The sequence below is a fragment of the Triticum aestivum genome, chromosome 6A (assembly GCF_018294505.1).
Source record: "Triticum aestivum cultivar Chinese Spring chromosome 6A, IWGSC CS RefSeq v2.1, whole genome shotgun sequence".
Taxonomy (NCBI): Eukaryota; Viridiplantae; Streptophyta; class Magnoliopsida; order Poales; family Poaceae; genus Triticum; species Triticum aestivum.
The window spans coordinates 536,817,027-536,889,115 of record NC_057809.1 but is presented as its reverse complement, the minus strand read 5'-3'; positions in this window follow the sequence as shown (position 1 = coordinate 536,889,115).

Genomic DNA, 72,089 nt, shown 5'->3' with positions numbered 1-72,089 from the left:
ATGTTGTAGAACTCATCGTACCTCAAGGGCTCAAAGAGAACAAGAGCTAGCTGGATTTCTTCTCTGAGACCACCCCTGAACTGGTATATCATGCTCTTCTCGTCAGGGACGTCCTTCTTAGCAAAGCAGGTGAGCTTCTGAAACAACTTGTTGTAGTCATAGACAGACAAAGAGCCTTGCTTCAGGTTGCGGAATTTCTCATGCTTGCTTTCAACCACGCTCTGAGGAATATGATGAGCTTTGAAGTCTTGATGGAATTCATCCCAGGTAATCACACGGCCTCCTCTGGAATCCTTGTACTACTGGAACCATTTTGCAGCTTGGTCTTTGAGTTGGAAGGAAGCGAACTTGACAAAGTCCTTAGGCCTGACATTACTGCACTCGAAATGCTTGCATAAGTCCACGAGCCAATTGTCAGCATCAGTTGCCTCAACACAATTGCTAAAAGTCTTTGGCCCGTTAGCAAGGAACTGGTTGAGTGTCGCAAAGTGATTCTGATTGTTGCCTTGGTTGCCTTGGTTTCCTTGATTGCGCTCTTGAAGAATTTGCATGATCAACTGTGTGTTTGCCTTGGTTGCGGCCATCACAGCTTGCCATGCCTCCAGAGGAAGGGGAGGTGGTGGCGGATCAGGATTCGGAGTCGTGCGCATTGGAGGAGCCATCCTGAAGAGGTTGACATCCATTAGCACATTGATAGATAAAATTGAAGCTGAATCAAGCGGGTTGAAATTGCAACATATCATCTTCACATCCGAACATAAGAACGAATGCATTCCACTTGAAATGGTCACATATCCATAAATTGAGAAGCCACTTAGAATTTAGGTAGAGGAAATAAATCAACAAGGGACGGATCAAGAACGAATACTCGGTAAGAAATCCCCATCTGAAACCAAATATCCGTGGAATAAGAACTAGAGCTACAAGAATTCCCACCTATAAAACTCCCGAACCTTTCCAGTTATGCAATTAGGTGTTCGGGATACAGGGGAAGCATAATATCTCACCCAAATCTAGCAAATCCTACATCCAGCTGTATCCATCCTTCAACACATAACCGAGAAAACTTCGGAAACCATCTACCTCAACCTTCGAAAAGCATCCGTTATACAAGTTATGGCAATACTCCCAAAATCCCGCCCCAGTACTGGGTGGCGTCGAGTTTATCTCACCAACAACTGCATAAAAGAGATTTTTGATGTCGGCGTTCTAAACTCAGGTATTCCAGAACTGCAACGATAAAATTGTGATGACAACATCTCGGAGCTCAACTCCCCGGGACACTGCCACAACCCCTAAATGACAGGAGGCACCAAGAACAATGTTCTCGTCACAAAACCATCGGAACGATTCCAAGATACCCGCGTGATCCTAAAATTTTTTTAGTGAAATTTGAGAAGAGAAGAGTCAAAACTCTACGTCAGGATGCCTTACCAGAGCGATGAAGGGACGGGGAAGTAAAAAAGAATTCCTAAACTCTCCGATATATAATTCCTAAATGACTCAAAACATTTTTCTAGACACAACTCGGCCGCTAAAAAAACGATCAAGCAATGGGGCTCCTAAGGTCGGGGAAGGCTCTGATACCAACTTGTAACGCCCTCGATGCGGCTATATCTCCTACATGTCGAAGCACGACTTAGAGGCATAACCGCATTGAAAGCAATGTCGCAAGTAATGTAATCTTCACGACATCCCATGTAATACATAATAAGGGGAAAGTAACATAGTTGGCTTACACTCGCCACGTCAATCAAAGTACATAAATAGCATTACATCAACCAATCACTCATGGCCCAACTACGGGGCCAAAATAAAGATCAACCCAACGTGCGACACGGTGCCGATCGCCCCAACTGGGCACCACTACTGATCATCAGGGAAAGGCACATAGTAACAACGTGAGTCCTCGTCGAACTCCCACTTGAGCTCAAGCGCGTCATCTGGAACGGAATCATCAGGCCCTGCATCTGGTTTGGAAGTAATCTGTGAGCCACAGGGACTCAGCAATCTCGCACCCTCGCGATCAAGACTATTTAAGCTTATAGGAAAGGCAAGGTAAATATGTGGAGCTACAGCAAGCGACTAGCATGTATGGTGGCTAACTTGTTCGCAAAAGAGAGCGAGAAGATAAGGCAAAGCGCGAACGAATAACTAGAGAACAAACTGTGGCAAGCATTACTCCAACACCGAGTTCACTTCCCGGACTCCGCCGAGAAGAGACCATCACGGTAACTCACACAGTTGATTCATTTTAATTAAGTTAAGGTTCAAGTTATCTACAACCGGACATTAACAAATTCCCATCTGCCCATAACCGCGGGCACGGCTTTCGAAAGTTCAATCCCTGCAGGGGAGTCCCAACTTAGCCCATGACAAGTTCTCACGGTCAACGGAGGATATACCTTCTCCCGAGACATTCCGATCAGACTCGGTATCCCGGTTCTACAAGACACTTCGACAAGTTAAAACAAACCCAGCAACACCGCCCGAATGTGCCAACAAATCCCAATAGGAGCTGCACATATCTCGTTCTCAGGGCACACTCAGATGAGACTAGCTACGAGTAAAACCAAACCTCAAGTTGCCCCGAGGTGGCCCCGCAGGCAGCTCAGTCGGACCAACACTTAGAGGAGCACTAGCCCAGGGGGGTTTAAATAAGATGACCCTTGGGCTCCGGAAACCCAAGGGAAAAAGAGGCTAGGTGGCAAATTGTAAAACCAAGGTTGGGCATTGCTGGAAGAGTTTTATTCAAGGCGAACTATCAAGGGTTCCCATTATTACCCAACCACGTAAGGAATGCAAAATGCAGGAACATAACACCGATATGACGGAAACTAGGGCGGCAAGAGTGGAACAAAACACTAAGCAAAAGGCCGAGCCTTCCACCCTTTACCAAGTATATAGATGCATTAAGATAACAAGATAATATAATGATATCCCAACAATAAAATAATGTTCCAACAAGGAACGATCTCCAATCTTCACCTGCAACTAGCAACGCTATAAGAGGGGCTGAGCAAAAGCGGTAACATAGCCAATCAACGGTTTGCTAGGACATGGTGGGTTAGAGGTTTGACATGGCAATTTAGGTGGCATGATAAGCAAGTGGTAGGCATCATAGCATAGGCATAGCAAAAGAGCGAGCATCTAGCAAAGCAAAGATAGAAGTGATTTCGAGGGTATGATCATCTTGCCTGCAAAGTTGTCAGAGTTGACTAGATCCTCGAAAGCAAACTCAAAGGGCTCCTCGTTAGCGAAATCGTCTCCCGGCTCTACCCAAACAAGACAAACAAGCAAACGGAACACAATCAACCACGTGCAAACTCAAACAACATGATGCAAACATGGTATGCTATATATGCGGGATGCGATATGTGATGCATATGCAAGATTTGACAAGATATGAATGAACCTGGCCTCAACATGGGAATCCAAGTGTGGCACTAGAAGGAAGAGATGATTTCGCTTGAAAACGATATAAAGAACGCCGGAATCGGAAACACGGTTTGGAAATGGCGAGCAAAACAAATATGGCACCGGTCTGCGATATACAGCAAGTGACCATCTAAATGCAACAAGATGAACAAAAACATAGCATGCACGGATCAACTACAACATCCTCGGCAAAATCGCTAACAAGTAGACAATCTGCCTAGATTCACGAAATAGCAAAAGTAGAGCTCGATTGACTCAAGCTAGGGTGCTCCATAATTGCGAACAAAGACATGGATGGATAGAGCACTACAAGATTAACAAATCATCCTTACTGATCATCCTCAAAAGAGGCACGGATCACTAGGAAACAACATGAACATATGGCATATTGATAAAAACAGATCAAGGACTTAGTGGAATTGCTAAGTCCCTGAAATCAGCATTAACGAATGCACCACTTGGCAAGCTTGTGCTAGTCACCACACACATCACAAAAATACATGGATGGCACCTCTAGAAAAATGACAAAGCATATAACAAAAGATATGTAAATCTCAGGGGCATATCATGCACACAATAATCATGGCAAAAATGACTAATAGCTAATTGGAGCAGCAGATCTGACAAATAACTCAAATAGCACTCTTCCAACAGCATTTCGGGCATCAAGATGAACTCAAATGAAAATGATGTAGTGAGATGAAATGATGTTCTCTCTGAGACGAACATTTTGATTTGCTATATACCCAAAATGGATCTACGGATGCAAAGTTACGGCACGATGAACAAGGGCATTTGAATCTGGAAATCGGGGACTTAGAGAAATTATCACCTCGCGGATCTAGGGTTTACTGTTCACCCGGCGAGATCCACTGTTCATCCGGCGAGATACGAGGTCGCGGCAAGGGTCTTCTACTCTGGCGAGGAAAAGGATGCCACTCCGGCGCGGGGGAGCCCGATCCGGCGAGAGGAAGGACGGGGGCGGCGACGGCGGTCGTCGGGCGCGGGCCCGACGCGGCTTGGCGGCGGCGGACGGCGGAGGAGAGGCCCGCCGGAGCGAGGCGGCGGCAGCCGGCGAATGGACGATAGTGTCGGTGGCTCCCAGTGGCCGGAATCGGTGAAGGAGGCGGCGGGGCGCTCGGGCGCGGCGGCCTGGATCGGCGCGGGAGAGGGCCCGCCTTGGGCCCGGGCGAGCCGGCGGCACTGGGCGGTGAAGTGGGGCTCAGGGGGCCATGTGGCGCTCCCTGATTGGCCCAGGCGAGCGGTGGACGTGTCCGGCAGCCGGCCGATGTGTCCGGCCGCGCGGAGAGGGGTGGACCTAGGGTTTCGGGGAGAGGAGAACGAGAATTTCGGAGGGGGTCTTTAAATAGGCATAGGAGGAGCTAGGAGAGTCCAAATGAGGTGTGGTTTTCGGCCACACGATCGTGATGGAACGCTCTAGATGATTGAGAGGGTTTTGGTGGGTTTTGGGACAAAATGGAGGGGTGTTGGGCTGCAACACACACGAGGCCTTCTCGGTCCCTCGGTAAACCGTTGGAGCATCAAACGAAGTCCAAATGGTACAAAACTTGGCAGGCGGTCTACCGGTAGTAAACCAGGGCCGCTTGGCAAGTCTCGGTCCAATCTGGAAATGTTCAATCCCCACACACGAGAGAAAGGTATAAAAGACCACCGGAGGAGAATGGAGCGCCGGAATGCAAAACGGATAACGGGGAAAATGCTCGGTTGCATGAGACGAACACGTATGCAAATGAAATGCACATGATGACATGATATGAGATGCATGATAGTGACAACAACACACGGAGACAAAAACCCAAACCCGAGAAAATAAAATAACTTAACGCCGGAAACGGCAAGATTTGGAGCACATATTGGTAAATCATATCCGGGGTGTTACAACGATGCACCCATACCTCGCGCGCCAAATGTCGGATGTGGGGTTCCGGCAAACCCTCAAGGTTCAAACACTAGGGTGCACGCGAAGTCTTTCCTTCCCACCGATCTACGCCCTTGCTCGCTAAGATCTCGCGGACGAACTCGAGGAACTCGCAACATAGAAAGACATGAGGTTTATACTGGTTTGGGCCACCGTTGTGGTGTAATACCCTACTCCAGTGTGGTGGTGGTGGATTGCCAGGGCAGATGATGAACAGTACAAGGGAAGAACCGCCTCCCGAGGTTGATGTGTTCTTGTGAGTAGGCTCTCGATCGGATTGGATCAAGCTAAGATGAGATGAGATGAGATCAGATCAGATCAGATGCCCCTATGATGGTGGCTAGCTCTACTTAAATAGGCCCTGGTCCTCTTCCCAAATATAGAGCGGGAAGGGAGCCAACAACGGCGAGCCAATTTGAAGGGGGACAGCTAGTACAAGGTATCCTGACAAAAGTGGTCTTCGCCTGCGAATAGCTATGGCGGTGACGCCGTCTTGGGCTCCACGATGACCTTCGTCTTGCCGTCCTCCCGGTCTTGGTCTCATTGCACCAATATAGCAACCTTTGCCTGATGCCTCGATACTCTTCACCTGCGCTGGCCTCCTTAGCACCAAAGAGGAAACAAGGACGCTGCGCGCGCTGGCGCCCGCCTGGTGTCGTGCGTCATGCCTCATGTCACGAGGGCCTCATGAGGTTTGCCCTGCCTTGATATCTCCGGTCCTCGTGAGCCTGCCTAGCTAGGCTACTCCAGAGGAGGCCTTGCGTCGTCCGCCTCATGAGGCTTGGACCCTCGCGAGGGTCTTGGATGCCTTGTTGATGAAGATGGGCCGTACGGCCTGCTGGCTTGGTCACGTCGTGGGCCGCAGGCAGGCAAGTCTGGGGACACCCGTTCCCAGAACTCCGACAGCGGCCATTGAGGCAAGCACCTCAAACTCTTTGGCACTCATCTTTGCCTAGATGGGAAACCAGAGATAATTAATTTACACATGGTAAATTAAAAACCATCATGGTTCTATAATAAGAATACAAAAAATGATGCTCAAGTGAAGAACTTGAAAAATTCTCAACCTTAATTGTGTGAACATAACACATTGAAGATCACTTAGATCTCACAGTCATAGGCTACATTGCCATTACCTTGTGTATTCTACAATTCAAATGTAAGGAATACACGTTGGAGGTAATCACTTGTCTAGAATGACAAAGCATAGACCTTACAATAAGAGGGGATAATCTGCAAGTGAGCAGTAGATCCCAACTCATTACCTCGTGATTCCAAAAATAATCAAGGAGAAATATTCAAAAACATTTAAGTTTGGTGTGCGAGAGAAGATGATCTCGATCGCAAAAACATGTTCAAGTGAACTTGATATGTGGTAGACACATGGAACATGTCATTCTTCCCAGATGAAATCTGGTACTTTATTTATATTATCAATCCATTACATAATATAAACACACAAATAATTACACAATTCCTATAGATTTAATCTAGATCTGGACAAGAATGTAAGTATTAGTCAAACTAGGTACTAAACAGTACTAAACATAGTCTAAACCTGCACTAATACAATAATTAGTACTAATGATTAATGAAACAGAGAGAGAAAAATAAACAGCCACAGCGGTATCCCGAGGCCACCCTAGTCGCCTGGGCTTGGGCCTGCATGGACTTTGGTCGGCCCAACCACTGCCGCACCGTATATGTCACAGGGGAGAGAGTAGTTCCAGATACGGTTCGGATACTCCGACACCTGCACCGCTGCTCAATCCCCACATCTGACACGGTGCCACCGGTGGGGAGGAGTGGCCGCTGCCGCATCCCATTGGGCTCCGGTGGTCACTGATACGTCTCCAACGTATCTATAATTTTTGATTGTTCCATGCTATTATATTATCTGTTTTGGATGTTTTATATGCATTATTATGCTATTTTATATTATTTTTGGGACTAACCTATTAACCTAGAGCCCAGTGCCAATGTCGGTTCCTGTGTTTTCCTTGTTTTAGAGTTTTGCAAAAAAGGAATACCAAACGGAGTCCAAACGGAATGAAACGTTCGTGATGATTTTTCTTGGACTAGAAGACAACCAGGAGACTTGGAGACGAAGTTGGAGGAGCCATGAGGCGGCCACAAGGACGGAGGGCTCGCCCAGGGTAGGGCTTGCCCCCCACCCTTGTCGGCTCCTCGTGCACCTCCTGACCTAATTCTTTCGCCTATATATTCTCATATATCCCCAAACCAACAAAGGCATCCACGAAAACACTTTTTCGCCGCCGCAACCTTCTGTACCCATGAGATCCCATCTTGGGACCTTTTCCGGCATCCTGCCGGAGGGGGATTCGATCATGGAGGGCTTCTATGTCAACTCTATTGCCCTTCCGATGAAGCGTGAGTAGTTTACCACAAACCTACGGGTCCATAGCTAGTAGCTAGATGGCTTATTCTCCCTCTTTGATTCTCAATACCAAGTTCTCCTAGATGTTCTTGGAGATATATTCGTTGTAATACTTTTTTGTGGTGTGTTTGCTGAGATTCAATGAATTGTGGATTTATGATCAGCTTATCTATGAATATTATTTGAATCTTCTCTGAATTCTTTTATGCATGATTTGATATATTTGTAATTCTCTTTGAACTATCAGTTTGGTTTGGCCAACTAGATTGGTTTTTCTTGCAATGAGAGAAGTGCTTAGCTTTGGGTTCAATCTTGCGGTGTCCTTTCCCAATGACAGCAGGGGCAGCAAGACACATATTGTATTGTTGCCATCGAGAATAAAAAGATGGGGTTTTCATCATATTGCTTGAGTTAATTCCTCTTCATCATGTCATCTTATTTAATGCATTACTCTGTTCTTTATGAACTTAATACTCTAGATGCATGCTGGATAGAGGTCGATGTGTGGAGTAATAGTAGTATATGCAGGCAGGAGTCGGTCTACTTGAAACGGACGTGATGCCTATATTCATGATCATTGCCTTAGATATCATCATAACTTTGCGCTTTTCTATCAATTGTTCGGGAGTAATTTGTTCACCCACCGTATTATTTTCTATCTTGAGAGAAGCCTCTAGTGAAACCTATGGCCCGGATCTATTTTTGATCATATAAGTTTCTGGCCTACTATTTTGCAATCTTTTACCTTCCAATATATAAACCAAAAATAACAAAAATATTTATTTTATTGTTTATCTATCTCTATCAGATCTCACTTTTGCAAGTAACCGTGAAGGGATTGACAACCCCTTTATCGTGTTGGGTGCAAGTTGTTTGATTGTTTGTGCAGTTATTTGGTGACTTGTGCGTTGTCTCCTACTGGATTGATACCTTGGTTCTCAAACTGAGGTAACTACTTATCTCTACTTTGCTGCATCACCCTTTCCTCTTCAAGTGAAAAACCAACGGAAGCTCAAGAAGTAGCAGGAAGAATTTCTGGCGCCGTTGCCGGGGAGATCTACACCAAGTCAAGACATACCAAGTACCCATCATAAACTCTCATCTCTTGCATTACATTATTCGCCATTCGCCTCTCGTTTTCCTTTCCCCTACTTTTAAAACGATTTTCAAAAAGATTTCCTTTTCTTTGCCTTCTTACCTTATGTCTTTTTGTTCGTGTTTCCATATGCCTTCTATTTGCTTGTTAAAAATCTATTGATATGGATCCACTTAAAGTGTTCTACTTGGATCATCTTCGATCTATTTGTGCTCGTGCTGAAACCCCAACTAGTTTAGTTGAGGGAAAATCTTTAGATGAGCATGCTCATTTTGTGCGTCACCATTTGTCTGAAAAAGGGAGACTCTTATGGAATCAAATAAACTCTTTGTTTTGTTATGCTTGGAATCTTTGTGAAATTTATGATTTTACTTGTTGCTCTAAGAACCGTAAAAACACCTTCCGTACCTATGTGAGTTTAATGATAATGAAATCTTATCTTCTTATGAAACGGGTGTTTATAGTTACTATGATATCGAACAAATTGAAGAATTTGTTGCTTTTAAGGGTGCTCTTGAAGTTGCTTCTTTTATTGAAAACTATGATATTACTCTCTACAAATCTGAAAATTTCGACATACTTAAATATTTCTATCAAAACTATGCTCATAATGACCATGTTAAGGAATTTATTGAGAGAATGACCATTGCTTTGGAAGAAAATAATGATATGCATGAATCTATAGATAATTATGATTCCAATGATTTGATTGAAATATCCCTTGATGAACCTGATGCTTGCTATTCATATGGCCATGATGCCAATATTTATGGAGATGAATTTGCTATAGTTCCTTATGTTAAACATGAGATTGTTGCTATTGCACCCATACTTGATAGTTCCTTAAATCAAAAGCATGATTGCAATGATGTTATTATAAATTCTATTAATGTCAATTATGTTAATGATATGCAAAACCCTAAGCTTGGGGATGCTAGTTTTGCTATGTCTACTACTTGTTGCAATGATCATGATTGGGGTGATTCTTCTTATGATCTTGAAAATTTATTTAAGCCCCATGACGAATATGAGATTGATAATAATGTTTGCAATAATATTGAAAGTGAGTTGGAAGAGTGTCGACTTTAGATCCCACATATTTGGAGAATATTCAATCTTATGAATTTTTTGATAAAGGTGGGTTTGGAGAGGTCAAGACTTTAGTTAATGTTAATCGCACTATATTGGAAGAGTGTCAACTTTGCATGCATGTGGATCGTGTTGAGAATATGTTATGTGATAGATATATTGTTGAATTTGAATATGATTCTACATGTAACTATTATGATAGAGGAAAATATGGTTTTGGAAATTTCCATGTTAGTAATTTACCTCTCTTCATGTTGAGATTGCTATTGCTTCTTTCTTCTTCCTTGCATATGCTAGTTTCTGCTTGCCTTGATAATTTGTTTGCCTATAAAATGCTAATGCATAGGAAGTATGTTAGATTTAGATGTGTTTTTTGAAGTAAATATGCCCTAGATGCAATAATAAAGTTATTATTTATTTCCTTATTTCATGATAAATGTTTATTATTCATGCTAGAATTGTATTAACCGTAAACATAATACATGTGTAAATACATAGACACACAGAGTGTCACTAGTATGCCTCTATTTGACTAGCTCATTAATCAAAGATGGTTATGTTTCCTAACCATAGACATGAGTTGTCATTTGATAAACGGGATCACATCATTAGGAGAATGATGTGATTAACTTGACCCATTCCGTTAGCTTAGCACTTGATCGTTTTAGTTTACTGCTATTGCTTTCTTCATGGCTTATACATGTTCCTATAACTATGAGATTATGCAACTCCCGATTACCGGAGGAACACTTTGTGTGCTACCAAACGTCACAACGTAACTGAGTGATTATAAAGGTGCTATACAGGTGTCTCCGATGGTACTTGTTGAGTTCGCATAGATCGAGATTAGGGTTTGTCACTCCGACTGTCGGAGAGGTATCTCCAGGCCCTCTCGGTAATGCACATCACTATAAGCCTTGCAAGAAATGAGTAAAGAGACTTGTCGGTAAAGAGATTGAACTAGGTATTCAGATACCGACGATCGAATCTCGGGCAAGTAACATACCGATGACAAAGGGAACAACGTATGTTGCTATGTGGTTTGACCAAGAAAATTTTCGTAGAATATGTAGGAGCCAATATGAAGATCCAGGTTCAGCTATTGGTTATTGACCGGAGACGTGTCTCGATCATGTCTACATAGTTCTCGAACCCGTAGGGTCCGCACGCTTAACGTTCAGTGATGATCGGTATAACGAGTTAGGTGATTTGATGTACCGAAGGTAGTTCGGAGTCCCAGATGAGATCATGGACATGACGAGGAGTCTCGAAATGGTCGATACGTAAAGATCGATATATTGGATGACTATATTCGGACATCGGAAAGCTTCCAAGTGATTCGGGTATTTTTCGGAGTACCAGGGAGTTACGGGAATACGAAGAAGAAGTAATGGGCCTCATGGGCCAAGTGGTGGAAGAGAGGAGGCAGGGCAGGTGGCCCCCCTAGCCCAAACCGAATTGGACTAGGGGGCCGGCCCCCTTTCCCCCTTTCCTCCCTCTCCATCCTTCTCCTTTTCCCCCTTCCTTTCCTCCTCCTAGTGGGAGTAGGAAAGGGGAGTCCTACTCCTACTAGGAGGAGGACTCCTCCTAGCGCGCCCTATAGGGTCCGGCTAACCTCCCCCCTTGCTCCTTTATATATGGGGCAAGGGGCACCCTTTAACACACAAGTTGATCATTGATCCCTTAGCCATGTGCGGTGCCCCCCTCCACCACAATCCACCTCGATCATATCGTAGCGGTGCTTAGACGAAGCCCTGCGTCGGTAGCAACATCATCACCGTAATAACGCTGTCATGCTGACGGAACTGTCCCGTGAAGCTCTGCTGGATTGGAGTTCATGGGACGTCATCGAGCTGAACGTGTGCTGAACTCAGAGGTGCCGTGCGTTCGGTACCTGGATCAGTCAGATCATGAAGATGTTCGACTACATCAACCCCGTTCTCATAATGCTTCCGCTTACAGTCTAAAAGGGTACGTGGACGATACTCTCCCCTCTCGTTGCTATGCATCACCATGGTCTTGCATGTGCTTAGGAAAATTTTGAAATTACTATGTTCCCCAATAGTGGCGTCCGAGCTAGGTTTATGCGTAGATGTTATATGCATGAGTAGAACACAAAGGAGTTGTGGGCGTGGGTATATACATATTGCTTGCCTTCACTAGTTGATTCTTGATTCAGCGGCATTGTTGGTTGAAGCGGCCCAGACCGACATTATGCGTATGCTTACACGAGACTGGTTCTACCGACGTGCTTCGCACATAGGTGGCTAGTGGGTGTCTGTTTCTCCAGCTTTAGTTGAATCGGATTCAATGTACAGGGTTCTTTCTGAAGATCAAAAAGCAGTCACTATACCTCGTTGTGGTTTTTGATGCGTAGGTAAGATTAGTTCTTGCTCAGCCCGTAGCAGCCACATAAAACTTGCAACAACAAAGTAGAGGACGTCTAACTTGTTTTTGCAGGGCATGTTGTGATGTGATATGGTCAAGACATGATGCTAAATTTTATTGTATGTGATGATCATGTTTTGTAACACAGTTATCGGCAATTGGCAAGAGCCATATGGTTGTCGCTTTATTGTATGAAAGTCAATCGCCATGTAATTGCTTTACTTTATCACTAAGCGGTAGCGATAGTCGTGGAGGCAATAGTTGGCATGAGGACAATGATGCTTTGATGGAGATCAAGGTGTCAAGCCGGTGACGATGGTGATCATGTAGGTGCTTTGGAGATGGAGATCACAGGCACAAGATGATGATGGCCATATTATATCACTTATATTGATTGCAGGTGATGTTTATCCTTTATGCATCTTATTTGCTTGATTGACGGTAGCATTATAAGATGATCTCTCACTAAATTTCAAGGTACAAGTGTTCTCCCTGAGTATGCACCATTGCCAAAGTTCATCGTGCCGAGACACCACGTGATGATCGGGTGTGCTAAGCTCTACGTTCACATACAACGGGTGCAAGCCAGTTTTGCACACGCAGAAATACTCGGGTTAAACTTGACAAGCCTAGCATATGGAGATATGGCCTCGGAACACTGAGACCGAATGGTCTAGCGTGAATCATATAGTAGATATGATCAACGTAGTAATGTTCACCATTGAAAACTACTCCATTTCACGTGATGATCGGTCATGGTTTAGTTGATTTGGATCACGTGATCACTTAGATGATTAGAGCGATGTCTATCTAAGTGGGAGTTCTTAAATATGATTAATTGAACTTTAATTTATCATGAACTTAGTACCTGATAGTATTTTTCTTGTCTATGTTATTGTAGATAGATGGCCCACGCTGTTGTTCCGTTGAATTTTAATGCGTTCCTTGAGAATGCAAAGTTGAAAGATGATGGTAGCAATTACACGGACTGGGTCCGTAACTTGAGGATTATCGTCATTGCTGCACAGAAAAATTACGTCCTAGAAGCACCGCTAGGTGCCAAACCCACTGCAGGAGCAACGCCAGATGTTATGAACGTCTAGCAGAGCAAAGCTGATGACTACTTGATAGTTTAGTGTGCCATGCTTTACGGGTTAGAACCGGGAATTCAACAACGTTTTGAACGTCATGGAGCATATGAGATGTTCCAGGAGTTGAAGTTAATATTTCAAGAAAATGCCCGATTGAGAGATATGAAGTCTCCAATAAGTTCTACAGCTGTAAGATGGAGGAGAATTGTTCTGTCAGTGAACATATACTCAGAATGTCTAGGTACCGTAACCACTTGACTCAACTTGGAGTTAATCTTCCTGTTGATAGTGTCATTGACTGAGTTCTTCAATCACTGCTACCAAGCTACAAAAGCTTCGTGATGAACTATAATATGCAAGGGATGGATAAGACGGTTGCCAAGCTCTTCGCAATGCTAAAGGCTGCGAAGGTAGAAATCAAGAAGGAGCATCAAGTGTTGATGGTCAACAAGACCACCAGTTTCAAGAAAAAGGGTAAAGGGAAGAAGAAAGGGAACTTCAAGAAGAACGATAAACAAGTTGCTGCTCAAGAGAAGAAATCCAAGTCTGGACCTAAGCCTGAGACTGAGTGCTTTTACTGCAAAGGGACTGGTCACTGGAAGCGGACTTGCCCCAAGTATTCGGGGGTATGAACCATGCAAAAGTTGGAATAAAGTATATATTACACCAATATAAATAAAGAATGATTTCACAACAGTACCAAAACTGGTGATTTATTTTCTTATACTAACGGAGCTTATCAGATTTTCTGTTGAGTTTTGTGTTGTGAAGTTCTCAAGTTTTGGGTAAGGATTTGATGGACTATGGAATAATGAGTGGCAAGAGACTCAGCTTGGGGATGCCCAAGGCACCCCAAGGTAATATCCAAGGACAACCAAGAGCCTAAGCTTGGGGATGCCCCAGAATGCATCCCCTCTTTCCTCTTCATTTATCGGTAACTTTACTTGAGGCTATATATTTATTCACCACATGATATGTGTTTTGCTTGGAGCGTCTTGTATGATATGAGTCTTTGCTTTTTTGTTTGCCACAATCATTTTTGCTGTACACACCTTTTGAGAGGGCATGAATCGTGATTTATTAGAAATACTCCATGTGCTTCACTTATATCTTTTGAGGTAAGGCAATTTTGCTCTAGTGCTTCACTTATATCGTTTTAGAGCACGGCGGTGGTTTTATTTTAGAAATTGATGAACTCTCATGCTTCAGTTATATTATTTTGAGAGTCTTTAAACAACATGGTAATTTTCTTTGGTTATAAATTTAGTCCTAATATGATAGGCATCCAATAGGGATATAATAAAAACTTTCATATAAAGTGCATTGAATACTATGAGAAGTTTGATTCCTTATGATTGTTTTGAGATATAAAGATGGTAATATTAGAGTCATGCTAGTGAGTAGTTGTGAATTTGGGAAATACTTGTGTTGAAGTTTGTGAGTCCCGTAGCATGCACGTATGGTGAACCGCCATCACTACAAGAAAGTTGTTAATACATGAAGGTCCTAGTCCGTCACAAATCAGCCAAAAACTGTCATGCATGCCCACCCATGACGGATTAGAAATCCATCATGTATATCGCTTCATAATTTCACATCTAACCTTCCATGACGATTATTGGCCGTCAAGGATCTGCCCCAGGCTCGCCCAGCCCAAACTAGTATATGACGGAACAGACCGTCACTGATTTACATGACCTGGAATCAGCGTGGACCTAACATGGCGCCTACATGGATCTGACGTGGAGGCGAGCATGGGCCCAGTTATGGTTTTGGCCTAATAATTTCGTTCCAGTCAGACTAATAATTTCATTCCAGCCCACCCCCATTAGCCCCTTTTTTAGTCCAACCTGTTTTATGAATGCATCACAATTTACAAAGACAACAAATTATATTCATTCAAAAAATAGCATTTGTTCACAAGACAATACAAATTTCCAACAATTTGATCTGATTTCCAAAAACAAAATTAATATCAAAACATCACAAGCATATCTAGAAGGCACTATAAGCATTTAAAAAAATTGAGTAACATGACTCCGTTGAAAAAGAACTACTGGGTGATTTTAATCTCCAACAGTACACAACCACTTCCAGGCAGCTAATTGGACCCATGTAATCCTGCTGAAAAACCTTAATCTCCAATAACACGGACTAACTGCAAAATCTGCAAAGAATCCAAAACACATCAGAATTATAATAACTTATAACAGCCAGCTCCCAAATGAATACAAAGAGCAATAATTAGTTGATTTCCCAAGCAATCATCTGATGCACACACCACTACTATATTAAGGTATCATAAAAATTTGGGCAACACACGCTAAGAAAAAGAAGAAAAGTAATACTGGAGGCATACTTTCTTCATCAATTAAAAGTAATTAGGTCAATAAACTAGCTTTTTGCACGTAATGTGAAATAAAAACCATTCAAAGGCAAGCGCATTTTAGCCAATTAAATGATCCACTTAGTACGATAACCTTCACATCTAGATTAACAACACCTGGGAATTGTGAAGAACAGTAACATATGATGGAATAAAAAAACATGCATTCTCCTATTTACTGATTAGCCTTCATGGCATACAAGGTACATAATTATCTCTGCCCTCACTTCAGTATGAGATGGGATGAAGAATTGAGACAGAGCATGTGTTGAAATTGTATATATGCCACTTCCTGATTATTATCTTTAATAGTAGGATTACTAGCATATTCTCTATTCCTGATTATTATCTCAATCGCATTCTATAAAGAGCCCCCATTGAAAATGTATTAAGTATATAATTCAAGGGAATATACCCTGATCTCATTTTTTTGTATAGTTCTGGTTGTATACCGAATATTTTAGTTTAAAGATTACTAGCACACCATTAATTAATTATTCTTTACAGTAGGCTTTCACCAATGACGTGGTGCGAATAATATCGAGAAATAGAGAATATGCTAGAAATAACACTGAAATTTTGAGACTGAACAAATGCACGATGTAGCAGATCGAACACTCTTAAATCTAAAGCGAAAATAATATACCATCCATTAGGTATCTTAAAGAAAAAGCATGCAATCTCCACTTCCATCGCTCCTTCAGATTGCAATTTTGTGAATACGCATTTCCAGGAATACAATAGTACGAAATCCATCACTTCTGCTGTAATAAGCACAAAAAAACTCAGCATCATTTAAACTGCTTGCAAACCCCAAAAAGAAGGGAAACCAAAAGCATTATTCGTCAATATATTAAGAAGTCAGGCAATAATTGAATAAGACATCAAGGCAGTAATGAACAAGTCAGGTAATCAATTCTTCTTTCTTTCATTGTTACTTACAATACTTTTTTTTGGAACAGAAGTATGGACACACAAAGTATACTCGAGAGACAAAAGAAGTTAAAAAAACTACAAAAGTTAATTATTGTTTCCAAGTAACGGCGTCAGTGCCTTTTTCGCCATTTTGACTTTTGACCCATACTGTATGTAGAGCAGAAAACCTTCATGGACATTAAAGAGGTACAATTAGGTAGAAGTGGAAGTGAACTGTTGCTAAAGAAAGCCAAGCATGGTTTTCTTGCATTTTTAATTGTAGTTCCGAACATATCCTACTCTACTTTCAAACTGCCCATGACCTCTACCTATTAATTGGAGCACGCTAGTTGTAACTCAAATATCTAGACATCTCTTCTACCTGCGACCTTTTTTGTATCTAATTTTGTATCTAAACATCTCTTCTACCTGCACAAAGTCCAACCTTTTAGTACCACCTCTCCTAGATTCACACATGAAAAAATGCATCATATTTACAAACTGTAAAATGGATTGCCTAGCTCTTGTATATATGATATGTATGTGAATCGGTTCTTAACAGACTATGTCATCGATATATTGAGACTTCTGTTATGTGTTCCCTCCGTCTAGATGTGAAGGACAGGAGAGACACAATCAATTGTACAACTCAAATATTCTCCCCTTCAAAACATACAGACCACTTCCCCTTATTAGATAAAAGAAATAAACAAACAGCTACATCAACAAAAAGATATTCATATACTTTGCAACAACATATGCTGTTACCTACTTTAGAGAAAAATCAATTTATCAATCCATATGGCGTGGCAGCAAGACGCTAGTATGTTGTATGCTTGCAGAACAGGAACTTGTTCAAAACAGTGACCTGCAGTATAGATTGCATTTAACAGTGGTGTTGAACCTGCAGTATAGATCACGGGTTCAGGGAACTTCTTGTAAACAAATGTAAAGGTTCATTTACTAGCTATCCAGACATTGAGAATCAAACTTCTCTGATTTTGAATCAGAATATGTGTTTAAAGGGGAGTTTGTTTGCATGCAGACATACATTATGCTACACATAGGCTGCAATTATCTCTCACCAAATTTCACTCTATTCTACTCTATTCAGCCTGTACTACTGACTCACAAAACAATAGTTGGGACTATCAATGCCATGGCTACAGAATTCCTCTAAACAACACTTTTGTACTTGTTAAATTACTCGAATGTAACTATCCCCTGTTTTCTGGAACCAACAATTTTTAAATCTATGATCCATAACTAAAAATGCATTAGTAAACTGCAGGGCCATGCTAGGAAATCGGGAAGGTCTTCCTTGGTATGAATGCACCAAGTGCCTTTTCCAAACTCTGGGTGTTCCTGACATCTTTATGTATTGGGTGAACCTATAACAATTCGGTGAAAATTAGATGTTCAAATACTTACAGGAACCTATAAATATTTAGGTTGAATCATTGCCTGTTTACTTATACAGATGAGCACGTTCAGTCAGGTAAAGCCCATCCTAACAAAAAAAGATGCCGGGGGGAGAGAAAGATGGGGTTTGAGGTGCTCACCTGGGCAAGGGAGGGCCTCCAGTGGTCCAAATGCTGCAAAGGAGGTCACCATAGGATGCACAGCCGCGCCAGAGATGTGGCAGAGGAGGTTGGGGTCGCTGCCGTGCAGCCCAACACGGGCGAACACACTGAGCTAGGAGAATCCAGCCAAAAGGTGTAGAGGGCACGAGTCCGCGCGGTGTGCAATGGAGCGAAGCCGCCGGAGACGTGCCGAAGATGGAGCGACCTGCAGCCAAAACCCTAGCCACAGGCTAGGCGTCGCAGGCGAGGGCAGGGGAACTGGAGCGGCGGATCCAACTGACTTGGAGGACGAGGGATCGGAGACCAGCTCATCTATGTGTTGCGTGATGGTGGAGTCAACGGAACCGGTGGGCATTGGCTGCGATGTCAGGGATGCGGCGGCTCTCGTAGCTACTGGTGCTGCAAGGTGAGACAAGAGAAGGGGGAGGGCCAGCGGCGAGCAATGACAAGAGGGAGGCGAGGAGATGGTTGGTGGCGGCAATGTGGGAGGGACGATGGGGAATCAGGAGGGGCTGCGGAGGAGGGAGGGGATGAGGGTTAGGGTTAGATTTTTATATGGGTGAAGTCTAAGCGGGCTTTGGAGGGCTTGCAGGGCTTCGGTTGAAGTCTAGGCGGGCTTTGGAGGGCTTGCAGGGCTCTGCCTGGCCGTCCATGACAGTTTATGAAAACGTCATCAGAAATCCGTCATGGATTAACAGGTTTCTTGTAGTGCATGTAACGAAGTTCGAGCATGAGATATTTTTTGATTTTCTTCCTTATGAGTGGCGGCCGGGGACGAGCGATAATCTTTTCCTACCAATCTATCCCCCTAGGAGCATGCGCGTAGTCCTTTGTTTCGATGACTAATAGATTTTTGCAATAAGTATGTGAGTTCTTTATGACTAATGTTGAGTCAATGGATTATACGCCCTCTCACCCTTCCACCATTGCTAGCCTCTCTAGTACCGCGCAACTTTCACCGGTACCATACACCCACCATATTGCTTCCTCAAAACAGTCACCATACCTACCTATTATGGCATTTCCAAAGCCATTCTGAGATATATTGCCATGCAACTTTCCACCGTTCCGTTTATTATGACACGTATCATCATTGTCATATTGGTCTGCATGATCATGTAGTTGACATCATATTTGTGGAAAAACCACCATTCGTAATTCTTTCATACATGTCGCTCTTGATTCATCGCACATCCCGGTACACCGCCGGAGGCATTCATATAGAGTCATATTTTGTTCTAAGTATTGAGTTGTAATTCTTGAGTTGTAAAGTAAATAGAAGTGTGATGATCTTCGTTATTAGAGCACTGTCCCATGTGAGGAAAAAAGAGAGGAAAGGCCAAAAAAATAGAAGGCCCCAAAAAAATGAGAGAAAAGAGAGAAGGGGCGTCAGGACCCCGATTCCAAGTCACACCGATCTTGCCTATAACACCTGATATCACTTTGCGGCCTCACGCACGGTATTCCCACGGGTGTCGCCTTACCATGGCCCGGGACCGGTTGCGCCTTTTGGCTCATGTATATGATAGTGTCGCTAGCATCCATATGACAGAGAACCCGGGCCAACATGGCTAGTCGTGAACCCAAAGCGGCACAAACTTACGGGGACATGGCTAGTCGTGAACCCAAAGCGGCACAACTTACGGGACAGGCACAAACTTACGGGGACAGCGTGTGAATCCGGGCTGTAGCACTGGGCTAAGAGGACTCCGGGAACCCGGGCTGTAGCAGGCTAGGCAGGACCTCGGATGTCACCGCGTGACATTTCCCTGAAGGGACAGACATAGGAACGGAGTGAAACACATGCCGGCCAGTCAAGTGTCCTGAGCAGTAGTGCTGGGCTAGCAGGACTCCGATGAACCGGGCTGTAGCGGACTACTATGGCTCGAGGAACACTAGACTACATTTCCCCACAAGAAAGGCTGCCAAGGATAAAAAACTAGATTGTCGGATCCCGCTCATACCAAGCATTTCAATCATACATACAATATGCCCGATATGAGTACATACAACATGGCATCACAACAAAACTCTACAACTCAAGTGCTTTATTTAAAGGCTCCGGAGAGCCATACATAACATGTTCATACAGGTAGGGGTCACATGACCCGACACTCAAGTCATACAAGCATACAAGCATATGCGGCAGCAAACTTGTCTGAGTACAGACACTAGAAAGAAAGAAGGCTTGACGAAGCCTGTCTATCTACATAGGGCCCTCCATGGCTCAGAATCACCACCTGGGTGGCAGGTCACTCATTGACGTCGAGGTCTACATAAAACCCGTCAGAGGGGGCGGTGTTGTCGTCTGAAAACAGTAATTAAAGCAACATGAGTACAAAGGTACTCAGCAAGACTTACAACAGATCCTACTATACATGCTCATTCTCAAGAAGGTGGTGGATTTATTGCAGCAAGCCAGCTTTGACTCTTGGCTAAGCTATCCTACGAGACACCACTTGTAAAAATAGTTTTTGCACACAAGTCCACTAATCACCAACATAGTACTCCACCGTGGATCCTCCCTCATCATCCTACGAGAGGGCCATCCTCGGTACTCACACTTATCTTGAGTCTTTTAGTAGTAACCATTAACTTCTCTATGAACTGTATAAGCGACCAAGTAGTCCTTTACCGCGGACACGGCTATTCGAATAGTTTTATACCCGGCAGGGGTGTACTTCGTGACACATGTTTCCACCACTTAGCGTTTGTACACGACATGTGCTCGGCAGACTTCAAGCGAAAGCCGACGTGGGTGTAGACCACGACCTGACTAACCACACAAGTCTCTAGTCTAGGTTTATCTCCTATTCGGGTTCCATCCACAAGGAAATCTAGCCGGGGTGTCCTCAACGGCCCCAAACAATGTGTGCAGGGTTCCGGGGACACCAAGGTCAGCGGATCACAGCCTACCGCATCACAGCCCACCCCTAAGGTCAGCGCTGCGCACGGCCTCTAGCAACTACAAACACCAGAATCTACTTGCAACTCCTGGGCAGAGGACGAGAGGGGTCAGTAAGTCAAGCGGGGTCATATTTCATGGCGCAACGTGTGGTAGTAGATGAATCTTAAATCACGCATACAGATCTCAGTTCTTAAGGACGACCTCAATGAAACAATGCACCATGTACTCCTACATGGCCTCTCATTGATACCAGACTTGACACGACTCTAAGCATAGCAAGGTAGGAAACACATACATGGCTCAATCAACTCCTACACATGCTAGTGGGTTTCATCTAGTTATTGTGGCAATGACAGGTCATGCAGAGGATAAGGGTTCAACTAGCACAACACACAGCAGTTTGAAACGTTGTTGTCTTAATGCAGTAAAAGAGATCAGGAGCAAGAACATGGGATTGTATCGATATGATCAATGGGGTTGCTTGCCTGATGGAGTAGTAGTAGGGTACTGCCCTTCAGTCGGATAATCGAAGGTATCCTCGGAAGCAGAACCTACCACGAAAGACACCACAGAACACAATCATCACATGGCAATATGCAACAATATGATGCATGCTATGACATGGAAATATGATGTGTCCTGGCAAATGCATTGTAAAACATGTTGGTTTGAGTCTATTTGAATCAAAGGTTCAAATGGAAGCTCATGTTATTAAGTCATATGAGTGCATAAGCTTGTTTCACCTAAACAGCAAGGTTAAAGTGTTCTGTCATGCTTGAAACCATTATAGATGGAAAGATTGAATTTTTCTGATCAAATTTCATATATAAATCTTTGCATTTGGAGTTACAGATTAAAAGTCATGAATTTTTGAAGTTTGTAGTATTTTCTGGAATTTCCTATATAAAAGTAAATCTAGAAAATAGTTATTGCGTTAGTAGTGCGTCATGGTGACGTCAGTGGTCAACGGAGCCGGTCCAGGTCAAACCTGACCAGTGGGACCCCCGTGTCAGTGTAACTAACCTAACTAATTTTTAGTTAGCACTAAACCTAACTTAATTAGCAGACAGGCCCCACCTGTAATGGACTTAGGGGAGTCAACCTGGGCCCACACGGAGTCACCCAGGGTCAAACAGGGTCAAACTCATTGGTGTTTAGCCGCCGGCGAGGCCAGACGCGGCGGGGCAGTGCGGGTTTTGCACTCCGATGACCAAATGGATGGCGGAGACCTCCTACGCGTAGCTGGCAGTAAGCCGCGTCAAGTGGTGGCAGTGGTGGAGCTCGGGGTGGCGGAAAACAACACCGGCGACGACCTTGGCGGTCACCGGAGTTTGGGCGAGGTCGAACCCGAGGCTACGGGGCACGGCGAGGCGCGTGGGGTGGTGCGTTGGGCTCCTGCAAGTGCGGTGAAGACGGTGATGTGCCCGGAATCAAGCCCAAGTGGATGTGGCCACGACGGCTACATGCGGTGGCGGCGGCGGGTGCGGCCGACCTCGGTGCGGTTGCTACGAAGCGCGAGAGCAAGGATGGGAGGGATGGAGAGGTGCAGCAGCTCACGGCGAACACGAGGGTGGAGAAGACGCGGTTGGGGACGAGCTGGTGCAGCGGAGACGGCGAGGGGGATCTGTGGCGGCGTTCGGTGAAGACAAGCTCGATGGAGACGAGGGGGGGCGTGCGAGTGCTCGGTGCTCGGCTTGCTTGAAGGAGAGGAGGGCGGCGGAGCTTCTGGACACGGTGGCGCGGCGTGAGGACGACGGAGAACGCGGCTACGACGACGGTGCGGCGGCAGGGGCGTCGGCCATGGCGGGAGAGGGCGATGGAGAGAGGTAGGGGGAGAGCGGTTGTTTCTGCGAGGTCGAGGCAGAGACAACGTGGGGCTCGCCCAGGTGTCCAGGGGCGTGGGCGGAAAGCAGCTGGCGCCGTGGCGAGCTCGCGCTCACCGGCGTCACCTCCTGCCTGCCTGCCTGGCGGGAGGAAGCAGCTGGCTGGCACGGGCCAGCACAGTGCTGGGCCGCCAGGTGGGCCGGGAGGTGGGCTGCGGCCAGGTAAGCGTTTCTTTTATTTCTGTTTTTGTTTTTCTATTTTCTATAACTGTGTGGCTTTATTTAAAATAGTTAGGCACTTCCAAAAATCCTGAAAATAATCAGGGGCTCTGTTTGAATTATTTCCAACAACCCACACTTATTTCCAGAATTATTTGGGCATTTAAATGCCCAAATGCAAATAGATAAAGATTTAATCCAATGAACTTATGTGTCCTAGAAAAATGTGAACCCATTTTGTCAGAGGTTCTAACCCAAGACAAAAAGGGTGGACTTTTTAGAAGGGCATTTCAGATTCATTGAAAAAGATTTTAGTAAACCCTAGTTGTTTCCAGGGGGTGCTGGGGGTTCTGTCATCCCCGTTTCAATTTTCTGGAAAAGTAGACATGATGCAACACTCTAATGCATGAACTAGCTAGGGTGTGACAAGGGGCAACGTTTTTTTTTTGACCATGAAGATTGCAGGGCTTGCACCCCACAGCATTTTATTAATAAAGCAAAGGCATACAATGTTTCCTCAAGATGAGGAAAGAAATAAAAGAAAAAAGAAAAGGGGGAATGCTCTAAAGAAGGCTATACAGAGAAGGGGTGCACTATACCTATTAATTACAAAGAAACAAAGTAGCAACTCTCCTCAAGGAGGAAGAAAATCAATCCACTTAAGAAGGGCGTCTCTATATTTTTGTTTGATGCGATGAGAGAGCAGAGTAAGATCATGAATGAAGCCATTCCTCCATGCCCTGAAAGATGGTTGAATATTCCTGAAAGCTCTATCATTCCTGATCTTCCAAATATTCCACCAGGCCGTGAAAACCACCTCCCCAAAGAAAGGCTTGTTGAAATCGTTCCTAGCATGATGAGCAATTTCCACCATATCATCACAATCTTTCCATTCAATTTGCAGATAGTTCCACACACGAACATTAAAATTGCACTGGAAAAAGAGGTGATTTTACTATCCTTTTACCACACTTGTGCTTCATAGTAGCACCATCATCTTCATGATAGAGAGTCTCCTATGTTGTCACTTTTATATACTAGTGAGAATTTTTCATTATAGAACTTGCCTTGTATACTCCAATGACGGGCTTCCTCAAATTGCCCTAGGCATTCATGAGCAAACAAGTTGGATGCACACCCACTTAGTTTCCTTTTTGAGCTTGCATAAACTTATAGCTCGAGTGCATCCGTTGCATGGCAATCCCTACTCACCCACATTGATATATATATTGATGGTCATCTCCATAGCCCGTTGATACACCTAGTTGATGTGAGACTATCTCCCTATTTTTTCTTCTCCACAACCACCATTCTATTCCACCTATAGTGCTATGTCCATGGCTCACGCTCATGTATTGCGTGAAAGTTGAAAAAGTTTGAGAACATCAAAATTATGAAACAGTTGCTTGGCTTGTCATCGGGGTTGTACATGATTCGAATATTTTGTGTGATGAAGATGGAACATAGTCAGACTATATGATTTTGTAGGGATAAGCTTTCTTTGGCCATGTTATTTTGAGAAGACATAATTGCCTTGTTAGTATGCTTGAAGTATTATTATTTTTATGTCAATGTTAAACTATTGTTATTAATCTTTCGGATCTGAACATTCATGCCACAATAAAGATATTACTTGGATAAATATGTTAGGTCTCATTCCACATCAAAAATTCTATTTTTATCATTTACCTACTCGAGGACGAGCAGGAATTAAGCTTGGGGATGCTTGGTACGTCTCCAACATATCTATATATTTTTATTGTTCCATGCTATTATATTATCTGCTTTGGATGTTTTATATGCATTATTATGCTATTTTATATTATTTTTTGGGACTAACCTATTAACCTAGAGCCGAGTGCCAATTCCTGTTTTTTTTCCTTGTATTAGAGTTTCACGGAAAAGGAATACCAAGCGGAATCCAAACGGAATGAAACCTTCGTGATGATTTTTCTTGGACCACAAGACAACCAGGAGACTTGGAGATGAAGTCGGAGGATCCACGAGGAGGCCACAAGGACGGAGGGCGCACCCCCACCCTTGTGGGCCCCTCGTTCACTTCCTGACCTAATTCTTTCGCCTATATATTCCCATATATCCCCAAACCAATAGAGGCTTCCACGGAAACACTTTTCCGCCGCCGTAACCTTCTGTACCCATGATATCCCATCTTGGGACCTTTTCCGGCATCCTGCCGGAGGGGGATTCGATCATAGAGGGCTTCTACATCAGCTCTATTGCCCTTCCGATGATGCGTGAGTAGTTTACCACAGACCTACAGGTCCGTAGCTATTATCTAGATGGCTTCTTCTCCCTCTTTGATTCTCAATACCATGTTCTCCTCGATGTTCTTGGAGATCTATTTTATGTAATACTTTTTTGTGGTGTGTTTGCCGAGATCCGATGAATTGTGGACTTATGATCAGCTTATCTATGAATATTATTTGAATCTTCTGTGAATTCTTTTATGCATGATTTGATATCTTTGTAATTCTCTTTGAACTATCGGTTTGGTTTGGCCAACTAGATTGGGTTTTCTTGCAATGGGATATGTGCTTAGCTTTGGGTTCAATCTTGGGGTGTCCTTTCCCAGTGACAGTAGGGGCAGCAAGGCACATATTGTATTGTTGCCATCGAGGATAAAAATAGGGGGTTTTCATCATATTGCCAGAGTCAATTCCTCTACATCATGTCATCTTAGTGCATTACTCCGTTCGTTATGAACTTAATACTGTAGATGCATGCTGGATAGCGGTAGATTTGTGGAGTAATAGTAGTAGATGCAGGCAGGAGTCGGTCTACTTGAAACAGCCCTGATGCCTATATTCATGATCATTGCCTTAGATACCGTCATAACTTTGCGCTTTTCTATCAATTGCTTGGCAGTAATTTTTACCCATCGTATTATTTTCTATCTCAAGAGAAGCCTCTAGTGAAACCTATGGCCCCCAGGTCTATTTTCCATCATATAAGTTTCCGATCTACTATTTTGCAATATTTCACCTTCCAATCTATAAACCAAAAATACCAAAATACTTTATCATTTATCAATCTCTATCAAATCTCACTTTTGCATGTAACCGTGAAGGGATTGACAACCCCTTTATCGCGTTGGGTGCAAGTTGTTTGATTGTTTGTGTAGGTATTCAGTGACTTGTGCGTTGTCTCCTACTGGATTGATACCTTGGTTCTCAAACTGAGGGAAATACTTATCTCTACTTTGCTGAATCATTGTTTCCTCTTTAAGGGAAAAACCAACACAAGCTCAAGAAGTAGTAGTCAATGACGCAGCCCCACTGAGCTCTCCTCGTCTAAAGAAGAGGCGACAACGACAGTGTCATGGTGAGTGCCTTGCGGCGTGGAGCCGGAGAAGTTAAGGCTCGCCGGAGCCCATGAACCGGTGTCGTGGGAACGAATCTAACAGTAGAGGTAGGGGGTATGTAAGAGAGGGAAGAGCCTAGCTACAGTGAGATTGTACACTCAGATTTACAAGTTCAGGCCCCTCTCGGAGGAGGTAATAGCCCTACGTCCCGGTGCCGCAGAGGCTTTGTTTCGATTGGAGTGTTGACTTACAGGGGGTGCGAACCCTTGTGCAAGAGGGGAGGGGTGGCTTATATAGAGTCCACTGACCCCTCGCAATCCCCAGTTACGCAAGGGTTCAATGAGAGAATAAAGGCATGAGCGTTACTTGAAACACATGTGTTCAATGGTCTTTATAGCGACGGAGTGAATGTCCGACCGTTTCCATCCTGGGGTTGATCTAGGTCTTTTGTCCATTGAGTGAAATCTTGTACTCTGAGTGAATAACGAAGGTTGAGTGGAAGTGGGATAAGGAGTGGATCTTCTGTCGAGTGAGTTGCGCTCTGTTATCATTTCAGTCAGTATCTACTTTCTAACTTTGTAGGGCTTGACCTCTTGTGTAGTGTACTTGGGTAGGGCATGTACGTCAGGCCTAGGACCCTACCCTAGGTACATGTCATCGTCATTAACCACTAAATTTATCGAGGTCCGAGTTAAGAAGGATTGAAGCTGATTTCGACCCGACTCAATGTCTCGAAGACACTTTCTAGTAGTCTGAAAGTACACAAGCAGTTAAATCCTCCGTCAGTCGCCTTGATCGATTCTGGCTTCTTGAGTATCCGAGTGAAAAAAATAGCAGAACATCGAATTGACTGGATTTGGATATCTCTGACGCAATCGATTGATTTGTTGGACCCGGATTTTGCGGGACTCAAAATTTGGAGAAGCGCACTGGTCGGTGCAGTAAGCGGGGCAAGTGGGGAGGGACTCCTCGATCTTCTTGATGTTAACTACACAACCTTCTTCTTGTAGACGTTGTTGGGACTCCAAGTGTAGAGGTTTGTAGGATAGTAGCAAATTTCCCTCAAGTGGATGACCTAAGGTTTATCAATCCGTAGGAGGCATATGAGGAAGATGGTCTCTCTCAAACAACCCTGCAACCAAATAACAAAGATTCTCTTGTGTCCCCAAGACACCCAATACAATGGTAAATTGTATAGGTGCACTAGTTCGGCGAAGAGATGGTGATACAATTGCAATATGGGTAGTAGATAATGGTTTTTGTAATCTGAAAATATAAAAACAGCTAGGTAATGAATGATAAAAGTGAGCATAAACGGTATTGCAATGCGTTGAAACAAGGCCTAGGGTTCATACTTTCACTAGTGCAAGTTCTCTCAACAATAATAACATAATTGGATCATATAACTATCCCTCAACATGCAACAAAGAATCACTCCAAATTCATTAATAGAGGAGAACAAACGAAGAGATTATGGTAGGGTACGAAACCACCTCAAAGTTATTCTTTCTGATCGATCTATTCAAGAGTCCGTAGTAAAATAACATGAAGCTATTCTTTCCGTTCAATCTATCCTAGAGTTTGTACCGGAACAACACCTTAAGACACAAATCAATCAAAACCCTAATGTCACCTAGATACTCCAATGTCACCTCAAGTATCCGCGGGTATGATTATACGATATGCATCACACAATCTTAGATTCATCTATTCAAACCAACACAAAGTACTTCAAAGAGAGCCCCAAAGTTTCTACCGGAGAGTCAAGATGAAAACGTGTGCCAACCCTTATGCATAGGTTCATGGGCGGAACCCGCAAGTTGATCACCAAAACACACATCAAGTGAATCAATAGAATAACCCATTGTCACCATGGTTATCCCATGCAAGACATACATCAAGTGTTCTCAAATCCTTGAAGACTCAATCCGATAAGATAACTTCAAAGGGAAAACTCAATCCATTACAAGAGAGTAGAGGGGGAGAAACATCATAAGATCCTACTATAATAGCAAAGCTCGCGATACATCAAGATCGTACCACCTCAAGAACACGAGAGAGAGAGAGATCAAACACATAGCTACTGGTACATAGCCTCATCCCCGAGGGAGAACTACTCCCTCCTCGTCATGGAGAGCACCGGGATGATGAAGATGTCCACCGGAGAGGGATTCCCCCCTCCGGCAGGGTGCCGGAACGGGTCTAGATTGGTTTTCGGTGGCTACGGAGGCTTCTGGCGGAGGAACTCCTTATCTATTGTGCTCCCAGAAGTTTTTAGGGTATATGGGTATATATGGGAGGAAGAAGTACGTCGGTGGACCTCCGGGCTGTCCACGAGGCAGGGGGTGGGCGCTCCCCCACCCTCGTGGGCATCCCGGGACTCTCCTGGTCCATCTCTGATACTCCGTGGGCTTCTTCTGGTCCAAAAATAAGTTCCGTGAAGTTTTAGGTCAATTGGACTCCATTTGATTTTCCTTTTCTGCGATACTCTAAAACAAGGAAAAAACAGAAACTGGCACTGGGCTCTGGGTTAATAGGTTAGTCCCAAAAATAATATAAAAGTGTATAATAAAGCCCGTAAACATCCAAACAGATAATATAATAGCATGGAACAATCAAAAATTATAGATACGTTGGAGACGTATCAGCATCCCCAAGCTTAATTCCTGCTCATCCTCGCGTAGGTAAATGATAAAACAGAATTATTGATGTGGTATTCTACCTAACATATTTCTCTATGTAATTCTCTTTATTGTGGCAAGAATATTCAGATCCATAAGATTCAAGACAAAAGTTTAATATTGACATAAAAATAATAGTACTTCAAGCATACTAACCAAGCAATTATGTCTTCTCAAAATAACATGGCCAAAGAAAGCTATCCCTACAAAATCATATAGTCTGCTATGCTCCATCTTCATCACACAAAATATTTAAATCATGCAGAACCCCGATGACAAGCCAAGCAATTGTTTCATACTTTTGGTGTTCTCAAACTTTTTCAATCTTCACGCAATACATGAGCGTGAGCCATGTATATAGCACTATATGTGGAATAGAAGGGTGGTTGTGGAGAAGACAAAAAGGAGAAGATAGTCTCACATCAACTAGGCGTATCAACAGGCTATGGAGATTCCCATCAATAGATATCAATGTGAGTGAGTAGGGATTGCCATGCAACAGATGCACTAGAGCTATAAGTATATGAAAGCTCAAAAAGAAACTAAGTTCGTGTACATCCAACTTGCTTGCTCACGAAGACCTAGGGCATCTTGAGGAAGCCCATCATTGGAATATACAAGCCAAGTTCTATAATGAAAGATTCCCACTAGTATATGAAAGTGACAACATAGGAGACTCTCTATCATGAAGATCATGGTGCTACTTTGAAGCACAAGTGTGGTAAAAGGATACTAGCATTGCCCCTTCTCTCTTTTTCTCTCATTTTTTTTGTTTTTTTGGGCCTTCTCTCTTTTTTGGCCTTTTTTTGTCCGGAGTCTCATCCCAACTTGTGGGGGAATAATAGTCTCCATCATCCTTTCCTCACTGGGACAATGCTCTAATAATGATGATCATCACACTTTTATTTACTTACAACTCATGAATTACAACTCGATTCTTAGAACAAAATATGACTCTATATGAATGCCTCCGGCGGTGTACCGGGATGTGCAATGATGCATGAGTGACATGTATGAAAGAATTATGAACGGTGGCTTTGCCACAAATACAATGTCAACTACATGATCATGCATAGCAACATGACAATGATGGAGTGTATCATAGTAAACAGAATGGTGGAAAGTTGCATGACAGTATATCTTAGAATGGCTCTGGAAATGCCATGATAGGTAGGTATGGTGGCTGTTTTTAGGAAGGTAAATGGTGGGTTTATGGTACCGGCAAAAGTTGTGCGGTACTAGAGAGGCTAGCAATGGTGGAAGGGTGAGAGTGCGTATAATCCATGGACTCAACATTAGTCATAAAGAACTCACATACTTATTGCAGAAATCTATTAGTTATCAAAACAAAGTACTACGTGCATGCTCCTAGGGGGATAGATTGGTAGGAAAAGACCATCGCTCGTCCCCGACCGCCACTCATAAGGAAGGCAATCAATAAATAAATCGTGCTCCGACTTCATCACATAACGGTTCACCATACCTGCATGCTATGGGAATCACAAACTTCAACACAAGTATTTCTCAAATTCACAACTACTCAACTAGCATGACTCTAATATCACCATCTCCATATCTCAAAGCAATTATCAAGTATCAAACTTCTCATAGTATTCAATGCACTCTATACGAAAGTTTTTATTATAACTAAATTCATATCCAAAGCAAATTACCATGCTATTTAGGACTCTCAAAATAATATAAGTGACGCATGAGAGTTCATCTATTTCTATAAAATAAAACCACCACCGTGCTCTAACAAGATATAAGTGAAGCACTAGAGCAAAGGACAAACTACTCCAAAAGATATAAGTGAAGATCAATGAGTAGTTGAATAATTATGCAACTATGTGAAGACTCTCCCACTTAATAATTTCAGATATTGATATTTTATTCAATCATCATGCAAAACTAAAATCAAATATAATGACGCACCAAGCAAAACACACATCATGTGGTAAATAAAAATATAGCTCCAGGTAAAGTTACCGATGAACGAAGACGAAAGAGGGGATGCCTTCCGGGGCATCCCCAAGCTTAGGCACTTGGTTGTCCTTGAATATTACCTTGGGGTGCCTTGGGGATCCCCAAGCTTTTGCTCTTTGCCACTCCTTATTCCATAGTCCATCGAATCTTTACCCAAACCTTGAAAACTTCACAACACAAAACTTAATATAAAACTCGTAAGCTCCGTTAGCGAGAGAAAACAAAACACCACTTCAAGGTACTGTAATGAACTCATTCTTTATTTATATTGGTGTTAAACCTACTGTATTCCATCTTCTCTATGGTTCATACCCTCCGATACTACTCATGGATTCATCAAAATAAGCAAACAACACATAGAAAACATAATCTGTCAAAAACAGAACAGTCTGTAGTAATCTATAACTAACGCAAACTTATGGAACCCCAAAAATTCTAAAATAAATTTCTGGACGTGAGGAATTTATCTATTAATCATCTTCAAAAGGATTTAACTAAATATCACTATCCAAATAAAAATGGCAGCAACTCTCGTGAGCGCTAAAGTTTCTGTTTTTTACAGCAAGATCAACAAGACTTTCCCCAAGTCTTCCCAACAGTTATACTTGGCACAAACACTAATTAAAACATAAAAACTCAATCATAACAGAGGCTAGATGATTAATTTATTACTAAACAGGAACAAAAAGCAAGGAAAAAAATAAAGTTGGGTTGCCTCCCAACAAGCGCTATCGTTTGACGCCCCTAGCTAGGCATGATGATTTCAATGATGCTCACATAAAAGATAAGAATTGAAACATAAATAGAGCATCGATCAAGAAGAATATTACTAGCACATTTAAGTCTAACCCACTTCCTATGCATAGGGATTTTGTGAGCAAACAACTTGTGGGAACAATAATCAACTAGCATAGGAAGGCAAAACAAGCATAACTTCAGAACTTTAAGCACATAGAGAGGAAACTTGATATTATTGCAATTCCTACAAGCATATATTCCTCCATCATAATAATTTTCAGTAGCATCGTGAATAAATTTAACAATATAACCATCACATAAAGCATTCATTTCATGATCTACAAGCATAGAGATTTTATTACTCTCCACATAAGCAAATTTATTGTCATGGATAATAGTGGGAGCAAACTCAACAAAATAACTATCATGTGAGGCATAATCCAATTGAAAATTAAAATCATGATGACAAGTTTCATGGATATCATTATTCTTAATAGCATACAAGTCATCACAATAATAATCATAGATAGCAACTTTGTTCTCATAATCAATTGGAACCTCTTCTGAAATAGTGGATTCATCACTAAATAAAGTCAAGACCTCTCCAAATCCACTTTCATAATTATCACAATAAGATTCAACACCCTAAAAAATAGTGGGATCATTACTTCCTAAAGTTGACACTCTTCCCAACCCACTTCATCAATATAATCATCATAAATAGGAGGCATGCTATCATCATAATAAATTTGCTCATCAAAACTTGGGGGACAAAAATTATCATCTTCATCAAACATAGCATCCCCAAGCTTGTGGCATTGCATATCATTAGCATCATATATATTCAAGGCTTTCATACTAACAACATTGCAATAATGCTCATCATATAAAGATTTAGTGCCAAACAGTCTACTGCATTCTTCCTCTAGCACTTGAGCACAATTATCGGAATCCTTATTTTCACGAAAGACATTAAAAAGATGAAGCATATGAGGTACCCTCAATTCCATTTTTTGTAGTTTTATTTTATAAAATAAACTAGTGCTAAAACAAGAAACAAAAAGATTCGATTGCAAGATCTAAAGATATACATTCAAGCACTAACCTCCCCGGCAAAGGCGCCAGAAAAGAGCTTGATGTCTACTACACAACCTTCTTCTTGTAGATGTTGTTGGGCCTCCAAGTGCAGAGGTTTGTAGGACAGTAGCAAATTTCCCTCATGTGGATGACCTAAGGTTTATCAATCCGTAGGTGGCGTAGGATGAAGATGGTCTCTCTCAAACAACCCTACTGCCAAATAACAAAGAGTCTCTTGTGTCCCCAACACACCCAATACAATGTTAAATTGTATAGGTGCACTAGTTCGGCGAAGAGATGGTGGTACAAGTGCAATATGGATAGTATATAATGGTTTTTGTACTCTGAAAATATAAAAACAGCAAGGTAACGAATGATAAAAGTGAGCGTAAATGGTATCGCAATGCGTTGAAACAAGGCCTAGGGTTCATACCTTCACTATTGCAAGTTCTCTCTACAATAATAACATAATTGGCTCATATAACTATCCCTAAACATGCAACAAAGAGTCACTCCAAAGTCACTAATAGCGGAGAACAAACAAAGAGATTATGGTAGGGTACGAAACCACCTCAAAGTTATTCTTTCTAATCGATCTATTCAAGAGTCCATACTACAATAATGTCAGGACCCCGATTCTAGGTCACATCGATCTAGCTGGTAACACCACATATCACTTTGCGGCCTCACGCACGGTATCCCCACGGGTGTCGCCTTACCATGGCCCGGGACCGTTTGCGCCTTTTGGCTCACGTATATGATAGTGTCGCTAGCATCCATATGACAGAGAACCCGGGCCGACATGGCTAGTCGTGAACCCAAAGTGGCACAGACCTATGGAGACAGGCATACATGAATCAGATCGAGCATGTCGGTCATTAGCGAGTGAATCCGGGCTGTAGCACTGGGCTAACAGGACTCCGGGGAACCCCGGCTGTAGCAGGCTAGGCAGGACTCCGGATGTCACCGCGTGACATTTCCCTGAAGGGACAGACATAGGAACGAAGTGAAACACATGCCGGCCAGTCAAGTGTCCTGAGCAGTAGTGCTGGGCTAGCAGGACTCCGGTGAACCGGGCTGTAGCGGACTACTATGGCTCGAGGAACACTAGACTACATTTCCCCATAAGAAAGGCTGCCAAGGATAAACAACTATATTGTCGGATCCCACTCATACCAAGCATTTCAATCATACATACAATATGCCCGAGATGAGTACATACAACATGGCATCACAACAAAACTCTACAACTCAAGTACTTTATTTAAAGGCTACAGAGAGCCATACATAACATGTTCATACAGGTAGGGGTCACATGACCCGACACTCAAGTCATACAAGCATACAAGCACATGCGGAAGCAAATAGTCTGAGTACAGACACTAGAAAGCAAGAAGGCTTCTCGAAGCCTGTCTATCTACATAGGCCCTCCATGGCCAGGATCACCACTTGGGTGGCTAGTCACTCGTCGACATCAAGGTCTACATAAAACCCATCGGAGGGGGCGATGTTGTCGTCTGAAAACAGTAATTAAGCAAACATGAGTACAAAGGTACTCAGCAAGTCTTACATCGGATCCTACTATACATGCTCATTCTCAAGAAGGTGGCGGGGTTATTGCAGCAAGCCAGCTTTGACTCCTGGCTAAGCTATCCTATGAAACTCCACTAGTAAAATAGTTTTCGCACACGAGACCACTACTCACCAACACAATGCTCCACCAGGGATCCTCCCTCATCATCCTAGGAGAGGGCCATCCTCGGTACTCACACCTATCTTGAGTATTTTAGTAGTATCCATTAACTTGTCTATGAACTTATAGGAAACCAAGTAGTCCTTTACCGCGGACGCGGCTATTCGAATAGTTTTATACCCTGCAGGGGTTTACTTCTTCATACACGCTTTCACCACTTACCGCCTGTTACACGACATGTACTCGGCAACCTTCAAGCGGAAGCCCAACGAGGGTGTCGGCCACGGCCTACCTAAACACTCAAGCCTCTAGCCCAGGTTTATCGCCTATCCAGGTTCCATCCGCAGGGAGTCCGGCCGAGGTTTCCACAAACGGCCCCGAACGATGTGAACAGGGTTCCCGAGACACCAAACGGGTGACTCGGTACACCGTGCCACGGTGTATCTACCGCAACATAGCCCACCCCTAGGGTCAGCGCTACGCACGGCCGCCAACACATAACCTATAAACACCAGAAACTAATTGCAACTCCTGGACAGAGTACTAGGGTGATTAAGAAGCCGAGAGGGTCAATTAAGGATCCCAATGCATGGTAGTAGCTGATTCTTAAAATCACACATACAGATCTCAGTTCTCAGGGACGGCCTCAATGAAACAACCCACCATGTAATCCTACATGGCCTCTCATCGATACCTTTACCAAAACATGTTCAACACATCCCTCACAATACCGACATAATGATTTCACTCTAGCCCATCACCCAGATGAACCAGACCTGACACAAGTCTAAGCATAGCAGGCATAGCAAGGTAGGAAAACACATACATGGCTCAATCAACTCCTACACATGCTAGTGGGTTTCATCTAGTTACTGTGGCAATGACAGGTCATGCAGAGGAAAAGGGTTCAACAACCGTACCACAAAGCAGTTTGAATCGTGTTGTCTTAATGCAGTAAACAAGAGCGGAAGCACAAAGCAGTGGACTGGGCCGAGCCGGTGGGCTGGTGGGCTACGCCAGGTAAGTCCCTGTTCTCTCTCCCCTTTTCTGTTTTTTTATTTATTCTATTATTTCTATAACTTCAGGGCTTTATTAAAAATGCCAGGGCATTTCCATAAATCATAAAATTAATCATGGCTACTGCTTAGAATATATCCAACAACAAATATTTTAGTTTATGATTATTTGAGCATTTAAAATATTTATAGCATTTAAATGCCCAAATTCAAATACTATAAGGATTAATCCAATGACCCTAAGATGTCCTAGAAAAATGTGCACCATTTTTGTCAAAGGTTTTAACCCAAAACAAAAAGGGTGGGCTTTTTAGAAGGGCATTTCAGGTTCATTGAATTTTTTTAGTAAACCCTAGTTGTTCCAGGGGGGTGCTGGGGGTTCTGTCATCCCCATTTCAAATTTAAGAGAAAATTAAACATGATGCACACTCTAATGCTTGAACTAGCTAGGGTGTCACAACTCACCCCCACTCAAAAGAATCTCGTCCCAAGATTTAGGATCCTCTGGGAAGAAGGTGGGGTGCTCAAGTCGAAGAAGATCCTCCCTTTCCCAAGTGGCCTCTTTCTCAGAATGGTGTGACCATTGAACCTTGAGAAACTTGATATTATGGCGTCGAGTGGTACGCTCGGCTTGATCAAGGATACAAACGGGATATTCCCGGTATGAGAGGTTATCTTGTAGATCAAGCGTTTCATGGTCCACTCCACGGATAGGATCCGCAAAGCAACGCCTGAGTTGAGAAACATGGAAGACATCGTGAACTCTGGAAATATGCGAAGGTAGTTCCAATTGGTATGCAACTTCTCCTTGTTTGGCAAGAATGCGAAAGGGTCCGATGTAACGAGGAGCCAATTTGCCTTTGATACCGAAACGATGGGTTCCCTTTAACGGAGTAACCCAAAGGTAAGCCTTCTCACCGACTTCATAAGTCATGAGCTTATGTTTACGATCATATTGGCTCTTTTGATGAGATTGGGCTGTTTTCAATTTCTCACGAATAACGCGAACCTGCTCTTCTTCTTCCTGAATCATATTCGGGCCAAAGAGTTGTCTTTCCCCGGTTTCTGACCAGTTAAGAGGCGTTCGACATTTTCGTCCATAGAGAACTTCAAAAGGAGCCTTGCCCAAGCTAGCTTGATAACTATTGTTATAAGCAAACTCCGCGACTGGAAGGCATTTCTCCCAACCCATTCCGAACGAGATGACAGAAGCTCGGAGCATATCTTCCAAAATTTGATTGACTCGCTCTACTTGACCACTTGACTGAGGATGGAAGGCGGTACTAAAAGAGAGACGAGTTCCCATAGCATTTTGGAAACTTTCCCAAAATCGAGAGGTGAAGAGGCTCCCACGGTCTGAGTTAATTTCCAATGGGACACCATGAAGAGACACTGTTCAGGAGATGTATAAGTCAGCTAGCTGACTAGCAGTGATACTCTGACGAACAGGTAGGAAATGGGCTACTTTGGAAAGACGGTCGATCACGATGAAGATGGCATTATTCCCTCTCTTGGTCCTGGGAAACCCAGTGATGAAATCCATACTGATTTTATCCCATTTCCACTCAGGAATTGCCAAAGGTTGAAGGGTGCCAGCAGGCCATTGATGCTCTGCTTTAACACAACGACAAACGTCGCAATTAGCAATGTATTGAGCGATTTCTCTCTTCATCCTAGTCCACCAAAACCTCTGGCGTAGGTCTTGATACATTCTAGTACTACCGGGATGAATGGTGAGAGGGGAGTCATGAGCTTCCTTTAGAATCAACTGGCGTAGATGTTGTTTCTTGGGAACCACCAAGGGGTTCACGAAGAAGACAACACCTCACTCATCCATGGAAAAACATTTAGCAACTCCGCTAGCGATGTTTTCCTTAATCCAGGATATGCCCTTACCATACCGCTGGGCGGTTATGATCTGATCCATAAGGTTGGGCTTCGCCACCAGGGTGGATATAAATCCTCGAGGAACAATGTGAAGATTAAGCTTATGAAATTCCTCATGGAGAAGTGGTTGTCTTTGTTGTAACATCAGGTTGTTACAATAAGATCTACGACTTAGCGCATCAGCCATGACATTGGCTTTGCCCGGGGTGTAAGTTATTCCTAAGTCGTAATCCAAGGTCAACTCAGCCCAACGTCGTTGCCTGAGATTCAAATCCGGTTGGGTGAAGATATATTTCAAACTTTGGTGATGGGTGAAGATCTCGCAACGATTACCGAGGAGGTAATATCGCCAAGTTTTGAGTGCATGGACTACAGCTGCAAGCTCTAGATCATGTGTGGGATAGTTTTCCGCGTGTGGGTGTAATTGCCGTGAAGCGTAGGCAATTACCTGACGATCTTGCATGAGTATGCAACCTAGTCCTTGTCGCAAGGCATCGCAATAGATAATAAAGTCCTTGGAGAAATCTGGTGGTACCAGTACGGGAGCAGATGTCAGGCGTCTTTTCAGTTCCTGAAAGCTGAACTCGCACTGTGGGGTCCACTTGAACTTTTTATCTTTCTTGAGGAGTTCAGTTAGAGGTTTAGCAACCTTGGAGAAATTCTCGACGAAGCGGCGGCAATAGCTCCCTAAGCCAAGGAAGCTCCGTACTTGCTTGACCATCTCAAGTGGAGTCCAATCAAGGATGGCTTAAACTTGCTCGGGATTGATAGCAATACCCTTACCAGAGATTACATGGCCTAGATAGATCACTTCTGGCAACCAAAATTCACACTTGGAGAATTTGGCATAAAGACGATGCTCTCGAAGTTTCGTCAATACCAGCCTTAGATGTTTGGCATTTTCCTCTTCATTCTTGGAGTAGATGAGTATGTCATCGAGGTAAACTACAACGAATTTATCCAAATACTCCATGAAGACCGAGTTCATTAACCGAGAGAAGGTGGCTGGGGCATTGGTTAAACCGAAGGACATAACGGTGTACTTGTATTGGCCATAGCGAGTAACAAAGGCCATTTTGGGAATGTCCCTGTTTCTGATTTTGATTTGATGGTAGCCTAACCTCAAATCCATCTTGGAAAAGACTGAGGATCCAGCGAGCTGATCATACAGATCGTTGATCCTGGGAAGCAGATACTTGTTCTTGATAGTGACTAAGTTGATTGGTCGGTAATCTACAACCATCCGATCCGTTCCATCCTTCTTCTTGACAAAGAGGATGGGGCAAGCCCAAGGAGAGGAACTAGGACACATGAAACCCTTTTTCAAGGACTCATCGAGTTGGTTCTTAAGCTCGGCTAGTTCTAAGGGCGCCATCTTATAGGGTCTTCTAGAAATTGGAACGGTTCCTGGAATAAGGTCTATCACAAACTCGACATCCCTGTCAGGTGGAACACCTGGCAGTTCTTCTGGAAAGACATCCGGAAAGTACCGGACTACCGGAATATCCTCAAGGTCTGGAAGGGGGTTGGCATTTAGGGAGTAAAGCTGGCGCTTGGCCACTCGAGTTAAGACATTGACTGTCTTGCCCGATGGGTGAGTAAGTTGAACGGTTCTAGTGGCACAATCAATCTTAGCATAATGAGTTGACATCCAATCCATTCCCAAGATGATGTTTATGTCCGAGGACTTGAGAGCTATTAAGGATGCAAGGAAGACAAGTCTATCGACAAGAATTTCGTTCCCATGGCTTACTCTAGAAGTTTGCCATTTGGAACCCGGAGTTTGAATTACCATGGAAGTGGGCATGTCACAGAATGTTGTGTTATGCAATAGAGCATAGTTCCCGTATATGAATGAATGAGATGCTCTAGTATCGAAAAGAACAGATGCCGGATGGCAGTTAACAAGGAGCGTACCAAGGACGACGTTAGGATCCTCATGAGCCTCCTTGGCTGAGACATAGTTGACATGGCCACGTGCAGTGGTGACCGGCTTGGCGTAGAATTTCTTTCCCGCTGGCTTACCACGGCCAACGGACTTTCCAGACTGATTGGGGTTGTTGTTCTAAGGACACTCTCGGCTATAATGACCTGGCTCTCCACACTTGAAACACATCACAACATTGGGGCGTGGAGCAGTATTAGCAGCGGGGCCACCATAGGGCTTGGGCGGTGCAAACTGCTGGTTAGGACGAGGCGCCTCAAAGGATGGCCTCGGAATGAACCTGGGTGGCACTGTCGTGCTTGGAATCCACACCCAACGCTTCTGAGCTCCAGAGCCGGATGAAGAGCCAAAATCACCTGAGTGCTTGCGTGAAGCATCATAGTCAGACTGGCCTGACTCAGCACCGATGGCTTTATTGACCAACTTTTGAAAGGAGGTGCACTCGTGCAGATGAAGATCACGGTGAAGCTCAGGGCTAAGTCCCTTGTGGAACCTTGCCTGCTTCTTAGCATCGGTAGATACTTCTTCAGGAGCATAACGTGCCAGATTCCCAAATTCACGGCTATAAGCATCCACGATCAGTCTTCCTTGGGTGAAATTGCAGAACTCCTCCCTCTTGCGATCTATGAGACCTTCCGGAATGTGATGCTCACGGAAAGCCTCACTAAATTCAGCCCAAGTAGTGATTTGGCCGACCGGGCGCATGGCTTCAAAATTTTCCCACCAAAGGCTAGCAGGGCCTTCGAGGTGATAGGCAGCATAGGTAACCTTATTAGCTTCGGCTACGTTGGCAGAATGTAGCTTGTGGGTGATGCTGCGAAGCCAGTCATCCACGTCGAGGGGCTCTACGGAATGGTTAAACTTTGGTGGGTACAGCTTGATAAAATCATTGATTGACACCAAGTCATTTCGCTGATTGCGTGCAGTCTTCTGCTCAATCCGCTCTAGCAGGCGGTTAGTCTCACGCTTGTTTCTTTCCGCCTCCAGCATCACTTCAGCCAGAGAAGGTGGGTGAGGCAGATTTTCACCCCTAACTGCACTGGCTTGCCCCTGCTCCGAGGCAGTAGGGTTGCTGCGGGTGTTGACCATCCTAGGAGAAAACAAAACAACGGTTTAGATAAGGATGGCACAACCTAGCAAGGAAGTGTAGAATGTAATGGATAACATGGAATGCTAAGATGTTCATTGCACGACATGGTAATATAGAAACTGCCATATATATACCATTGGTCATACACACCATACATAGTTTAGTACAAGCCCAGGCTACAGTACAACTATGATGAAAGACGTTACATCTCATCGGAGGCATTCCAAGCTCCTATACATTATTTGTCTACATCTCCGGGATTGATTACACACAAAGTCATATTCCACAAGTCACACAGGACAGTGGAGATACAACTATAACAATACTAGTGGTACTACTACTAACTTAGACAGCTCCGTAGTAGTCCTCATAGAAGTCACCTCCATAGCCTGCAAGTTCAACGTGATCATCCGGGAACAGACGGTCCTAAGGAGCTTGTGGACCAAAGGGGCTAGGATGAGGTCTTGGACCAACAAACGGTGGCCTGCGGGGACCACGGGGTGGGGTGATGCCTCCATGTCTGGCAGAGCAGATCTCACAGGATACAGATCCCTTGTATCCATACATCTAGCTTGCACTGCAGGTGCAAACCGAGTCAAAGTGGCCTAATGATCAGCAGGGTGTTGAAAAGCTCCAGCCTCAAGGCCCGATTCTCTTGGTCCTTATCCTCGAGCATCTCGGTAGTGGTACGAGTTAGTGGGTCCACCTAAGTGGAGTCAGCATAGATAGCCTGGAGATACCCTTGTGCTCCCGGAAGTGAAGCTGGCATGTAACGGAAGTCGGTGTTCCGAAGCAGGCCAGTCCGGACTCGCATGATGGTCATCATGGAATAGGCAGCATCCTGCACAGCCATCTCAACAGTAACCCCGAGTCCATAGGAACAGTGGAGGGGCTCGGTAGATCCAGGATAAGAAGGAAATATCCTAACGGTGCAGAAATATTGGCTTTGATTAAAGTCTCGGAATTGCTCTTCGACAGTGTATTCGCGATACCAACGGTAACCTGTCTCGATCATTACCCGGACTAACATAGCAGTATGACCGGGCACATCGAGGCACCGGGTCAGGCGAACCACTTGGTTTTGAGCACGAGTGGCCATCTGAAAGCACAACCACAATGCAAAGGCATTAGAATTTCTAGGGAAAATTGGACAGCATAACAGCTGTAACTGCTCAGAAAAAGATTTGAGACATCCACAAAAGTTTGCAATACCACTCAACAACATCATGTCAAGGTTCTGATTCAACTGGCAACATACTAAAAGTAGTAGAAACTGTACTGCGGCTTCTAGCAACAACCCTATAAGCTACTACGGATTAGTAACACGTGAACCTGATAGAAGAAGAGAGCCTAGTCCTTAACCCACGTTGAATGAGAAGAGAATGACTCAGATCAGAGGGCATAAGATAAAGGAGTAAAAGAGCCTTACGTTCCCTCCCACAATCAATTCCCCTACATATAACTAAAGCATTTCTAGACTCGACATCGACCATTTTGGCTCAACGAACCAACAGGCAGTCCGGCTCTGATGCCAACGCTGTCAGGACCCGGATTCCAAGTCACATCGATCTAGCCGGTATGTCACGACCGGTTTTCCAATAAAAATATTTATTGAAAAGCCAATCTTTTAAATCCAGTATGAGAGAAATCCTCCACACTGGCAGACAAATTCTTGATACAATAAGCCAGTAGCATAAAATATATTACAGGGTTGAACTGCGGTTGCTCAACCAAATTATTACAAGCACGCCAATAATCATACATAATGGCGGACAGGACACAGTGGTGTGGAGACATACTACTGACTCATGGATAGGTTGGTGGTGGAAAAGCACAGCGGGAAGGGAAATACAAGACTCTAAGAATATCATTTCATCGAACGTCAAGGTGAGGCTCGATAAATTTATTTGGTAGCGGAAGCGAATATAATACAGTGACCAAATCCAGGGTCGCACAAGACTGACTGGGACTCCTCTAGGTGTCGGACTCGCTATCGAACTCTTCATCCATGAGATCGCCTTCGTCAGCATCTGGCCAAATCAACGAGCCAGTGAGTACTTTGAAAGTACTCGCAAGACAGTTCGGACGTAAGATATAACAAATGCGTGCATGGATGCAACATGATTAATTCCTTAATGCACAATAATAATAAAAATTGGCATAACGGGTAAGTAAAAAGGGAAACAGCGGTAGTCCGCCTGAAATTCCACAGAACATAAATAAGGACCGATCGGGTGTCTGAAGCGACGCCTCGAAAGGTGAACAAATAAAAATAAGGAAAATGATGCCACAGTCGGGCATCTTAGCGACACCACATAAAGGGCTTGAAAAGAAATGCCACGTTCAGACGTCTGAGCGACATCGCAGAAAGGGCTTTAAAAGAAATGCCACAGTCGGATGTCTGAGCGACATCGCAGAAAGGGCTTTAAAAGAAATGCCACAGTCGGACGTCTGAGCGACATCGCAGAAAGGGCTTTAAAAGAAATGCCATAGTTGGACGTCTGAGCGACATCGCAGAAAGGGCTTTAAATTCACCAGTAAACAATACTCATAATAAACATTCAATCCATGAAAACAAACGGGTTAGTCCATCCACAGGAGTAATTATTTAACCGGACTTAGCACTCATGCGATTCACCGGAGTCTCTGTCATCAAAGCTGACAATTGATTAGGATAAGATGGAACGAAACTTGACATGGAAGAGATGATTTGGAGGAATATATGACTCTGCAGAGTTTGTACAAAATTTTTCCCACAGTCAACGGATTTCCGTAGTCACGAAGGACTAGTTCCGTTTATGGTATTTCGGAAGAAAACACAGCTAACCGGTACACACCCATCCTACCTCTCGATGCTAGGAATCACCCTAGTCATCGTCCAAGAAAAACTTTTGAGACGGGGAGATCACAATCTCGAATAGCATGGGATCAAATTTATATACGCGCGCTCTAAGGGGTGCCCCCCTCTCGGTCCCAACCGGAAACACCCATGCCCCCTGACCGGATGACTGGCTTTAATCCAGGGCCATGGAACCATCATCACGGCCTATCCTCTTTGGTGTGTACCATGAAAGTGGTTTGCAACTTACTAAACCATATTCCTTGCGGAAAACATGTGGTAGTACAAGGAAGGAAATGATAGGTACTGGACCGATATGGTTTGACACTGAAGTCACATAGTCTGGCGTAAGACTGGCATGCTACAACACTGCCATCGTACCCATCCTCATGCCAACACATGGCCATTCATATTCACATTCATCCACATATGGATCATTGAACTCACTCACCTTATTATCACATAAAGTAACGTTCATCGGTATGCTTACCAACATGCCATGAAACTAACTAAATGCAGAACATGCCGAGACACTCATCATATCAAAAGTTCAAACATGCTTGCCTGGTTCAGAGTAGTCGGAGCCTAGCTCGGTGAAGTTCGCGGCTCCGTCACCTCCTTCGGTATCTACGGTTTAAAGAAAATATATGCGCTAACGTAAATACCAAGGAGAGCACAGAAGGTAAACCAAATATTTTTCAAATAAATCTGATAAAAAACTAGAAATTTTTTTAAAGAGAACAGAAAAAGAATCAATCAAAAATACGTTTCTGATTAAAAGTTATAAGGGTTTTTGTCCAGGGACTTATCTGTAATGAAACATAAGATTTCCAGGGGCTAGTTTATAAAAACAGAAAACGCTTCGGTAGCGACTACGCCAGCCCGAAGAGAAAACACATTTGGCAGTAGGCGTTTTCAGATAACGCTTCGTTTAGAAAGAACAGAGAGGCTGACAGTGGGTCCCACATGTCATGTTTAAATTTTCAAATGGGAGGGACGAGGCTCGTCGGCGCCCGAGAGCTGCTGTGGTCGCCGGCGGCGATCCACGGCGGGGCATGGGGATCAGAGGTTACCAATGTGTTCACCGTGTCCTTCCGCAACGGTGGGTGGTGGTGTTGGTCGCCGGTGAGCACCACGTCGACGGCGGTCTCAACTCCGGCGGACGGTGGTTCGGGCGTGGATGGAGCTCGTCGGAGAGGGCTGCAAAGATTAAATTGAGGTGGGGTTGACTACTGGGTGCAAGAGAGGGCTACGGACGAGGTTTGGGCGCCGGAGGTGGCCTCACCGAAGTGAATCGAGCTGGAGGCCGAGGCGGATCGGGCGGCCGGAGCTGGGGAAGGAGACCTCCTCGAGGTCCCCCTAGTGGCCTGGCGGGGCTTTGGTGAGGAGTGGTGATGCTGCGTGCACGGGTGAGCTCGGGCCCTTTTTATAGGCGGCCCGAGGCGGTTGCCGTGAACGGAGATTCCGGCGAGCGATTACGGTGGCGCAGTGCTCGGTCGGGGTGGTTAGGGAGTCGAGCGTCATCACGGAGGTTCAATGGGTCCGTTTTAGTGCTAAACTGGCCGGGGTTTGGGTGTTTGGGTCGAGCTCGACGGAACGGTGGCGCGGGCCCGTCGGCGGCAGAGAGCACGCTCTGCGCGTGCCCGCGCCACGGGTGACGGTGCTAGCCATGCGTGTGCTGGCAAAGGAGATGGCCACGCCGCGACCACCAGGGGGTTTGGGCGGCGGTGAACGGCGTTGTGCCGCCGTTCTTCTCCCTGTCGCCCGCTACGGTGGTCCGGCCGCCGCAAGACCACGCCGGCGTAGGCGAGCCAGGGCGCCACCGACGCAAGGAAGCGTGCCAAGCGCCCCGTGCGAGGCTCCGGACCAAGGAGGCCAGGCGGTGAGGCAACGTGCCAAGGGCACTGTGAGCATGTGACTGAAACTAACTGACGGCAAAGATCGACACTGGAATTCTGAATTTAACTGAAGTTTGACTGAACTAGTGCATGCAAGGTTTTCGACCAGGAATGATCTAGGGCATGTAAGGGATTTTTCCCTGACGCTGGATTTTTGGTGGAGGTGGCTCCTCATTGCTCCAGTAGGCTGCCTGATTTTTGGTGGAATTTTTGGGAGAAGTGTAGATATGAATTTCACCAATTTGGCAAATCTGGTCCAAACTTGCAGGGAGTGTAATTTCAAAATTTTGAAAAGAAGAAGAGTGGATCAAGATGGTTCCAGGTTGAGGGTACCAAGGACTAGCCAGTAGAGTTGGTTTGAGGTCCAAATACAAATGCTATAGGGTACTTGCTTTGTAAATGGCTCAGGCTAAAAATGAAAGTCAGAAAAGATTTGAGAGATGAAATAATTGAAATAAAATCCAAAACTTGTTTGAATTAGTTGGGACAGAGAACTTAGGTTGTTTACAAGGAGGAGGAAAGGTTTTGGAGGGGTTTTACCATATGGGCAAGAACAAAAATCTTGGGTGGTTTTCAAGATATGAAAAACCCCAAATTTCATAGAGTTTCTTTTTAAAAGAAAACAATTAATTCCAAAAATATGTTTTGAGGCAGGGAGTCATCAGAGAAAAGTTTTAAAAGATCAACACCATAGTTTGAAGAAGATACAGAAATAAAAATCCTTGCCAGAGAGAAGGAAGTTTTAAAGAGGAAGGTTTTTCTGAAGAGAAAAATTTAATGGCCTCTTTGAAAATCCAACAAAGTTTTTGATGAACACCAAAAAAAATTTGGAGTGTCACAGCACCTACCCCCTTAGGAAAAATCTCGTCCCCGAGATTTCAGCTGATCCTTAAATAGGTGTGGGTGCTCTGTCCGAAGAAAATCCTCGCTTTCCCAAGTTGCTTCACTGTCGGTGTGATTGCTCCACTGGACTTTGAAAAACTTGATGGTTTTCTGTCGGGTCCTCCTTTCAGACTCCTCTAATATTCTTATGGGACGTTCTCGATAAGTGAGGTCTAGCTGTATGTCAATGTTCTCATGAGATACTTGTTTCTCTGGGTTGCTTACGCACTTCCTTAATTGAGAGACGTGGAACACGTCGTGAATGTCGGACAAGTCTTCGGGTAAGTCTAGCTGGTAGGCTACAGTGCCTCTTCGTGCCACTATGCAAAACGGTCCAATGAATCTTGGTGCTAATTTTCCTTTAATCTTAAACCGTTGCAATCCTCTCATCGGGGATACTCTCAAGTATACGAATTCGCCGGGTTCGAAGCTGACCCTACGATGTTTCTGATCATAATAACTTTTCTGTCGACTTTGAGCGGTCTTAAGTCGGTCCCTGATTAGCTTGACTTTTTCCTCGGCTTCTCTGAGCATATCTGGTCCGAAAATGCGGCTGTCTCCGGTCTCTGACCAATTTAACGGGGTACGACATCTCCTTCCGTATAGGGCTTCGAAAGGAGCCATTTGCAGGCTGGCCTGGTAACTGTTGTTGTATGCGAACTCGGCATATGGCAGGCTGTCCTCCCAACTGGTTCCATAGGTGAGGACACATGCTCTCAGCATGTCTTCTAAAACCTGGTTTACGCCTTCTGTTTGTCCATCAGTCTGTGGATGGTATGCGGTACTGAAGGCTAGTTGGGTTCCCAGAGCCTGTTGTAATTGCTCCCAAAATCTTGAGACGAACTGAGTGCCTCTGTCGGAAATTATAGTCTTCGGGACACCGTGCAGACAGACTATGCGGGAAAGATAAATCCTGGCAAGCTTCTGAGTGGTGTAGGTTGTCTTCACTGGAATAAAGTGTGCTACTTTGGTCAACCTGTCAGTGATGACCCATATGGCATCATTCCCGTGTCGTGACCGAGGTAATCCGACAATAAAATCCATCCCTATTTCATCCCATTTCCACTCAGGTATTTTGTTAGGTTGCAGTAGTCCGGCTGGTCTCTGATGTTCAGCTTTTATGCGTTGACATGAGTCGCAACATGCAATGAAAGCGGCTATGTCCCTCTTCATACCGTGCCACCAAAATCTTTCCTGAATATCCTTATACATTTTGGTTCCTCCAGGGTGGATCGAATATGGAGTGGTGTGTGCTTCAGTTAAAACTTGCTGTTTAAGGTCTTCTATGTTTGGCACGCATAGCCTTTCTCCGTACCATAATATTCCTTCATTGTCTATGACGAATTCCGAGGCCTTGCCCATACTCAACTTCCTTTTAATTCCTTCAATGCTGGGGTGACCGGACTGAGCCTCTTTAATTTTCTCCACAAGGTGTGGTTGTATATCCAAGTTTGATATGGTGCCTTCTGCTACCATTATCAAGTTGAGCTTGACAAATTCTTGATGGAATTCGGGCCTCAAGCTGTGCAGATAGTTCCCGTCGGAGCTGGGGTTCCGACTCAGGGCATCGGCCACTACGTTTGCTTTCCCTGGATGGTAATGGATACCAACATCGTAATCCTTTACCAATTCTAACCAGCGGCGTTGCCGTAAATTTAGTTCTGGCTGCGTAAAAATGTATTTGAGGCTTTTGTGATCCGTATATATCTCACATCGATTTCCAAGTAGAAAATGCCTCCATTCCTTGAGTGCATGAATAACTGTTGCGATTTCTAAATCATGAGTGGGATAATTTTCCTCGTGTTTGCGAAGTTGCCTTGAAGCGTAGTCGACAACCTTGCCTTCTTGCATCAACACGCATCTGAGACCCTTTCTGGATGCGTCACAAAATACTTCAAAATTCTTGTGTATATCGGGTACAATTAATACTAGTGCTGTTGTTAATTTCCGCTTTAGCTCTTGGAAACTTTTCTCGCAGGCTTCTGTCCATTCAAACTTCTTATCTTTCTTGAGTAACTGTGTCATAGGCTTGGATATGGTGGAAAATCCTTCAATAAATCTGCGGTAATACCCTGCCATTCCCAAGAAACTTCGTATGTCTGTTACGCTGGCTGGTGACTTCCAGTCAAGTACGGCCTTGACTTTCTCTGGGTCCACTGCTATACCGTCTTGAGTCAGCACGTGGCCTAGAAAACCTACTTGTCTTAGCCAAAATTCGCACTTGCTGAACTTGGCATACAATTGGTGTTTCCTTAGCTCTCCTAGTACAATCCTGAGATGTTCTGCATGCTCTTCTGGTGTTTTGGAGTATACCAGAATATCGTCGATGAATACTACGACGAATTTGTCCATAAACTTCATAAATACTTTGTTCATGAGGTGAACAAAATATGCCGGGGCGTTAGTTAATCCAAATGGCATCACTGTGAACTCGTACAGTCCATATCTGGAGGTGAAGGCTGTTTTGGGGATATCTTCCGTTCGTACCTTCAATTGATGGTATCCTGACCTTAAGTCAATTTTTGAGAATACCTTGGCCTGAGCAAGTTGATCAAACAAATCATTTATCCTTGGCATCGGGTATTTGTTTTTGACTGTGACCATGTTAAGTGCTCGATAGTCGATACACAATCTCATCGTTCCATCCTTCTTCTTGGCAAATAAAATTGGTGATCCCCAAGGTGAGGAGCTGGCCCGAATGTATCCTTTATCCAGTAATTCCTTTATTTGTTTCTTCAATTCGATCAACTCGGATGGTGCCATTCTGTATGGTTTCTTGTATATGGGGGTGGTTCCTGGTACTAGCTCAATGCGGAGTTCTATTTCTCGATCTGGTGGCATGCCTGGCAGCTCTTCAGGGAATACATCTGGAAATTCACACACTACTGGAACCTTGTTTAGCTCAGAAACGTCCACCTTATTTAATCTCGGTTGCCGGGGTCTTTTTCCTTCCTTGGCTGATACTCTTATTGTCTTCCCTTGGTGGTGTGTGAGAATCACGGTCCTGTTGAAACAGTCGATAAAACCTTTATTGGTGGTTAGCCAATCCATCCCTAGGATGACATCCAGTCCTTTATTTTCCAATACAATAAGATTTGCGTAAAACTCCGATCCTTCAAACTCAATGACCACATTCTGACAGTAATTCTGAGAAACTTGCTGAATCCCGGGGGACTTGATTATTATGGATTTCTCCAAAGGAAGCATCGAAAAATTATTTTGCAAAGCAAAACTTTTCGAGATGAAAGAGTGAGAAGCTCCAGAATCAAACAAAACCATTGCAGGTATTGTGTTGACAGGAAACGTACCGAGTACGATATCCGGAGCATTTTGTGCCTCCTCTTTGGTGACGTGGTTCAGATGACCCTTCCCGTGGTTATTGTTGGGATTGAAATTGTTTCGTTTGGGCGCTGAATTATTGCCGCCGTTGTTCGGCTTTGGGGTTGAGTTCCTTGGCTTGGGGCACTGTTTGGCATAATGCCCTTCTTCTCCACAAGCGTAACAAGTAACGCCGGGGCGATAGGTGAATTCCTTGTCCCTTGCATGAAAATTCTTGATTGGGCGTGAGACATTGGATGAGGATTTGTGTGTCCCACCCTTTTGAAAATCTGTCTTGTTTCGGTGATTGCGAGCATGGTTAGTCTGGTCCCTTTTCCGCTTGCGGATATCTTCCAGACTGCGTCTCTCATTTTCCAGAGTAATGGCTTTGTCCACCAGTGTTTTAAAATCAGGAAAAGTGTGCACAACCAGTTGGCATTTAAGTGCGGGTGCCAGACCGTCAAGGAATTTCTCCATCTTCTTGATTTCAGTCATAAGCTCCTCATTGGCGTAGCGGGATAATAGGGTAAATTGACTGTTGTAATCTGACACTGTCATGTTCCTTTGTTTGAGGTCATCAAATTCTCTCTTCTTGATTTTCATAATACTCTTAGGAATATGTGCACCACGGAAACCTTCCTTGAAATCATCCCAGGTTATGTCATTTTCGTTGGGATGCATGTGTAGAAAATTCTCCCACCACGATGCGGCTGCTCCTGTGAGATAGTGCGGAGCATATAATACCTTCTCGGGGTCTGACCATTTTGCAATAATTAATTTTCTCTCCATATCTCGAAGCCAGTCCTCGGCTTCAAGAGGCTTGTCAGTATGAGAAAATGTGTGAGGACGTGTCTTCTGTAGCTCAGATAACTTGGAGTGCTGTTGATACTGTCCATGGTGATTTCCCATGTTGATGACTTGGTTCATTATTTCACGATGTTGTTGCTGACTCTGTTCATAAAGGCGGCACATTTGTGAAAGTGCCGATTCATTGCCCGGTTGGCTTGACTGTCCCTGAGTGAACTCGTTGCTGGGTTGTGCATCATAATTTTCCTCTGATGGAATTGGCATGGAGCGAGTCCAAGGACGAGACATTTTTCACTCTGGGGATATATTTTGTAAAACCCATAAGAAAAGCGGAAAGAGTCGCAAAAACAAATCCATAAAATGCATAAAGCTGGCAAATAGAATTAAATAACTCAGCTTACTTAAGAAAAACAAATCGACTTGCGCACGGAGAAGGACTGCTCATTACATATCTTACACGCGGGCGGTAATTATACAGTACATCACTCAGGATATGCGTACATAATCCTGACATGTTATTTAGGCTAGTGCACTTCTCCAGATCCTACATGATGCGCAAACAGGCTACTTCTCACAACCTATGTACATATCTTACAAAGCGACACATTACATGGCAGCTAGGCGTACTCAGGCAGAAATGTTGACGACCTCCTTTGCCCTGCCGAGGGCGAGGCGTAGCGAGGTTGGGGACTCGACTTCCTCCTCGCTAATGGGCTCCATACGTGTAGTGTTGCGCAGAGTGGGCGGAGCGGTTGCCAGGGGCGGAGCAACACGTACAGGAGTGGGCGCGAAGGGTGGTGCAGTGCGCACTGGAGTGGGCGCAATAACTTGGTTAAATTCTTCGGTAGAAGGCAGACGACGAGCAGGCGTAAAAGATGCTGATGACGAGACAAAAGTCAGTGGTGGTGCGATTGGTAGGAGCTCCCTCCTGTTGGCAGCACAGCCATGAACTGAGTCCATGCGGGTAGCTACGAAGTCGTCCACCAGGTTGTCGAAGGCTGCCTCCAGGGCCCGGAGATACTCAATGAGCATCTCAAAAGCCTCGTCTCGTTCTCCTCTGGGGCAGGAGTATGCGTAGTGACAGGTGTAAGGTACATGGCACGGAAGATAACGGTAACGACGAGTCTTCATCACGGGGAGGACATCCCTGAGACGAGCTATCGCCTTGTGGGCTGCCATCTGCATAGCATGCCTCTCCGTAGGCATGGCTCTTCCCACGAACCGGAAGCGGCGTAACTCACCACACCCTCCCTTGAACTGCACCGCGGCCTGGTGCATGGTCAGACTGTCGTTGACTCGGTGCTGGCAGAGTGTGAAGACTGGGCGCACGGATGGCCCCATCGCGACCTGAACGATGAAAGAAAGAAGCTTGACGAACCCATCGGGCACGTTGGCGAAGGTCTGAGACTCGCAGCTACTGTCGGCCATCTACAAAAGTAGGCAAAATTCTGCATGGTCAGATCATAAATTTATGCTGACTGACAGAAAATGACTACCATTGCAAAAATATAAATTAGCTCTATCAGGCTAATAACCAATTAGCGATCGCACCTAGTGGCTTCCTACAGTCAGCCTGGCTCTGGTACCAAGCTTGTCACGACCGGTTTTCCAATAAAAATATTTATTGAAAAGCCAATCTTTTAAATCCAGTATGAGAGAAATCCTCCACACTGGCAGACAAATTCTTGATACAATAAGCCAGTAGCATAAAATATATTACAGGGTTGAACTGCGGTTGCTCAACCAAATTATTACAAGAACGCCAATAATCATACATAATGGCGGACAGGACGTAGTGGTGTGGAGACATACTACTGACTCATGGATAGGTTGGTGGTGGAAAAGCACAGCGGGAAGGGAAATACAAGACTCTAAGAATATCATTTCATCGAACGTCGAGGTGAGGCTCGATAAATTTATTTGGTAGCGGAAGCGGATATAATACAGTGACCAAATCCAGGGTCGCACAAGACTGACTGGGACTCCTCTAGGTGTCGGACCCGCTATCGAACTCTTCATCCATGAGATCGCCTTCGTCAGCATCTGGCCAAATCAACGAGCCAGTGAGTACTTTGAAAGTACTTGCAAGACAGTTCGGACGTAAGATATAACAAATGCATGCATGGATGCAACATGATTAATTCCTTAATGCACAATAATAATAAAAAATTGGCATAACGGGTAAGTAAAAAGGGAAACGGCGGTAGTCCGCCTGAAATTCCACAGAACATAAATAAGGACCGATCGGGTGTCTGAAGCGACGCCTCGAAAGGTGAACAAATAAAAATAAGGAAAATGATGCCACAGTCGGGTATCTTAGCGACACCACATAAAGGGCTTGAAAAGAAATGCCACGTTCGGACGTCTGAGCGACATCGCAGAAAGGGCTTTAAAAGAAATGCCACAGTCGGATGCCTGAGCGACATCGCAGAAAGGACTTTAAAAGAAATGCCACAGTCGGACGTCTGAGCGACATCGCAGAAAGGGCTTTAAAAGAAATGCCACAGTCGGACGTCTGAGCGACATCGCAGAAAGGGCTTTAAATTCACCAGCAAACAATACTCATAATAAACATTCAATCCATGAAAACAAACGGGTTAGTCCATCCACAGGAGTAATCATTTAACCGGACTTAGCACTCATGCGATTCACCGAAGTCTCTGTCATCAAAGCTGACAATTGATTAGGATAAGATGGAACAAAACTTGACATGGAAGAGATGATTTGGAGGAATATATGACTCTGCAGAGTTTGTACAAAATTTTTCCCACAGTCAACGGATTTCCGTAGTCACGAAGGACTAGTTCTGTTTATGGTATTTCGGAAGAAAACACAGCTAACCAGTACACACCCATCCTACCTCTCGATGCTAGGAATCACCCTAGTCATCGTCCAAGAAAAACTTTTGAGACGGGGAGATCACAATCTCGAATAGCATGGGATCAAATTTATATACGCGCGCTCTAAGGGGTGCCCCCCTCTCGGTCCCAACCGGAAACACCCATGCCCCCTGATCGGATGACTGGCTTTAATCCAGGGCCATGGAACCATCATCACGGCCTCTCCTCTTTGGTGTGTACCATGAAAGTGGTTTGCAACTTACTAAACCATATTCCTTGCGGAAAACATGTGGTAGTACAAGGAAGGAAATGATAGGTACTGGACCGATATGGTTTGACACTGAAGTCACATAGTCTGGCGTAAGACTGGCATGCTACAACACTGCCATCGTACCCATCCTCATGCCAACACATGGCCATTCATATTCACATTCATCCACGTATGGATCATTGAACTCACTCACCTTATTATTGTTGGAAATATGCCCTAGAGGCAATAATAAAAGCATTATTATTATATTTCTTTGTTCATGATAATTGTCTTTATTCATGCTATAATTGTGTTATCCGGAAATCGTAATACATGTGTGAATAATAGACACCAACATGTCCCTAGTAAGCCTCTAGTTGACTAGCTCGTTGATCAATAGATAGTCATGGTTTCCTGGCTATGGACATTGGATGTCATTGATAACGGGATCACATCATTAGGATAATGATGTGATGGACAAGACCCAATCCTAAACATAGCACAAGATCGTATAGTTCGTTTGCTAGAGTTTTGCAATGTCAAAGTATCTCTTCCTTCGACCATGAGATCGTATAACTCCTGGATACCATAGGAGTGCTTTGGGTGTATCAAACGTCACAACGTAACTGGGTGACTATAAAGGTGCACTACAGGTATCTCCGAAAGTATCTATTGTTTTATATGGATCGAGACTGGGATTTGTCACTCCGTATGACGGAGAGATATCACTGGGCCCACTCAGTAATGCATCATCATAATGAGCTCATAGTGACCAAGTGTTTGGTCACGGGATCATGCATTACGGTACGAGTAAAGTGACTTGCCGGTAACAAGATTGAACGAGGTATTGGGATACCGACGATCGAATCTCGGGCAAGTAACATATCGATTGACAAAGGGAATTGCATACGGGGTTGATTAAATCCTCGACATCGTGGTTCATCCGATGAGATCATCGTGGAGCGTGTGGGAGCCAACATGGGTATCCAGATCCCGCTGTTGGTTATTGACCGGAGAGCGATCTCGGTCATGTCTACATGTCTCCCGAACCCGTAGGGTCTACACACTTAAGGTTCAGTTACGCTAGGGTTGTAGGGATATGTATATGCAGTAACCCGAATGTTGTTCGGAGTCCCGGATGAGATCCCGGACGTCACGAGGAGTTCCGGAATGGTCCAGATGTAAAGATTTATATATGGGAAGTCCTGTTTCGGGCATCGCGACAAGTTTCGGGGTTATCGATATTGTACCGGGACCACCGGAGGGGTCCCGGGGGCCCACCGGGTGGGGCCACCCATCCCCGGGGGCCACATGGGCTGTAGGGGGTGCGCCTTGGCCTGTTTGGGCCAAGGGCACCAGCCCCACATAGGCCCATGCGCCTAGGGTTTAAGGGGGGAAGAGTCCTAGGAGGGTAAGGCACCTCCTAGGTGCCTTGGGGGGGAGGGAAACCCCCCTTGGCCGCCGCACCCCTAGGAGATTGGATCTCCTAGGGCCGGCCACCCCCCCTTTGCACTCCTATATATAGTGGGGGAGAGGAGGGACTTCATACCTTGAGTCCTTGGCCTTTGGTTGCCTCCTTCTCCCTCCCCAACACCTCCTCCACCTCCTTATTGCTTAGCGAAGCTCTGCCGGAGTACTGCAGCTCCATCAACACCACGCCGTCGTGCTGCTGCTGGTGCCATCTCCCTCAACCTCTCCTCCCTCCCTTGCTGGATCAAGAAGGAGGAGACGTGGCTGTTCCGTACGTGTGTTGAACGCGGAGGTGCCGTCCGTTCGGTGCTAGGATCTCCGGTGATTCGAATCACGTCGTGTTCGACTACATCATCCCCGTTCTTTGAACGCTTCCGCTCGCGATCTACAAGGTATGTAGATGCATCTATTCACTCGTTGCTAGATGAACTCCTAGATGATCTTGGTGAAACTAGTAGGAAAATTTTTATTTTCTGCAACGTTACCCAACAGTGGCATCATGAGCTAGGTCTATGCGTAGTTCTTCTTGCACGAGTAGAACACAATTGGTTGTGGGCGTAGATTTGTCAACTTTCTTGCCGCTACTAGTCTTATCTTGCTTCAGCGGTATTGTGGGATGAAGCGGCCCGGACCAACCTTACACGTACGCTTACGTGAGACCGGTTCCACCGACTAACATGCACAAGTTGCATAAGGTGGCTGGCGGGTGTCTGTCTCTCCTACTTTAGTTGAAGCGGATTCGATGAAAAGGGTCCTTATGAAGGGTAAATAGAAGTTGACAAATCACGTTGTGGTTTCACGTAGGTAAGAAAACGTTCTTGCTAGAACCCTACTTCAGCCACGTAAAACTTGCAAACAACAATTAGAGGACGTCTAACTTGTTTTTGCAGCAAGTGCTTTGTGATATGATATGGCCAAAGTTGTGATGAATGATGAATGATCTATATGTCATGTATGAGATGTTCATGCTATTGTAATAGGAATCACGACTTGCATGTCGATGAGTATGACAACCGGCAGGAGCCATAGGAGTTGTCTTTATTTTTTGTATGACCTGCGTGTCATTAAAGAACGCCATGTAAACTACTTTACTTTATTACTAAACGCGTTAGCCATAGAAGTAGAAGTAGTCGTTGGCGTGACAACTTCATGAAGACACGATGATGGAGATCATGATGATGGAGATCATGGTGTCGTGCCGGTGACAAGATGATCATGGAGCCCCGAAGATGAAGATCAAAGGAGCTATATGATATTGGCCATATCATGTCACTACTTATATAATTGCATGTGATGTTTATTATGTTTTATGCATCTTGTTTACTTAGAACGACGGTAGTAAATAAGATGATCCCTTACAAAATTTCAAGAAGTGTTCTCCCCTAACTGTGCACCGTTGCTACAGTTCGTCGATTCGAAGCACCACGTGATGATCGGGTGTGATAGATTCTTACGTTCACATACAACGGGTGTAAGACAGTTTTACACAGCGAAAACACTTAGGGTTAACTTGACGAGCCTAGCATGTACAGACATGGCCTCAGAACACGGAGACCGAAAGGTCGAACACGAGTCGTATGGAAGATACGATCTACATGAGAATGTTCACCGACGATGACTAGTCCGTCTCACGTGATGATCAGACACGGCCTAGTCGACTCGGATCGTGTAACACTTAGATGACCAAAGGGATGTCAAATCTGAGTGGGAGTTCATTATAATTTGATTAGATGAACTTAATTATCATGAACTTAGTCTAAAATTTTACAATATGTCTTGTAGATCAAATGGCCAACGTAGTCCTCAACTTCAACGCGTTCCTAGAGAAAACCAAGCTGAAAGACGATGGCAGCAACTATACGGACTGGGTCCGGAACCTGAGGATCATCCTCATAGCTGCCAAGAAAGATTATGTCCTACAAGCACCGCTAGGTGATGCACCTGTTCTCCCTGCAGAACAAGACGTTATGAACGCTTGGCAGGCACGTTCTGATGACTACTCCCTCGTTCAGTGCGGCATGCTTTACAGCTTAGAGCCGGGGCTCCAAAAGCGTTTTGAGAGACATGGAGCATATGAGATGTTCGAAGAGCTGAAAATGGTTTTCCAAGCTCATGCCCGGGTCGAGAGATATGAAGTCTCTGACAAATTCTTCAGCTGTAAGATGGAGGAAAATAGTTCTGTCAGTGAGCACATACTCACTATGTCTGGGTTACATAACCGCTTGACTCAGCTGGGAGTTAATCTCCCGGATGATGCGGTCATTGACAGAATCCTCCAGTCGCTTCCACCGAGCTACAAGAGCTTTGTGATGAACTTCAATATGCAGGGGATGGAAAAGACCATTCCTGAAGTATTTGCTATGCTGAAATCAGCAGAGGTAGAAGTCAGAAAGGAACATCAAGTGTTGATGGTCAATAAAACCACTAAGTTCAAGAAGGGCAAGGGTAAAAAGAACTTCAAGAAGGACGGCAAGGTAGTTGCCGCGCCCAGCAAGCAAGCTGCCGGGAAGAAGCCAAAGAATGGACCCAAGCCCGAGACTGAGTGTTTTTATTGCAAGGAAAGTGGTCACTGGAAGTGGAACTGCCCCAAATACTTAGCGGACAAGAAGGCCGGCAAAACCAAAGGTATATTTGATATACATGTAATTGATGTGTACCTTACCAGTAATTGTAGTAACTCCTGGGTATTTGATACCGGTGCCGTTGCTCATATTTGTAACACACAACAGGAGCTGCGGAATAAACGGAGACTGGCGAAGGACGAGGTGACGATGCGCGTCGGGAATGGTTCCAAGGTCGATGTGATCGCCGTCGGCACGCTACCTCTACATTTACCTACGGGATTAGTTTTGAACCTCAATAATTGTTATTTTGTGCCAAGTTTGAGCATGAACATTGTATCAGGATCTCGTTTAATTCGAGATGGCTACTCATTTAAATCCGAGAATAATGGTTGTTCTATTTATATGAGAGATATGTTTTATGGTCATGCTCCGATGGTGAATGGTTTATTCTTTATGAATCTCGAGCGTAATGCTACACATATTCATAGTGTAAGTACCAAAAGATGTAAGATTGATAGTGATAGTCCCACATACTTGTGGCACTGCCGCCTCGGTCACATAGGTGTCAAACGCATGAAGAAGCTCCATGCTGATGGACTTTTAGAGTCTCTTGATTATGGATCATTTGACACGTGTGAACCATGCCTTGTGGGTAAAATGACCAAGACTCCGTTCTCAGGAACAATGGAGCGAGCAACCGACTTATTGGAAATCATACATACTGATGTGTGCGGTCCAATGAGTGTTGAGGCTCGCGGTGGCTATCGTTATGTTCTCACCCTCACTGATGACTTGAGTAGATATGGGTATGTCTACTTAATGAAACACAAGTCTGAGACCTTTGAAAAGTTCAAGGAATTTCAGAGTGAAGTTGAGAATCAATGTGACAGGAAAATCAAGTTTCTACGATCAGATCGTGGAGGAGAATACTTGAGTCACGAGTTTGGTACACACTTAAGAAAATGTGGAATAGTTTCACAACTCACGCCGCCTGGAACACCTCAGCATAATGGTGTGTCCGAACGTCGTAATCGCACTCTATTAGATATGGTGCGATCTATGATGTCTCTTGCCGATTTACCACTATCTTTTTGGGGCTATGCTTTAGAGACTGCCGCATTCACTTTAAATAGGGCCCCGTCGAAATCCGTTGAGACGACACCGTATGAATTATGGTTTGGGAAGAAACCTAAGCTGTCATTTCTAAAAGTTTGGGGATGCGATGCTTATGTCAGGAAACTTCAACCTGAAAAGCTCGAACCCAAATCGGAAAAATGCGTCTTCATAGGATACCCTAAAGAAACTGTTGGTTATATCTTCTACCTCAGATCCGAAGGCAAGATCTTTGTTGCCAAGAATGGGTCCTTTCTGGAGAAAGAGTTTCTCTCGAAAGAAGTAAGTGGGAGGAAAGTAGAGCTTGATGAAGTATTACATCTTGAACCGGAAAATGGCGCAACTCAAGAAAATGTTCCTGAGGTGCCTGCACCGACTAGAGAGGAAGTTAATGATAATGATCAAGATACTTCTGATCAAGCTCCTACTAAAATTCGAAGGTCCACGAGGACACGTTCCACACCAGAGTGGTACGGCAACCCTGTCTTGGAAATCATGTTGTTAGACAACGGTGAACCTTCGAACTATGAAGAAGCGATGGCGGGTCCGGATTCCGACAAATGGCTAGAAGCCATGAAATCCGAGATAGGATCCATGTATGAAAACGAAGTATGGACTTTGACTGACTTGCCCGTAGAACGGCGAGCCATAGAAAATAAATGGATCTTTAAGAAGAAGACAGACGCGGATGGTAATGTGACCATCTATAAAGCTCGGCTTGTCGCTAAGGGTTATCGACAAGTTCAAGGGGTTGACTACGATGAGACTTTCTCACCGGTAGCGAAGCTGAAGTCCGTCCTAATCATGTTAGCAATTGCCGCATTTTATGATTATGAAATTTGGCAAATGGACGTCAAAACGGCATTCCTTAATGGTTTCCTTAAGGAAGAATTGTATATGATGCAGCCGGAAGGTTTTGTCGATCCTAAAAATGCTGACAAGGTGTGCAAGCTCCAACGCTCGATTTATGGGCTGGTGCAAGCATCTCGGAGTTGGAACATTCGTTTTGATGAGATGATCAAAGCGTTTGGGTTTACACAGACTTATGGAGAAGCATGTGTTTACAAGAAAGTGAGTGGGAGCTCTATAGCATTTCTCATACTATATGTAGATGACATACTTTTGATGGGAAATGATATAGAACTTTTGGACAGCATTAAGGCCTACTTGAATAAGAGTTTTTCAATGAAGGACCTTGGAGAAGCTGCTTATATATTAGGCATCAAGATCTATAGGGATAGATCAAGACGCCTCATAGGTCTTTCACAAAGCACATATCTTGATAAGATTTTGAAGAAGTTCAAAATGGATCAGTCCAAGAAAGGGTTCTTGCCTGTTTTGCAAGGTGTGAAATTGAGCTCAGCTCAATGTCCGACCACGGCAGAAGATATAGAAGAGATGAGCGTCATCCCCTATGCCTCAGCCATAGGTTCTATTATGTAAGCCATGCTGTGTACCAGACCTGATGTTAACCTTGCCGTAAGTTTGGTAGGAAGGTACCAAAGTAATCCTGGCAAGGAACACTGGACAGCGGTCAAGAATATCCTGAAGTACCTGAAAAGGACTAAGGAAATGTTTCTCGTTTATGGAGGTGACGAAGAGCTCGTCGTAAAAGGTTACGTCGACGCTAGCTTCGACACAGATCTGGATGACTCTAAGTCACAAACCGGATACGTGTATATTTTGAATGGTGGGGCAGTAAGCTGGTGCAGTTGCAAGCAGAGCGTCGTGGCGGGATCTACATGTGAAGCGGAGTACATGGCAGCCTCGGAGGTAGCACATGAAGCAATATGGGTGAAGGAGTTCATCACCGACCTAGGAGTCATACCCAATGCGTCGGGGCCAATCAAGCTCTTCTGTGACAACACTGGAGCTATTGCACTTGCCAAGGAGCCCAGGTTTCACAAGAAGACAAGGCACATCAAGCGTCGCTTCAACTCCATCCGTGAAAATGTTCAAGATGGAGACATAGAGATTTGTAAAGTACATACGGACCTGAATGTAGCAGATCCGTTGACTAAACCTCTCCCAAGAGCAAAACATGATCAACACCAGAATTCCATGGGTGTTCGATTCATCACAATGTAACTAGATTATTGACTCTAGTGCAAGTGGGAGACTGTTGGAAATATGCCCTAGAGGCAATAATAAAAGCATTATTATTATATTTCTTTGTTCATGATAATTGTCTTTATTCATGCTAAAATTGTGTTATCCGGAAATCGTAATACATGTGTGAATAATAGACACCAACATGTCCCTAGTAAGCCTCTAGTTGACTAGCTCGTTGATCAATAGATAGTCATGGTTTCCTGGCTATGGACATTGGATGTCATTGATAACGGGATCACATCATTAGGATAATGATGTGATGGACAAGACCCAATCCTAAACATAGCACAAGATCGTATAGTTCGTTTGCTAGAGTTTTGCAATGTCAAAGTATCTCTTCCTTCGACCATGAGATCGTATAACTCCTGGATACCATAGGAGTGCTTTGGGTGTATCAAACGTCACAACGTAACTGGGTGACTATAAAGGTGCACTACAGGTATCTCCGAAAGTATCTATTGTTTTATATGGATCGAGACTGGGATTTGTCACTCCGTATGACGGAGAGATATCACTGGGCCCACTCAGTAATGCATCATCATAATGAGCTCATAGTGACCAAGTGTTTGGTCACGGGATCATGCATTACGGTACGAGTAAAGTGACTTGCCGGTAACAAGATTGAACGAGGTATTGGGATACCGACGATCGAATCTCGGGCAAGTAACATATCGATTGACAAAGGGAATTGCATACGGGGTTGATTAAATCCTCGACATCGTGGTTCATCCGATGAGATCATCGTGGAGCGTGTGGGAGCCAACATGGGTATCCAGATCCCGCTGTTGGTTATTGACCGGAGAGCGATCTCGGTCATGTCTACATGTCTCCCGAACCCGTAGGGTCTACACACTTAAGGTTCAGTTACGCTAGGGTTGTAGGGATATGTATATGCAGTAACCCGAATGTTGTTCGGAGTCCCGGATGAGATCCCGGACGTCACGAGGAGTTCCGGAATGGTCCGGAGGTAAAGATTTATATATGGGAAGTCCTGTTTCGGGCATTGGGACAAGTTTCGGGGTTATCGGTATTGTACCGGGACCACCGGAGGGGTCCCGGGGGCCCACCGGGTGGGGCCACCCATCCCCGGGGGCCACATGGGCTGTAGGGGGTGCGCCTTGGCCTGTTTGGGCCAAGGGCACCAGCCCCACATAGGCCCATGCACCTAGGGTTTAAGGGGGGAAGAGTCCTAGGAGGGTAAGGCACCTCCTAGGTGCCTTGGGGGGGAGGGAAACCCCCCTTGGCCGCCGCACCCCCTAGGAGATTGGATCTCCTAGGGCCGGCCACCCCCCCCTTTGCACCCCTATATATAGTGGGGGAGAGGCGGGACTTCATACCTTGAGTCCTTGGCCTTTGGTTGCCTCCTTCTCCCTCCCCAACACCTCCTCCACCTCCTTATTGCTTAGAGAAGCTCTGCCGGAGTACTGCAGCTCCATCAACACCACGCCGTCGTGCTGCTGCTGGTGCCATCTCCCTCAACCTCTCCTCCCTCCCTTGCTGGATCAAGAAGGAGGAGACGTGGCTGTTCCGTACGTGTGTTGAACGCGGAGGTGCCGTCCGTTCGGTGCTAGGATCTCCGGTGATTCGAATCACGTCGTGTTCGACTACATCATCCCCGTTCTTTGAACGCTTCCGCTCGCGATCTACAAGGTATGTAGATGCATCTATTCACTCGTTGCTAGATGAACTCCTAGATGATCTTGGTGAAACGAGTAGGAAAATTTTTATTTTCTGCAACGTTACCCAACAATTATCACATAAAGTAACGTTCATCGGTATGCTTACCAACATGCCATGAAACTAACTAAATGCAAAACATGCCGAGACACTCATCATATCAAAAGTTCAAACATGCTTGCCTGGTTCAGAGTAGTCGGAGCCTAGCTCGGTGAAGTTCGCGGCTCCGTCACCTCCTTCGGTATCTACGGTTTAAAGAAAATATATGCGCTAACGTAAATACCAAGGAGAGCACAGAAGGTAAACCTAATATTTTTCAAATAAATCTGATAAAAAACTAGACAAAATTTTAAAGAGAACAAAAAAAGAATCAATCAAAAATACTTTTCTGATTAAAAGTTATAAGGGTTTTTGTCCAGGGACTTATCTGTAATGAAACAGAAGATTTCCAGGGGCTAGTTTATAAAAACAGAAAACGCTTCGGTAGCGACTACGCCAGCCCGAAGAGAAAACGCATTTGGCAGTAGGCGTTTTCAGATAACGCTTCGTTTAGAAAGAACAGAGAGGCTGACAGTGGGTCCCACATGTCATGTTTAAATTTTCAAATGGGAGGGACGAGGCTCGTCGGCGCCCGAGAGCTGCTGTGGTCACCGGCGGCGATCCACGGCGGGGCATGGGGATCAGAGGTTACCAATGTGCTCACCGTATCCTTCCGCAACGGTGGGTGGTGGTGTTGGTCGCCGGTGAGCACCACGTCGACGGCGGTCTCAACTCCGGCGGACGGTGGTTCGGGCGTGGATGGAGCTCGTCGGAGAGGGCTGCAAAGATTAAATTGAGGTGGGGGTTAGACTACTGGGTGCAAGAGAGGGCTACGGACGAGGTTTGGGCGCCGGAGGTGGCCTCACCGAAGTGAATCGAGTTGGAGGCCGAGGCGGATCGGGGCGGCCGGAGCTGGGGAAGGAGACCTCCTCGAGGTCCCCCTAGTGGCCTGGCGGGGCTTTGGTGAGGAGTGGTGATGCTGCGTGCACGAGGGTGAGCTCGGGGCCCTTTTTATAGGCGGCCCGAGGCGGTTGCCGTGAATGGAGATTTCCGGCGAGCGATTACGGTGGCGCAGTGCTCGGTCGGGGTGGTTAGGGAGTCGAGCGTCATCACGGAGGTTCAATGGGTCCGTTTTAGTGCTAAACTGGTCGGGGTTTGGGTGTTTGGGTCGAGCTCGACGGAACGGGGCGGCGCGGGCCCGTCGGCGGCAGAGAGCGCGCTCCGTGCGTGCTGCGCCACGGCGACGGTGCCGCATGCGTGCGCTGGCACGGAGACGGCCACGCGGAGCTACCAGAGGATTTGGGCGGCGCCGAACGGCGTTGCGCCGCCGTTCTCCTCCCTGTCGGTCGTTACGGGGAGCCGGCCGCTGCAAGACACGCCGGCGCAGGCGGGCCAGGGCGCCACCGACGCCAGGGTCGCACCAAGTGCGCGTGTGAAGCTTTGGACAAGCAAGCGAGGCCGCGAGCAACGTGCCAAGTGCACTGTGGCCGCGTGACTGAAACTGTCGAAACTGAAAACTGAATTTAACTGAATTTCTGAATGTGCAAGGAAAACAGTGCATGCAAGGTGTTCGATAGAATGATCCAGGCATGTAGGGATTTTTCCTTGAGCTGATTTTTGGTGGAGTGGCTTCTCATTGCTCAAATAGGCTGCCTGAATTTTGGTGGAATTTTTGGAGGAGTGTAGATATGAATTTCACCAAATTTGGCAAATCTGGTCCAAACTTGCAGAGACTGAATTTTGAAAATTTTGAAAAGAGGGGGAGTGGATCAAGATGGTTCTGGGTTATGGATGCTAAGGACAATCCAGGAGAATTGGTTTGAGGTCAAAACTCAAATGCAATAGGGCACTTGCTTTGAAAATCTCTCAGGCTCCAAATAAATTTCAGAATTGAATTAAGGGGAAAAATAATTAGAATAAAAATCCAAAACCAGTTTGGATTAGTTGGGACAGAGAATTTTGGTTGATCACAAGGTGTAGGGGAGGTTTTGGAGGGGTTTTACCACATGGGCAAAAATGCCAAGTCATGGTGGTTCCAAGATATGAAAATCCCAAATTTTCATAGAGCTTCACTTAAAAAAAATCTCTCCTCAAAACCACAAAGTTTTTGATAAAAGCCAAATAAAAATTTTGGAGTGTCACACGATAACACCTCATATCACATTGCGGCCTCACGCATGGTATCCAGAGAGCCATACAATCATACAAGCACATGCAGAAGCAACTAGTCTGAGTACAGACACTAGAAAGAAAGAAGGCTTCTCGAAGCCTGTCTATCTACGTAGGGCCCTCCATGGCCAGGATCACCACCTGGGTGGCTAGTCACTCGTCGACATCAAGGTCTATGTAGAACCCATCGGAGGGGGCGGTGTTGTCGTCTGAAAACAGTAATTAAGCAAACATGAGTACAAAGGTACTCAGCAAGTCTTACAACAGAACCTACTATACATGCTCATTCTCAAGAAGGTGCTGGGGTTATTGCAGCAAGCCAACTTTGACTCTTGGCTAAGCTATCCTACAGAACTCCACTAGTAAAATAGTTTTCGCACACGATTCCACTACTCACCAACACAATACTCCACCGGGGATCCTCCCTCGTCATCCTACGAGAGGGCCATCCTCGATACTCACACTTATCTTGAGTCTTTTAGTAGTAACCGTTAACTTGTCTATGAACTGTATAGGCAACTAAGTAGTCCTTTACGGCGGACGCGGCTATTCGAATAGTTTTATACCCTGCAGGGGTCTACTTCGTCACACATGTTTCCACCACTTAGCGTCTGCACACGACATGTGCTCGGCAGACTTGAAGCGAAAGCCGGCGTGGGTGTAGACCACGACCTGACTAACCTCACAAGTCTCTAGTCTAGGTTTATCGCCTATTCAGGTTCCATCCGCAAGGAAATCCGGTCGGGGTGTCCTCAACGGCCCCAAACGATGTGTACATGGTCCCGAGACGCCAAACGGGCGCCCGGCATACCCGGCCACAGTGTATCTACTACATCATAGCCCACCCCTAGGGTCAGGGCTACACACGGCCGCCAATACATAACCTACAAACACCAGAAACTAGTTGCAACTCCTGGACAGAGGGCAAGAGGGGTCAGTAAGTCGAGCGGGGTCATATTTCAGGGCCCAATGTGTGGTAGTAGCTGAATCTTAAATCACGCATACAAATCTCAGTTCTTATGGACGGCTTCAATGAAACAACCCACCATGTACTCCTACATGGCCTCTCATCGATACCTTTACCAGAACATGTTCAACACATCCCTCACATTACCGACATAATCATTTCACTCTAGCCCATCACCTAGACGAACCAGACCTGACACAACTCTAAGCATAGCAGGCATAGCAAGGTAGGAATCACATACATGGCTCAATCAACTCCTACACGTGCTAGTGGGTTTCATCTAGTTACTGTGGCAATGACAGGTCATGCAAAGGATAAGGGTTCAACTACCATAGCAAACAGCAGTTTGAATCGCATTGTCTTAATGCAGTAAACAAGAGCAGAAGCGAGAACATGGGTTTGTATTGGAATGATCAATGGATTCTTGCCTGTTGTAGTGGTAGTAGGGTACTGCCCTTCAGATGGATACTCGGGGTTATCCTCGGAGGCAGAACCTACCACGAAGGACACACCGAAACATAATCAATACATGACAATATGCAACAATATGATGCATGCTATGACATGGCAAAGTGAATGTGTCTTGGCCTAATGCAATCTAGAACAGAAAGGAATGAACTCATTTGAATCAAAGATTCAAATGTTAGTTCATTTAACATAGCCTTATTAGTGCATTATCTCATTTTGCTTAAACATCAAGGTTAACTTGTTTTGTCATTTTCATTTAACATGCATGAAACCACTACAGATGGATAGATTGAATTTTTCTGATCATTTTTCATATATAACTTGTTTGATTTGGAGCTATGGTTGATTTTCTATGATTTTTAGAAGTTTTGGCTATTTTCTGGAATTTCCTATTAAGAATAAATCCAGTAATTGAATTAATGCGTTAGCATGACATAGGTGTGACGTCCGCGGGTCAACTGGGTCGGCCAGGTCAAACCTGACAGGTGGGCCCTGTCTGTCAGTGACTCAGCTAATTAACAGGGTTAAATTAACACTAATTAACTGCTGGTGGGGCCTGGGCCCACATGTCAGTGACTAAACTAATTAAATTAGTTAAAACTAATCCTAAACTAAGTAGCAGGCCAGCCCCACCTGTCATAGACTTAGGGGGGGTCAACCTGGGCCCACACGGGGTCAAACAGGGTCAACTCACCGGCCTTTAGCCGCCGGCGAGGCCAGACGCGGCGGAGCAGCGCGGGATTTGCACTCCGGCGACCAAAAGGACGGCGGAGACCATCTACTGATTCGGGGAGGGAGCCACATCGAGTGGTGGCAGTGGGTGGAGCTGGGGTGGCTGGAAACGTCGCCGGTGACGATTGGCGGCGGCCGGATCTCGGGTAAGGTTGAACTAGTCACTAGGGGGCACGGGGAGGCGCGTGGTTTGGTGCGTTCAGCTCCTGGGGGTGCAGTAGGGCTAGTGGACAGGGTGGCGCGGCCATTGGGTGGCCGGGGCCTCATCGGTGACGAGCTCCGCAGTGGTGCATGCGGGTGAGCTACGTGCGGTCGCTACGGGGCTCGAGAGAGGGAACGGTGAGGGTGGGGAGGTGGTTGAGCTCACGGGGGTCACGTCGAGGCAGTCGGTGAGGTCGGGGATGAGCGGACGACGAAGGGGATCTCCGGTGGCCGGAGTTGAGGATGAGCTCGGTGCAGCGTCTCCGGGGCGAGCGAGCGCTCGGGGCTCGGCCTACTCGATGTAATCGACGACGGCGGAGCTCGTGGACACAATGGCGCGGCGCGAGGACGACGGAGGGCGCGGCTACGACGATGGTGCGGAGACAGGGGCGTCGGCCATGGTGGGGAACCACGAGGGAGAGAGAGAGGGGGGAATGGCGTGTCCAGGGGCTTCGGTGTGCGACGTGGAGGCGTCCAGGCATCCAGGGGCACGGGCGGCAAGCAGGTGGCGCCGTGGCGAGATCAAGCACGCCGGCGTCACCTCCCTGCCTGCCTGGCGGGGAAGAAGCAACTGGCTGGCGCGGGCCAGCACAGTGCTAGGCCGCCAGGTGGGCCGGTTGGTGGGCTAGGTGGGCTGCGCCACGTAAGTTCCTCTCTCTCTTTCTTTTCTGTTTTTTTATTCTATTATTTCTGTAACTTCAGGGCTTTATTAAAAATGCCAGGGCATTTCTATAAATCATAAAATTAATCATGGATACTTCTTAGAATATAACCAGCAGCAAACATTTTAGTTTATGATTATTTGAGCATTTAAAATATTATATAACATTTAAATGCCCAAATGCAAATACTATAAGGATTAATCCATTGACCTTACGATGTCCTAGAAAAATGTTCACCATTTTTGTCAGGGGTTTTAACCCAAAACAAAAATGGTGGGCTTTTTAGAAGGGCATTTCAGGTTCATTGAAAAACTTTTTAGTAAGCCCTAGTTGTTCCAGGGGGGTGCTGGGGGTTCTGTCATCCCCATTTCAAATTTAAGAGGAATTTAAACATGATGCACACTCTAATGCTTGAACTAGCTAGGGTGTGACAATGGCATGGATGAGGAAAGTGGATCCCTCAAAATTCTAAGGACGAAAAGTTTGGCTCAAGCTTCAAGATCAAGACTCTACATTTTATATTTTAGTGATCCAAGATCACATCGAGTCTATAGGAAAAGCCAATACTATCAAGGAGGGATGAGGTGTTGCTTAATGGCTTGCTTGCTCGATGTGCTTAGTGATATGCTCCCAAACCCTCAACTACCTTCCCACATCCACATATGACCTAAACCAAAAGTCAAACTTGGCCCCACCGATTCTTTCTATCCGGCGCCACCGAGTTTCAAATGTCATAGCCACTGCCACAAACCCTAGCAATTCGATTTCACCGATAGGGATCTCGGTCTCACCGAGATGGGATTGTAATCTCTCTGTTTCCCTTCGTAACATTCGGTCTTACCGAGATGAGCGATCGGTCCCACCAAGATTGCAATGTGAACTCTCTGTTTCCCTTTTGTAACATTTTGGTCTCACCGAGATGAGCGAATCGGTCCCACCGAGTTTACCTGACCAACTCTCTGGTTAGCTTATTACCAAAATCGGTCCCACCGAGTTTGTGTAATCGGTCACACCGAGATTACGTTATGCCCTAACCCTAACCATATCGGTCCTACCGAGTTGCATCTCAGTCCCACCGAAAATCCTAACGGTCACTAGGTTTGCTGAATCGGTCCAACCGAGTTTAACCATTCTGTCCCACCGAGTTTTGAAAATTGTGTGTAACGGTTAGATTCTGTGTGGAGGCTATATATACCCCTCCACCCACTCTTCATTAGGGGAGAGAGCCATCAGAACATACCTACACTTCCAGTACACATTTTCTGAGAGAGAACCACCTACACTTGTGTTGAGGTCAAGATATTCCATTCCAACCAGATGAATCTTGATCTCTAGCCTTTCCCAAGTTGCTTTCCACTCAAATCTTCTTTCCACCAAATCCAAATCCTGTGAGAGAGAGTTGAGTGTTGGGGAGACTATCATTTGAAGCACAAGAGCAAGGAGTTCATTATCAACACACCATTTGTTACTTCTTGGAGAGTGGTGTCTCCTAGATTGGCTAGGTGTCACTTGGGAGCCTCCGACAAGATTGTGGAGTTGAACCAAGGAGTTTGTAAGGGCAAGGAGATCGCCTACTTTGTGAAGATCTACCGCTAGTGAGGCAAGTCCTTCATGGGCCACGACAATGATGGAATAGACAAGGTTGCTTCTTCTTGGACCCTTCGTGGCTGGAGCCCTCTGTGGACTCGCGCAACCGTTACCCTCCGTGGGTTGAGTTCTCCATCAATGTGGATGTATGATAGCACCACCTATCGGAACCACGACAAAAACATCCGTGTCTCCAATTGCGTTTGAATCCTCCAAACCCTTCCCTTTACATTCTTGCAAGTTGCATGCTTTACTTTCCGATGCTCATATACTCTTTTGCATGCTTGCTTGAATTGTGTGGAGATTGCTTGACTTGTGCTAAGATAGCTAAAATCTGCCAAGAACTAAAATTGGGACAAGGCTAGATTTTTATTTGGTCAAGTAGTCTAATCACCCCCCTCTAGACATACTTTCGATCCTACAAGTGGTATCAGAGCCAGGTTTCCATTTGCTTTGATTTCCATAGCTTTTGGTGGTCATAACCTTGGTTTCACAACCTAGGAGAGTATGGGTCTAGCGAGGGAAATTATCACCGTAGAGGTCCTTACTTTGATGGTACTAACTTTGCTAGTTGGAAGCATAAGATGAAAATGCATATTCTTGGACATAACCCCGCCGTTTGGGCTATTGTGTGTGTTGGCTTGCAAGGTGAATTCTTTGATGGGAGAGAACCGAATCGTGAAGCTACCGCGGATGAGTTGAAGATGCTACAATGCTCAAGCTTGTGATATCCTCTTCAACGGACTGTGCCCCGAAGAATTCAACAAAATCAGCCGTCTTGAGAATGCAAAGGAAATTTGGGATACTTTCATTGACATGCATGAAGGTACCGACTCTATCAAGGAATCCAAGTTTGATGTGCTTCAAAGTCAACTTGACAAGTTCAAAGTGAAGGATGGTGAAGGTGTCGCTGAAATGTACTCTAGGCTTGCTCTTATCACAAATGAGATTGCTGGCTTAGGGAGTGAAGAGATGACCGATAGATTCATCATCAAGAAGATCCTAAGAGCCTTGGATGGAAAATATGATACCGTGTGCACATTGATCCAAATGATGCCCAATTACAAAGATCTCAAGACAACGGAAGTCATTAGAAGAATTGTTGCTCATGAGATGTCACTCAAGGATAAAGAGGAACTTCACAACAAATCAAGTGGTGCTTACAAAGCCTCATGTGAAGCCCCCACATCATAGAGTGAGAAACAAACCTTCAATGAAGAATTGAGCTTAATGGTGAAGAACTTCAACAAGTTCTACAAGAGTAGGAGCAAAGAGAGAAGCTCCAAGTCAAGGTCCTACAATGACAAAAGATATTCTACTCAAGAGCGAAACTGCTACAATTGTGGAAGGCCCGAACACTATTCCAATGAGTGTACGGCCCCCTACAAGAGAAGAGAAGATTCTCCCAAGAGAAGAAGTATAAGAGAAGAATCACCATCTAGAGAAAGAAGGAGTAGAGATGATCGTTATGAACGAAGACCCTAACGGAGAAGCAAGGATTCAGAAAGAAAGGACAAGTCATCAAGGATCTACAAAAAACGAAGACATCAAGCTCATGTTGGTGAATGGGTATCCGGCTCCGACTCTGACAACCACTTCGAGAGAAGGTATCACTCCGACTCCGAATATACTCAAGATGAAGGTGTTGCCGGTCTAGCACTTGTGACAACCAACTCCTACGACATATTTGACTCACCAAATGAAGGAGTTGGAACATGCTTCATGGCTAAAGGCCCAAAGGTATCACACCCCGAGTATGTTGATTTCAATAGTGATGAAGATGACTTGTTAGGTGATGATGATTTACTTGTTGACAACTCTAGTGATGAATACTATGATGAAACGTCAATTAATCACGCTAATCAAGATAAAACGAATGACAATGATAAGGAGAAGATTGAGTCTCTAACTAAAGAACTAAACACTCTTAAGTTAGCTCATGAAACTATCATAGGAGATCATCGAGAACTTTTAAGGACTCATGAGGAATTGCGCTTTGAAAAGCTCAACCTTGAGCAAGAGCATGAGTTCTTAAAACAATCAATGATGATCTTCGTAAGAAAAGTTCTTCTTACATTGCCAAGCGTTTACTCTTATCCACTTACATGCCTCAAGTCAAGTCTAGTAACAAGAACAAGAAAGATTCTTCCTCTAGTAGTAACAATAATCATGCTAAATCCAATATTGTTGCTTCTAGTAGTTCTCTTGATTCCACTAATGATTCTCTTAGCCAAGTTACACTTGAGCAAGAAAATACCATATTGAAGCGAATTATAGATAAAGGTGTTTACAAGAGCCTTGCCGGAAGTAAGCAATTCGAGGAAATTGTACGCAAGCAAGGAAGGCACCGGAAGAATCAAGGTGTTGGTTTTGAACGAAAGTTCAATGCCAATGGAGTTGAGTGGGAAGAAGATCAATACCCCAAGACGAAGTTTGTTCCTCAACAAGAGGAGTATGATCCTACTTCTCTCAAAGGGACACAAGCTCAAGATGATCTTCCACCACAAGACCACAAGCAAAAAGGCAAGGACAAGCTTCAAGAGGAAATTGATGCATTTGAAGAAGCTCCTAAGGCCTTGGTCAAGTGGGTTCCCAAGACTACTTCAAGTTCCACTTCATCAAGTACAACTACAACACCGAGGATTCCCATCAAGATGGTGTGGATCCCGAAGAAGAAGAACTAGGGAGTTCTTGAGGGTGACTCCACCAACATACTTCACTCTTATCATCTTGGCAAGAACAAGTGCAATCAACTTCCACATCTTGCACTAGTTCAAGGAGTCACA